Source organism: Jaculus jaculus, chromosome 9 (assembly GCF_020740685.1).
Source record: "Jaculus jaculus isolate mJacJac1 chromosome 9, mJacJac1.mat.Y.cur, whole genome shotgun sequence".
In the NCBI taxonomy this organism is placed as follows: Eukaryota; Metazoa; Chordata; class Mammalia; order Rodentia; family Dipodidae; genus Jaculus; species Jaculus jaculus.
The window spans coordinates 77,123,512-77,191,201 of NC_059110.1; the positions used below are offsets into that span (position 1 = coordinate 77,123,512).

The following is a 67,690-nucleotide window of genomic DNA, read 5'->3' on the forward strand; positions in this document are numbered from 1 at the left end:
CCCACCAGCACCGAGCATACTGAGGAGAAGGAGTGCTGGAGTCCAGGTGTCGCTGGCCAGTCTGGGCTACATAGTGAGACCTTGCGATAATAAATCAAGACCACAAGACAGCATGGTGACTGTGGGGAATACAAATACAGCGTCAAGTTATGCATTATTGTACTCGTTCCTCCCTCTCTGCATATTACCCACCGTGTAACCGATCAGATTGATCGGAAGATATTTTACTTCACATAGGCATACCACAAGGGTTTGAATACTTACAGGGGATTGTGGAAGTTTTGTGCTCACAATGAGTTTTCAGTCATTGTCTACATGAAGGGAAGCTGTTCTACTAATGAGGAGAAATCCTTCTCAGGTAGAACATGATTAATTGGTTCAGGGCGTGGGGAAAAGGATCCGCAGTTACATGTGCTTGCTTGCAAAGCTTTATGGCTCAGGATCAATTCCCCAGTAGGCACGTAAAGCCAGGTCCACAAAGTGGCACATGAACCTGGAGTTTGTTTGCAGTGGCTAGAGGCCCTGGCGTGTACATACTGCCTCTGACCTTCTGTCTCTGCCTCCCATCACTCTGCCAAATAAATAAATGAATGAATGATAATGTTTAGAGGTCCAAATGTTTATGTTATCTTGGCCTAGAGTAGCTCTGATCTTCTGTGGTCCCTGTGCCCATGACTCCTGGGCGGTGGGGTTACACACTTGAATGTCTATGTGAGAAAGTATGATTTGTACACGTACTTATAAATTGCCTCCATTCCAAACATCACAATCACAGTCCACAGTCAATAGGCGCCAACCCCAACCACCAAAGGCTTCTTCCCCAACTAGCTTCCATTCTGTGTCATACCCCTTCCCAACCTCAGCTCTCTTCCTAGTCCATTGATCTAAGCAGTCACAGAAGACACTGTCCCTTGTCCTTCTCTGAGCACATTTCACTCTCTAGTCTCTGTGTTGGTTTGAACTTTTATCCGGATGCGGCAGCACACGAGGCATAGTGTGAGAAAGTACATGATGTGTCCAAAGTCACAGACCTCATGGATATCAGCGCTCAAACTGCAGTTGTGATCCATAGCTCAGTACTTTCCCCATTCTTGCAGGCTATTTGAGGATGCTTTGTTGAGGCGTGTGTGTCATCTAATAAAACCAAACTTAACCTTATTTTTTTCTTACCTGACATAGTCAGAGGAGAAGCGATATTCCCCTGTCTCACAAGGGATTTGGATAGAGTCCTTGGACCTTTCTGGGAACCAGAAATCATCCGCACACGTGTCCAGTAAGAAGAACACAGTTAACCGGTCACTGGCCACTTGCGATGATCCAAATTTGTTTACAGGCAGCTCCGTGGAAACCTCAAGATTCTACCAGGTGGTGATTGGTCTAGAGGGACAATGATGTCATAGGCTGTTAGTAGCCAATCGGCAGGTCGGCTGTCCGTGAAAAGACAGGATATGGTGGAGAGAATGGCATGGGGTTTATCAATGCCGCAGGCAGGTAAGACCTTGGCAAGTGACAGTCCACATGAAAGACCTGATAGTCCTTGCTTCCCTTGGTTCTTTTATTTGTGGAATGCAACTGCATGTTTCTAATAAACGCTCAGGAGGAAAGATTTTACCCTTTGTATGGGTCATTTCACTTTCCAGTAGATCCTGAGCACCAGAATATGATTATACGTACAGGTACAGCTGGCCTCCTTGTGGAGGAAGGAAAGAGACGAGTGTAGGCTGGGCACGTGTGGTGGTTCTGAAACCATTTCAGTTCACCTGATGGGAGATGCGATGGCAGCTCAGAAGGAGAGAGGAGGGATACAGAGCAGTCTTTCCTGCTTTGAAGAAGACGGTGAATGAAGGTCATCACATGCACCTTGCAGGGGTGATGACGGTCAAGGCGCTTCTCTTTAGTTTCTTCTTGATATCTCCCTTGCTTGTGCCACCCTGGTTCATCTGGACTCACATCTTGTGCCAATTCCTTCTCCTGTTCACTGAGAAATTGTGTTTGCCAAAGCTTGGGTTTGCAAGCTTGGGTTTCCTGATGCGCCTGGCTGTTACTTCCGGTGATCTTCCAGAAGCAGCGGTCTTCAGGACAGGGTCCACACGGATTCTGAACATCACAGGCAACACCAGATGGGGCAGAGGATGCTGCTGACTGTATAAATCCCTATCTCCCACTTTGCGATTGACTTCTGCCTCCTCTTCACTATGTCTTTAGGATTTGTCCTCGTCCTTCTCCTGCTCATCCTGCTCCTCTTCTACACATTCTCCCCATAACTCCTCATCTTCTTTTGACACTTTGAATCAGGGTCTAACTCCATAATGCATGGTGACCTCGTACTCTCTTGAGGTCCAAGCTGTCCTTGACCTGATGCGCATTCCTCCTGCTTCAGCCTCCTGAGTGATAAGACCACAAGGTGTGAGCCAGTACAACCCCGTGTTGTGTGTATTCTCACAGAGGGACATGTGTGTGGTAGTTAGTGAAACTTCCTGCCCTTCGCAGCAGTTTCTACGGAACATGAGGTCTTGAGCATTCTCTGCCATGCTGGGGTGTGAGTTGGGGTAAATGGAGTGGAGGCAGAGGACCACACGGGAGAGTCGCCCTTAGAGAAGAAGACGTTGTGCGAGGGCGTGCTGCAGGTGCACTGACGTCATCTCCATGAGCATGTGTGGGTTCCTGGGAGCAATGGGTCCAACCGGTAGCCGCGTACAGTGTTAATGGTACACACAGCTGGATAGGCCACGCGTTGCTGTGTATGTCGTTGCCTGTAGGATAGAGGAAATTTGGGTTCACATGGAAGAACCTTGACTACCAGGTCATCTCCCTGCCCGTCTTGTGGTTTTTGGAGTCAGGGTATCACAAAGAACTGCCTGGTGGAATGGAACTCTTAATTCTCCTGACTCGCCCTTCTGTAAGCTGAGTTTATGGACAGGTACTGCCATGACCTGCTTGGGATGTGTGTCAGAGGCAGGAGGCTAGGGACTTTCTGTTGATCAGTAGTAGTTAGTAGTAGGCACTGAGCATCGGGTGTTAACTACAGTCCACTCAGTTGAGCTTCTATTTCACTGTTTGACATGTGACTTTTTATAAGTGACTTTGGACTTTTTAATTGACCTGAGACCGTGTATATGACCTGTCACTGAAAGTGATTGTGAATGTTCAAGTAACCTGCAACTGTGTACGTAACCTCTGCTTGTGTAATGGTCCCGTCACTGTGTATTTGACCTGCAAGTGACAGCGAGTGGCAACTGAGTCAGTGACCTGTGACTGTGTACATGACTTCTCATTCTGTAAATGACATGTGACTATGTCGGTGTCCTGTGACTATGTACGTGAATTACCACTGTGTAAATGATGTTTCACTGTGACAGCGAGCCGTGACTGTGAAAAGGTGCTACCACTGAGTAAATGATGTTTCACCGTGGCAGTGACCTGTGACTGTGTACGTGACCTGAGCCAGTGTCCTGTGACTGTGTATGTGGTCTGCTTCTATGTAACTGTCTCAAAACGGCGTATGTGACATGCGTATAGGTAAGTGAAAGTTACCAGTTACTGTGGGCCTTGCCTTGCTGTAAGTGACCTCTGATTGTGTAATGGTACTGTCAGTGTATATGGCAGCTGTAAGTGAACGTGACCTCAACTGGGTAAGTGATCTGTGACTGTGTAAGTGACATGTCAGTATGTAAATGACATGCGACGGTGTTGCTGTCCTGTGAAGACGTAAGTGAAATACCACTGTGTAAATGATGTTTCACTGTGACAGTGCCCTATGAATGTGTGAGGTTAATAACACTGTGTAAATGAGTTTTCACTCTGTAAGCGACCTGGGCCTGGGTAACTGACCAGGGACTATACAAGTGTCCTGTGACTGTATAAGTGACCTGTGTATAGGTAAATTGGCTTTGACTGTTAGAGACCCTGTTACTGTGTGGCTTGCCTTGTGTAAGTGGTCTGTAATTGTGCTTGTGACCTGTCATTGTCTAAGCAACTTGTCACAGTGTAAGGAAGCTCAATAGAACCACTGGTCCCCTCAGGTTGGGGTTTGGTGTAACCTTTGTTAAGGTGCTGTATCTGGGGTGAATAGGCATTTGCTCACATCTCTTTAGGAATTACTGGACATATTAGCATAGTTCTCTCCCTCTCCTCTTTTCTTCTGTTTCTTGGTGTTTTTATTTTTGAGGTTGGTTGGTTGGTTGTTTTTCTGTTGCTAAACATTCCGAAATGTGGTACATGTCTGAATTCTGAAACCTCGGTGTCTCTGGAGTTTCAAGAAAATATGTCATCACATATATTGTGGTTTCATCCTGGGTGAGCCTCCAGAGGTCTGGGATTGTCTAAGGTGCGGAATCGAATGTCGTTCCCTCATTTTGTTCGTTCTACCTTTAGCCCAAACTGCCTCATTACATATGACCTGATCTGGCCATTGTTCCATTGCCTTTCGTGCCTCTACATTCCCATATCAAGCAAACCTAATTATGAGTCTCTGGTTGTTTCTATACTGTCTCATGCAGCACTAATATATCTTAATGGATACTCTGTTATCAGCGTTCCTACATCGTAGAGTGATTGGACATTAAGAGGTGTTTGATATTTGGCCCATATGCTGTGTTCCTAGTGGGCCGTTCAGTGGTTGACTTGGACTGGACCTGGTGCCCGAGAAAAGATGACATGTACAAAAACATAAATAGGCCTCAGAGATGGCTCACTGGATAACGTCCTTGCCCCTAAAACCTAACAACCTGGATCTCCTTCCGTACTGCCCACATTAAACCACATGTTCAAAGTGGCCCATGCATCTGGGGTTTGGGCAGCAGCTAGTAACTTGGTACACCATTCTCTCTCAGTCTGTACCGCCCCTCTTTATCCTTCCACATAAATATTAGCAATGTGCAAATAAGCTTGTTGAATGCAGCAAGTTCCTTCAGTGTCACAAACAAAGGGGATTAAAATTTTTTCTCTCAGTCAAAATGCCAGAATTGTAGAACCCATGGCAAAAGCAAAGCAAACATTAATTTGAGGTTCCTTTCAGTGACGAGGTCTTGGAAGTGTCTGTGTCTCTGTGTATCTGCTTTGAGTGTTCTCTGTGTCTGTCTCCATAACACTTGTGCTGATACGAGAAAGTGGCTCTTGCTCATTTCCCCAGCAGCTCTCTGGTTTCAGCAGGGGCTCTGGTCTGGTGCAATGGGCTGATTCTCTCCCCAGTTCTGTGTCCATCTGAAAAACAGAAGCAAAATCTCCAGTGGACAGCCGTGGACAGTGAGGTCAGTGCAAGATATGTGGACTTCCATAATTTTTTGAGAGGAGTTTAATAATTGTGGGCACCTTTGAACCCCCCTCTTGGTGGGAGTTGCATATTGGAGAGCAGGGTCCATTTTGGTTACGGGTCTGACGTGCATCCCCATTCCAGGTTTGAGTTCCTTTCCACTGAGTGGATCCATTAGCCCAATTAGGAACACTTGGTAACCCCCCATGGCTATGTGGCACTATTGTACTTTTGTGAGCATCACATCAGGTTGATTTCTGCTGAGGAGCTGAGACCATGAGTTGCTTACACAGATGTTGTTGATTTTCCCGTAGTCGCTCATGTTATACCTTCTGCCACTAGAAAAGCCAACTATCTGTGGGTTGACTCTCTTGTGCTTCCTAGCCAGGTTGCTCCATGTTCCGTCCCAACATCATATGGTGTATTCAGCAGTAGGGTCTTACCATTATAAACCTTTGTTACTTCAACAACTACTGTGTCAGAATTCTGTCTTCTTTCAGGCAACGTTGTTGGTCTCTCTGATCACAGCTCTTTGTGGGTGTTACCCATATGCTGGTATTTGGGTCCAGATTTTTGTTGCCCCTCCACACAACATTACCCTCCCCGTCTGCCCCTCCATCCCTGTGGTCCAGCCCTGGAGATGATTATGAGGTATGTTGGCATCTTGGGCTGAATGAGGTTGGGGGCCACAGATGAGAGAATCCATGTGAAAATTATCTGTCTGTGATTGGGTGAATTTGTTGGGGAAGACCTACTCCAAGAGGCTATGTTCTTCGAATTTCATTGTGTCACTTTTCCTAACTGGTGCATAGAATTCCGACATGTAGAAAAACCACTTCTTCGTTATATATTCATCTAATGATGGATATCTGGCCTCATTGCAGTTCTTAGCTACTATGGAATTAATAAACATAGTTGAGCAAATATCTCTGAGCTGAGGTTTGAGCCTTTAGGGTAAAAGCCCCAGTAAGACAACAACTGGGTATGTGGATGCATTTGTAGTCTTTCATTTTAGGAGTGTCCATTGGCATGGCTCAGGTAAAATTCGTGTGAGAGAGAGTGGGATGATCGAGGCATATTTGGGTCATTGTGCACAGAGACATGGCCTCTCCTCCATACTGATGGCCACGCTAAAATACAACTCCCACAATCCTCATGGGGGGATGGCAGGAGGACTAAGGATGCATCAATACGGGCTGTACACACTCTATTTACATAACTTTTAAAATATAAAAGAAACAAACGTTGAAAAACTACATCAATACGTGTCCTCTATATTTACTAATTATCTGAAGTAAGAGTGCAGGAAGTGAAACCCTAGATGATCATTTAAAAGGATGTTTATAGGTACATTCCAAGTAATCTAGGAAGGGCTTTAGAGAGGGTTTTGTGGCTAAAGCGCTTGCCCGTGAATCCAAAACAGGTGTTTGATCTGTGTGCACAAGCCACAAAACCAGGTGCACAAAGGTGACACAAGTATAAGGCTGCATTAGTGCCAGGCATTTCATTGTGTTGGCTAAAGGCATGGAATGCCAGTCCCCTCTCTCCCTGTTTCCCAGAAAAAAAAAAAAAATCAAAGGGGCCACCCGAAATGTATGAAAAAACTCCAAACTCAAATAGGCAAGGTCTGGAGAGATAGCTTAGAAGTAAAGGCAGAAGTCATGGTGGGAGACAGATTGGGAGAGAGAGATTGTGTTTGTCTAGGTGTTCAGATAGCTCTTGCTGCCTGACAGAAACTCCAGGTGCATGTGGCACTTTGTGTATCTGGCCTTCGGTGATTAGTATGGAATCAAACCCAGGCCAGCAGGCTTGGCACATAAGCACCATCAAGCACTGATCATTCTCTCCCTCCAGGTGGTCCCTGTGGTCCATGAGAGGTGCACTTGAATTTCTTCTGGTGACCAAGGAAGACATTCACTCTTTTAAATCAGGTACTTGATCTCTAACACCAATCTAAAAACAAGCTGTGCCATCGTCTTTGCCAATGATCCTTGATATTAATGTTTCATACATCAGTTCTCATACTGCGCACTGATTGGAAGGTGTGTAGCTGTGTGGTACCTCACTGGATGAGAACTCAGATATTCACAACCTCAACTGCTGTGAGTGTCCAGCAGATTTCATGTTACCAACTTGGTCAAGAGAGCACCTTGTAGCTGGACCTTGAAGACAGAGGTTCAAAGGCTGTTTCTAATGTCCTCACTAATTCTCTGATGCTTCCTGCGCCCAAGTGACCGGGAGATACAGTCAGAGTTCTGAACATACTCTGCCCCTTCTGCTCAAGACAGGAGTCTCTTCCCCTTTCTCCTTTTACTTTCAGCCCATATATTTGGTGAGAAAACTTTAAGAGGAATAGATGGCCATGGTAGGAAACATTTTCATAAAGTTTGTAAGACCAAAGGAGCAGTGTTTTCATTTGAATGCCAACACGTTACAATTCATGGTACTATTTTGTGTGGATTGGTCCCATAGGCCTGAGTCATGAGAAATTCCTAGCATCTGAATATAGGTGCAGAGAACCTTGTCAGCTGAACAGGATGGATAGAGAAGTTTGGAGGGCACAAGGATTTTATTTATTTTGTTTTTATTGATTAGTTTTGTACTCAGCAAATGCAGTGCATTTGGTACCATTATTAGGCTCATCCATCACCTACCCTCTCCTCTTTGCCCCTCCTTTTTGAAGTATATGAGTCATGCATTCTGGAGTTAGCCCACAGTTATGGGTATGATAAAAGTCTGCATATCATGACCCAACATGTGGCTGTGACTTTCTTCCCTCCAGCTCTTCCACAAAATTTCCCTGAGCCATGTTGGGTACGTTTTGATCTGCTTCAGTGATGAGGTGTTGGGTGCCTCTGGGTGTCTGGATCTCTGATTTGGTTGCAGTTGATTTTGCCTTGTGTTGATCTCCTTCACACTTCTGCTGGTACCGGGTTCACCAAGAAAAAAGGACCCTTGCTTGTTTTGCCAAATGTTCTTGCACAAGTATTTTTGAATTGTTTTCTAATGTCTCCTAAAGTCCTGTGTATTCCAGAATTGTTCATTGGTGTGTTTTTGTGTGTGTGTGTGTGTGTGTGTGTGTGTGTGTAGAGCGCTGTTAGGCAGGGATTGTTGCTAATGGGAGGTTTGGAATCCTCATTCAGGAAAGTTAAACTATGAAGGAAGGGGAATGTGGGAGACTGGCCTCTGCAGAATTTGTTATTGCTTAGAGGCAGTCGAAGAGAGCTATTTGCTCTGCCACATGCTTCCCGCAGCTTCCATTCACCACACACAACAGAGGCTCAAAGCAGTGTGCCATCTGACCTTGGACTGCAATATGATCAGAAGAAAACTTTTGTCCCATATTCTTAATCATTTCGGGTATTTTTATTTTCATTAATACATTTTTGTGTGTGTGCATGTTCACAAGTGTGCAAATGTACTTGTGTGCACACATATGGATGCCAGAGCCTAACCTAAGTGTCATTCCTCAGGAAGACTCCTGGTTCTTGGTTTATGGAGCTATTATCTGCCTCCAACCCAGGCTGGTCTTCAGTTCACTATGTAGTCTCAGGCTGGCCTTGAACCCACTGCATTCCTCCCTCCTTGGTGCGATGAGTGCTGGGAGTGTCGATGTGTGCTTCCATGCCTGGCCTGGACCCCCTTTTCTGAAATTGGATATGAGACTATGGGTGCTTGGCCACACGGATTTCCCGTATCTACACCTACCCAGGCTTGAGAACGTGAGCATCTGCTACCGGACCTGGCATGTGTTCTGGGGACCAAGTGTAGCTCCTTTTGCTTGAAAAGCAAGACCTTTACCTACCGATGAAGGTCCCCAGTCTTTTTGTAAAATCTGTTATCAGCACGTATTTATCGCACCTGGCAACAGTATTTATATATGCATGGAATATTATGGATGTGTATATGTGTGTCCATGTAGATGACAAACCCTGTGCATGGGTGCAGTAGCCAGGGAGGACATTGGGTGTCATCCTCTATTGCCCTCCTGTGATAATTCTCGAGGTGGCATCAGACAAGTGTGGAGTTGTTACTTTTTATTTAGAATGTGGAAGAGTGAGCCTCAGGGATTTTCCTTTCTCCTGCCATTCAACATGTGAGTTACAGGCATGTGTGGAAGTGCAAGGCTTTTTATGTGGGTCTCAGGGATTGAACTCAGGTCCTAAGGTTTGCATAGCAACTATGTTTTCCATGCCAAATTAAATCCACATCTCCCAGATCTGTTTCGTAATGACAATTTCATTCAAGTGTGTTCTGTTTGACCATAACCACCCATCTCTCTACCTTTGTACTCTTTCATGCCTCAGGAACCTCATTTCTTCTACGAAATATAGGGAGACAAAGAGAAAGAGAAAGAGAAACAGGAGGGGGGGGGAGCGCGAGCCTGTTTTGTGAAGGTCAGAGGACTTCAAGTAATCTATGTCCTCATTTCCCTGACCCAGAGTTTCTTTCTATTGGGAATGAAATGTCACACTGCAAACAGATGACTGACAGGCTGACCCATTTGTTTGGGATTCTCCTGGATATTTCTACCACTGTTGTAGGCATCTTGGGATCACACATGCTTGTGCCACTTTATATCTGGTGTTACATTGGTGTTGGTGACTTGAACCTGACCCAGTAGGATTTGCCAAACAAGTCTTGTTATCAACTAGGGAATGCCCCAGCTACCCCTAATGTTTTTATTTCTGCATTTGTGCTCTATAGACATGATTTACATACGTAGGTAAAATGTAGGATTAGTAGATGAGGCAAAACATATCATAATTGGACTGCTGAGCCCCCCTCATTTTTCTTATTTTAATGATTGTCTACTGAAAACTTTTCTGAAAATATGACTTCATTCTTCATTATGGCTACATAAAATGTCATTGTATTCAATGTGTTTTGTGCATAATATCATTATTTTTAATGGGCATATAAGTCAGTTTCATATTTTGGCTATTGTGAATGCTGTTTCAGTAATCATGGAAAGGTGTGCACTTATCGCTCTAGTGTGCTGCTTTAGGACATATAAGTAGGTGTGTTTCGTCCCGATCATATGGTAGCTCTGTGTGTCTATGTGTATTTTGAGAAAAAGTGTCCTATGACTCAAGATGGCCTCAATCCTGCTACATCCCTGGGGTGGCATACGACTTCTGATCCTCCTGCATCAGCTGCCAAGTGCTGAGTTTGCCTGATTGTGCAGAGGTACATGGGTTCTGCAAAGATGTGGATTGAATCTTAGGATTTCAGATTTTCAATAGTTGATTGACAGAGAAAGAGAGAGAGAGAGAGAGAGAGAGAGATTGAGAGAGAGCAGGCACTGTAGGGCCTACAGCTACTGCCAAGGAACTCTGCATGCAGGTGCACAGGTCACCTTGAGCATCGGGTTACATGGGTCCTGACCAATGGAGCCTGGCTCTTTTCGGTTTGCAGGCAAGCACCAAAATCAGTAAGATATCTCTCCAGCCCAAACCTTGGGATTGCTGCTTGCTAGTCAAGTCGTATATACCTGAGCTATATCTCCAGCCCTTATTTACCTAAAGATCTCCATGTCAACAGATCACACAGACATTTGCATTTCAACATTTATTTTAGCACCATTTACAATTGAAAATTGGGGCACCAGCATAGTGGTCAATCACAGAGGAGTGTGTAAGGACATGTTGTACATATGTGCTATGGTATAGATGTCAACCATAAAACCAATCCTAGTTATGTTGTTTGCCAAAAAAGAAAGAAAACAGAGGTAATCAAGGTAATTGTGTCTCAGAAGAAAAGATAGCAAGTCTTGGATCCTATGTAGTTCCTACATTTTACCCAGACTCAGAGACTTATGTGCTCTGCTTGATAAAACATTGGAGAGAAAGTGTTCACGGACCAATGGGAATTCACAGGAAGAAGAGTGGAAAAGGGAGGGTTCCACTGTAGAAGGAGATATGATCCATGTAGCAAATATACTTTTTTAACAATCATTTTTATTGACAACTTGTGTACTTCCAGAAAATAAACCATGATATTTTCGTCCCATCCCCCACTTTCCCTTCACAACTCTGCTCTCCATCCTATACTCTCCCTCCCTCATTAGTCTCTTTGTAAGTTTCATGTCATCGTCTTTTTCTCCTGTTATGACAGTCTTGCGTAGAGGACACTGCAAGTCTCAAGTTTGGCCAAATAAGCCAAGCGACCGAAGGAGAGCAATAGTGGCATGTGACATCTGTTGGAAAACAACTGCTTTTGAATTGTACTGAATGCCTGCTCTGTGGGACGCAATCCACGCCTGCTACTGAAAACATAATCATACGTCTATGGCAGGGCAGGTGATGAGACTTATGTGTAGAAAGCCTGCTCTTGTCTGGATAAATGCCTATTTTATTGTCACCCAACTTCCTTGGAAGCTCTACACTAAATGTTCCTATTGTCATGTTAATGCTACTCTCACTTCTGCTTAGGGAAGCTTCACTTTGTGGATGGCCATGACTACTAGGATGACCCAAATGGCAACCTAGTGCTGCGATGAAGGGACAGAGGATTGTCCTGCAATGAAACAATTGACTCTTGGTTTCAACAAATAAAGAAATGTTTTATTTGGGAGAAAAAGAACTGCAGAGAAAGAGATAAAAAGAGAGACACAGTGTTGCAGTCAGTTCTGCCTTGCTGACAGTAAACACCTGACCGCGAGCAGATTGTGGGAAAAGAGGGATTTATTTTGCATTACAGACTTGAGGGGAAGCTACATGAAGGCAAGGGAAAATGATGGCATGGGCAGAGGGTGGACATCACCTCTGGCCAACATCAGATGGACAAGAGCTATGTCCGAGGTTGTAGAACATGGGCAAGAGCAATCTGGCTAGAACACCCATAAGCAGCCCCACAGATAGACACTGCTCCCGGAGGTGTTCATTCCCCCATTACCATCAGACTGATACCTAGCATCCAAAAATATCTATGTTTATGGTGAACACCTGAATCTAACTACCACATTCTGCCCTCGCCTCCATGAAGTGATAACCATAGATAATGTAGAATGGAATACATCCATCCAACTTCAAAAATCCCCATAGTTTTGAACCTATACCAAAGATCTTCAACATCCCCAAAGTCCAAGATGTATTAAGTGCGCAAAAATACAAAACAACAACACCGCCAACAACACAATACCCTATTTGTGAAGAAGAAACATCTACACTGGCATTGAGAAGAGCAAAGAAATATTCAACCAATTCAAGATTTAAACAGGGCAAATGTCAAGTGACAAGTCACTGGAATTTGAATTCTGCTCCTGGAGCTACACGCCTATGGTCTCAGAAAATTTCTTCGGTTGCATTAATTGTATATTTTAAAATTTGAGTTAGATCATACCTGGATGGGAATGAGAGACCCCCAGAGAGAGGATATGGGTACACCAATTCCTCTAGTCAATGGAATTTAACTCCAGACGTGTGTGCCACCCTGTAAGTCTGCACTGTGTGGGTACTGGCAAATCAAACCTGGGTCTTAGGCTTTGAAGGCAAGTGCCTTACGTGCTAAGACATCTGTCCAGCTCAAGCAGGGAATTTTTTTTACATGAGGTGTTAATGTACGTGGAACATCTGCTCTTACTGTGGATGGCGCTATTTTTTGAGGTACTTATCAGGACGGAATTACGTGGAGGAAGCAGCTGAGCTGCAGCGTCCATCTCTCTCCCTCTCTCTCTCTGTCTCCCTCTCTCTCTCTCTCTCTCTCTCTCTCTCTCTCTCTCTCTCTCTCTCTGCAGTTTGATCTCTCACTGTCTCCTGACAGTGCTACCAGAAGGCCAGGTTCTTCATGCTCCTGTTCCTATGGCCTCCCCACCCTGATGGAGGTGGAAGGTGAGTTCATTCCCTCCCACCCTTAACTCACTTCTACTCAGGTATTTGTGCACAACAATAAGAAAGTTTCTAAAAACTCCCGATTCCCTATCACGTAGTCCAACAAAAATGGTGTTGATGAAGGCAAAATGGCATTTGAACTCAAAACAGAGGACTTCCACTGTCGACGATACACTTGGAAACTAATGTGTATCATTGCTCTAAGCCGCTCTTACAGTATACAGCCCAAATACCGAGCATATTCCAGATTCTTTTCTTCTCGCACAGGTGACCTGTGCTGCGTGTAGATTTGTAAATCCAACTTTGAGTACCCTCAGAGTAGGCGTGTAATGTGCCAGGTGTACCTCGTGTACTGCAATCCAACCGCAGAAGTGATTCTAAGCGTTGAGCTTGCCTACTATTCAAGTGTACTAGCGGGCTGTGTGGGTCAATTGACTGGCAGTATCTAAACTTCAGCTGAGCACCATACACATTCAATAAAAACCCATCACAGAGGATGCAGATGTGGGGATTGAATCAAACATATAACCTTATAGGGGCAAAATCCTTCAGGGTGTGTATTGCTATACATACTTCATCGTTTCAGCTGGGAGGCTTAGATTTCGGTTCTGAAAAGTGTTCCAATTCATCCTGGGTGTCTATCAGACCCTGCTCCCCAGAATGACAGAAGAAAGAGACAAAGACCCTGTGAATTTGAATGCATCAAAGGCAAGTATAGTGAACCATCAAATACAGCTTAATTGAGAATGGTAACGCCAACCAAGAATATCTAACCCATACCCGTCCTGACATATATAGAAAGGTAAGCACTTACAGTGCAGGCCTACCTACCTGAACTTATGTCAGTAGGCCTGGTTACGTAGTGGCGTGGCTTCAAGTGTCTCCAATGCCAGTGCTGTGTGCCCACCTCGATCCCTCCGTAGTATGCTATGAATCTGATCAGCTGTGTTAATTCCCAACTTGAGATCAGCCTAGAGCCTGTCATTCAGAATACCTTAGTTTATGGGGAACACCTGAATGGAACAAGCATATTCTACCCTTGCCGGCATAAACTGACAACTATACATGCTGTCAAATGGAATGCATTCATCCAGCTTCAAAAGGCCCCATAGATTTTTATCTATCCCAATGATTTTCAAACACCCCCATATTCCAAGTTACTTTAACAGAGTTAAAAAACTAAAAAAAAAAAAAAAAGTACATCAAAACCCCAAATAGCACAAAGTAAACATTCAGACTATGAATGGTGGCATGGCAGAGCCAAGAAACATCCAAGCAATTCACGATTTAAGCAAGGCATAGTCCAAACTTGGTATCTCCAAGTCCAATATCTCCAACTGGTCACAAGTCCCTGGAATTCCAATTCAGCCCCTCCGGCTAAATGACCCTCGGTCCTGTAAAACTTTATCCAGTGCTGGCAGCACTCCTTGGCAGCCATCTCATAGGCCTAGCATCTCATTTGGGTGTCAGCGGAAACCCCCGACTCATCATCATGGCTCCCTTGGGTGCCAGACAGGAAATTCAACAAGCCTGCTTCACACTACCCATGGACATTTTCAAAATGTAAAACCGTGTTGCCAAATCAGAGACCTCCCTTTCCAGCGATTGTTATACTCCCTCATACCAGGTGGGCTGCCAGTTTCTGAATCAAGGGAGGAATAAAGCAGACTTTAAAGAACAGCACACTCTTTCAGCATTCATGGCACTGGAGGTGTCTGCATTCTACCTGTTGTCCCAGTGCAGGTCAGATGCCCAATTTCTGATTTCTTTGTTTTGTATTTTCGACGTGACTTCTCACCCTTGCACACGCTAATCCGAGTATTTCCTATTCATTCTCTAGGTGACCTTCACCTCAAAATGATACTCCTACTCTACCATGTGAGAGCGGGGATTCAAGGCATGCGCGAGCTTGCCCGGTTAGCTGTCCAGTCTCAGTGGTTGTAATCTCTCAGGCAGTTGCAGGTGAACGAGCAGAATGTTCAGCCCAGAGGTTTCATTGTTTTCCTTGCCATATCCCTGTGCTCGAACCAGTGATTTGTATGCGATACAACCCCGCACAAGATCTCAGGACACGCATTTACTAGCTAGCCTCTCACTCAAAATGCTTCTAGCCCAGAGCCTGCAAAGTTCTCTTTCACCCTCAGAAGCCAAACCTTCAGTCTGTAGGTCTTATGGCATTCATGCCTTGCAACTCTGACCAGAATAGGCCATCCATCTGTGCTCCGAATACTGCAAGGTGACTCCTAGGCCAACATTTCAAATCCTACCCCATTTCTTCCTCAAAAATCCACCTCAAAAGGCAACAAGCCACACATTCAGGTGTCTAGCAGCAGTGATCCCACTTGTCAGTGCCAACATTCCCTTTGCAGTGAGTTCACACTGCTGGCAGGAAACACCCAACAAAGAGCAGAGTGTGGGGAGAAAGGGTTGATGTTGGCTTACAGACCGGAAGGGAAGCTCCATGAATGCCAGGGGAAGCGATGGCATGAGCAGAGGGTGGACATTGCATTCTGGCCAACCTCACATGCACAATAGGTACAGGAGAGTGTGCCAAACACTAGCGAGAGGAAACTGGCTATAAGTCTCATAAGCCCTCCAAGAACAGTACACTGCCTCCAGGAGGTCTGCATTCTCATTTGGACGTCAGACAGAAACTTAGCATTTGGAACACCTAAGCTTCTGGGGAAAACATGAATCAAACCACCACAGACAGAGAGAGAGAGGTTTGGCAACCAGGGTTTCATGCCACTGCAAATGAACACCCGGTTCATGTGCCCCCTAAAGCGTCTGGCTTTATGCGGGGAGTGGGGAATCGAATCCAGGCTCTTTGCAGACCTGTGCCTTTCACCTCAGACCCATCTTTGCAGCCAAAATATGCTTGTTGGAAAGTGTCCTCAAGCAACTACCATGTACTGTTACATATGTTATCATACACTAAAGGAGAAATTTCAGGAAAACTTAATAATTATAGTACAGGTATGTGGCTTGCCCTATTTGATGCAAATTTCATTATGTTTAACTATTAGATAGATACCTGAGTTTGACTTCATACTATATACATTTTAGAAGGTAGTTTGCACAGAAAACTAAGATAAATACTATTAACGGTCTGCCAAGTACCTCAAGTGACAACTTCTCATCTGTTAATGAGTTCAACTACATTTGTAACAATTGCAGGGACATCCATATGTCTGTCTACCTCCATATTACTCTCTCTAAGTGTATATCTCTACCTGTCTATGATGAATATCTATGCATCCAGAGCTATACCTGTCTATAACTGTGTGGAAACTAAGGTGACCAATGTGTCCAACGGTATAGCTGCTCTTAGATCATATACCCATAATATTCAGAAATTTCCATGTCCCTTTCCCTCTGAACAAAGTACTGAACTCTGCCCAGGGCAGTGTACTGGGCCGCGTTCTCACGCTCCCGCTGAGCCCTCCTCTTCATGGCCTCGCGTTCTGGCCTCTGCTCATCTGTGATGGGGGTGGACTCAACTGGCCCTGGAAAATCGACTTTCCTCCATGGTATTGGCTGGCGGCTGAAGTCTTCCAAGAGATACTGGGTGTTTGCGTTGGGAAGTGAGTGGACCTTGGTCGGTGCCGTGGAAACAGGCTCCTTGTGCAGAGAAGTGCAGGATGAGATCTTGTAGGGAGCTGGCCTACAGGCAACAGACTGAGAGACCCCATGCTGGGTAGGGTGGTTGAAGCCTGGTCTGGGGAGACTGCTGGAAACTGGCCCAGCAGTGAAAGTTGTGCTGGCAGGAGCTGCTTGTGATGGCTTGACTGCAGGCGGCTGAGCAGGGTTCGATGGAGGCCTGGCAGGGTCAGGTGCCGGGGCCCTCTGTGAAGCCAGGGAGTGTGGCCTCCTAGGAGCAAGGCGAGCTTGGGGCTTGTCCATGCTAAGAAAGGGCAAAGGCACTAACTTGACCTTCCCAGGTGGGGGCAGCTCACACTGGGAGGGAGAACGCCGCTCTGTGCCAACACTGCCCTCTGGTTTCTGGCCTTTGCCTTGGGTTTGCTCAGTCCCTGTCTCCTGGCATGGGATCCGCAGCCCGGATTGGAGGCCTGGGGATGGTTTGGGCTCTGTGCTGCAGCGTGTGTTGCCCAGAGCCCGGCAGGAAGAGAGCCCTGTTTTCGGCTCCATCTTCTTCCCCAGGGCGTGGAAGACCTGCACTGACTCCAGCATGTGCATGCCCAGGGAGCTGCGAGGCTTTTTAAAGAACTCTTGGCAGAGCTCAGGTGGATGGCCCTTCCTCCTCTTGGCCCTGGGGATGGGCGGCTTCTCTTCTGCTCTCGCCTTGCCCCCTGCCGTCCTTTGCTCTTCACATGTCTTGGACTTCCTTGCTCTGGGCCTTCTGGGCCTTTCCTGGCCAGGGCCCTGAGCTTTCTTGGGCCTGCCGGGTGTGGCTTTCTGAACTCTGTGGAGGGAATGCTTGGCTGTGATGTCGGGAGCCCTGTCACTGGCTGTAGCACTGCCAACAAGCACCTCTCCCTCCTCTCCCTCCGCCTGGCCCTCTGGGTCCTGGCGCTGCAATTTGGCCTTGGGAGCTTCGTCCCTTAAGTCAGACACTTTCTCCTTTTCCTCCCTCTCTAGACACGGGGGGCCCTCCATGAAAGTGCTGCTCACCTGCACCTCACTCGCCTCTGTGCTTCCTGGAATTTGGGGCTTAGTTGGTGCTGGAAAGTCAGTATCGGTCACAGGGCTGAAGGGCTGGGCAAGCCAGACATCTTCCCCCAGAATTCTCAGGTCTTCAGAACCTCTGTTAGATTCCAGTCCTCCCTCCAGTGCCCACTCGTCCTTGAAACTTTGGCAGCTCTCTCCCAAGTGGGCATTTTGGGAACCAGGAGTGTTCCCTGGGCTCACCGATTCAGTGGGGGAACGGATGTCACAGGTATTGGGCATTTGTAACGGGAGGAGGACAGGATCTTCTTGCTCATCTTTTGAAGTCTGGTAGGCACCCAGAGGTTGTGCGATCTCAGTTGGAATAGCCTCCAAAATCGCATTGTCTGCTTGTTTAGCACGTGGAGCAGGAGGCAAGGCCAGGAAGCGAGAAGGGCTTTGAACTGGAGATTCGGAAATGTCCCAGCACTCAGATGCTGGCTTACTCTCCAATGTGCACGATTTGGCAAGTTGTGACGTTTGTGGCAGGCAGAATGTCTGGCTTTCAGTTAGCATTCCCAGGGATGTTTCCAGTGTCAGGTTAGCATCCAAGTCCTGAGAATCTGCCATCGCTGTAAAGAAATCAAAAGAGGGACGTCAGTCCTGTGAGGCGAGATGATCCGCTTCCACCCACCCACCCAGCCCTCCATCCAGGAACCTGCCCACAGTGCCAGGCATTGCCTTGGCTCCTCTACAGCACCATAGACGGCACCCTGACTTGACATGTTTGCTTGCTGTTGCTTGGGATCGATCATGTGAGGCCTGGCTTTGTAGCGTTTCCTTGTGTTTCCTGGTAGTATTGTCGGTGAAAGAATTCAAACAAATACGAAATGTTTTGGCCTTGGAACATGGGTCAGATGTAGAACATCCACCCCTATGCTCTTGGCCTGTGTTGACTTCCGTAGTAACATCAAGACAGAAGAAGTTGTGCGATGACTAGCATTCTCATTCAGGGAACATGGCTCCCTCTACTGAGAGTGTAAGCACAGGTCACCAGGGAGAGAGACAGCAGAGTACTTCCCTGTGAAATTCATGAGCATGGACAGTCTGAGTCTTGTTGTTGGGAACAGATACCTGAGGATCAGGCCTTCACTTCTGATGCCATTTAAGGAAAGTACTTTTCACTGCACAAGTACTTTTGAAATGACCTGCTCGGAGGAATAAAGTAGATGAGCATGGGAAGGCATTAAGTATGGACATGGAGGGGGACTGATTTCCTCTGATGAGAGGGAGGCGTGGCTGCAGTGTGCTTGTAGAGGTATCTTTAGTGCTACGTGGAAGGCCGTTACGGCGTTCTGCATCCCCACCCTGAGTAGAAAACTGCAGTGGTGTGTGCGGAGGGCAAGCAGGACTTTGGAACGTCCAGATTCCGATTCTACCATGTGTGGAATCCCCACAGATTTGACGGTTCTCTGGATTTGTGTTTTTATGATGTTTTGAGAGAGAGGAAGAGTCAGATAGAGACAATGGGTGCAGCACGGCCGCCGGATGTATGCGCAACCTTGTGCATCTGGTTCAAGTGGGTCCTGGAGAATGAAACCTGGGTCCTTAGGCTTCGCAGGTAAGCAGGTTAAGCACTCGGCAGTCTCTCGGGCGCTCTACTGTTGTTTGGAACACTCATGCCTTTCCTTCTGTCTGTTTGTACTCACCTTGACAGCTCGTTCTCGAGGTGCACTGAGCAGGCGCAGAATAGGAGACGGCAGAGATGGGAACCGCTGAAGGGACACTTGTGGGGGGCATCTCCCTCACCAGCATCATAATTTCTGGTTGCGGGGCACAGGCCCCACCACCTCCTTGTCTCCCAGAGACATAGGACTGCAGGCAGGGTCCAACTTCCCCACACATCCAAACGTTCGGGGTGTTTGGATCATTGTAATAGACCTGACTGCCTCCCTGGTAGGGAAGAGGCAGGCTATGTGGATGATGTGGAATGTGAGAAGTTGTCTGTTGAACACGTGTGCCATGCAGTGTTAGGTACCCGGCCACAGTGGTATTGGCACAGGAAGTCTCACCACTCTGGGCTGCCATAGACATTGAAGGACCTGAGGTGCCCTGATCGAGGATTGTCACCATGGCAGGCCCAAGTGAAGATGTTCTGCCCCCGGCGCTTCTTGAGGACTGCCACTCAAAAGCACCTGCAGAGGGGGCAGCTGACATGGAGAGGAGGCTGGGGCCCGGGAACCCGGCCAACGTGTTTGTGCCAGGATGTTGGTAAAGGTAGGCACTACGGGGGAGTGGCTGGAGAACAGCCCCAGAGCCTGGTGGTAGGAGCCATGCTGAGGTGATGGCTGGTGCAGAGGCTCTGGTGAGTGCGTACACACTTCCTGTTAGGGAAGGTGCATTGCTCACCACAGGAACCGAGAGCTGCTGGGCTCTCATTGTGGCTGGTAAATAGATATTCTGGAAGTTTTCTGTAGAAATGGGGAAAACAAAGATAAAAAATGATGAGATTGAGAATGTTGAAGGAAGAACAGAATTATCTCTGTGTTATTCTGATAGGAGGCCTCCAAAGGAACCCCCTGGTTCAGGGGTTTAGGAGGGTACTAAGTGTGGAGTAGGTGGCCTGTTCTGAGGCCTACTCTCCTGACGTGGACAAAGCAGACCCACGTGGTCAGGGTCAAGCACAGTTCCCTTGCTAGATGCCCTCGCTCTAGCCTGCACTTGCTCTAGTAATGCCTCTCATCAGTGTTTTGAGTGAAGGCGTTATGAAGTCTGACTCCTTGGGCAACTTGTAATGTCCCCATCTTCGGAGTGAGGAAAGTAAGGATCTGGAGGTCAGTCTGAAGCGTTCAAGTTCTCCCATGTTACTTACTATCAGTACCAGATCGCATCCCCCTCATGGCTCCCTTGCCAGGACATGATCCTGTGGTCAAAAAATCAGAAAGTGGGGGTAGTGGAAGCTTGTTGTGTGGACAGGGCCTAACTCTGTAGTTCATGCTGTCTTGTAGCTCCTGCTGGAGTGCAGGGCGATCTCTGAGTCCTGCTATCCTTGGGCCTCCTCCCCGTTGTGACCAGGGTTCGGGCACAAGCCACAGTATCAGCACCACATGGAACTTTCCACATAAGCGTTCTTGTGTCACTCATGAGACAACAGTGCCGCTGTGGTCATGGCCATGTTTCACACCTCGTGAGCCTGCAGCTACGTTGCCACTGATTCGAGGCCCCTTACAGCTCAGTTCAGGTGGCAAGTGGGCAGGTCTCCTTTAATCTCTTCACACTGACCTCCGGTACTAGTTCTAGATGGCTCCCTGACAGTTTCTCGTGGAGTGCATTTTTAAAAAATATTTTGCTTCCCCAGGTTCAACTTACTCATTGATGGGGGGGTGTGGTGGTGTCATAGTGATTGCTAGTAGGTGAACAACAGAAACATAGAGTATGATTACCCCTAGAGAACAGAGTACACTCCGAAAAGACTGACAGAAATGAGAAACACAGTGTTTCTGTCCAAAGGAACGGGGAGATATTGATGAAATTGCCGCATAAACTAGCATCAAATTTCAGTCCTATACCACATTGCGTTATGATACAAGGACTATTGTGAGACCGAACATTGTCAGGGATAGGAGTGATGAAGGACATTGCTCAAGGCAGGACACCTTTGAATAGAAAAATGTATATAAACATATAGACAGTTTTCCCACCGTGCGTGCTCATATATGGGTGCAATTCCAGCACAACACCTGGAAGATTGACTTGAGTTGAGTTTGAAGCCAGCGTGTTGTGAGCCACGGAGTCCCAGCACAGTCTGAGGTATCATATCAGAACCCAGTTAAGAATACAAGCACATATTTTTTGTATCGTATTGAACTGTTCAGCGTGGCCTCAAACTTGCAAACGTGTCTCCAGAGCCTCGTGGGAATCTGGGATTGGAGGCACATTGGCGCCACCTGGATGACCTTGGAATAAGTGCCCGTGAGTACATCTGTTCAGACAAACACTACCTGTGCAGCAAGCAGCGCAACCCAGTGAGGAAACCTACGGGCACCAGTCATTAGTTCAAACAAACATTTCAGGGAGACTGCTATGAAGCTGGGCACCTGTCCCACCAGCACCGAGCATACTGAGGAGAAGGAGTGCTGGAGTCCAGGTGTCGCTGGCCAGTCTGGGCTACATAGTGAGACCTTGCGATAATAAATCAAGACCACAAGACAGCATGGTGACTGTGGGGAATACAAATACAGCGTCAAGTTATGCATTATTGTACTCGTTCCTCCCTCTCTGCATATTACCCACCGTGTAACCGATCAGATTGATCGGAAGATATTTTACTTCACATAGGCATACCACAAGGGTTTGAATACTTACAGGGGATTGTGGAAGTTTTGTGCTCACAATGAGTTTTCAGTCATTGTCTACATGAAGGGAAGCTGTTCTACTAATGAGGAGAAATCCTTCTCAGGTAGAACATGATTAATTGGTTCAGGGCGTGGGGAAAAGGATCCGCAGTTACATGTGCTTGCTTGCAAAGCTTTATGGCTCAGGATCAATTCCCCAGTAGGCACGTAAAGCCAGGTCCACAAAGTGGCACATGAACCTGGAGTTTGTTTGCAGTGGCTAGAGGCCCTGGCGTGTACATACTGCCTCTGACCTTCTGTCTCTGCCTCCCATCACTCTGCCAAATAAATAAATGAATGAATGATAATGTTTAGAGGTCCAAATGTTTATGTTATCTTGGCCTAGAGTAGCTCTGATCTTCTGTGGTCCCTGTGCCCATGACTCCTGGGCGGTGGGGTTACACACTTGAATGTCTATGTGAGAAAGTATGATTTGTACACGTACTTATAAATTGCCTCCATTCCAAACATCACAATCACAGTCCACAGTCAATAGGCGCCAACCCCAACCACCAAAGGCTTCTTCCCCAACTAGCTTCCATTCTGTGTCATACCCCTTCCCAACCTCAGCTCTCTTCCTAGTCCATTGATCTAAGCAGTCACAGAAGACACTGTCCCTTGTCCTTCTCTGAGCACATTTCACTCTCTAGTCTCTGTGTTGGTTTGAACTTTTATCCGGATGCGGCAGCACACGAGGCATAGTGTGAGAAAGTACATGATGTGTCCAAAGTCACAGACCTCATGGATATCAGCGCTCAAACTGCAGTTGTGATCCATAGCTCAGTACTTTCCCCATTCTTGCAGGCTATTTGAGGATGCTTTGTTGAGGCGTGTGTGTCATCTAATAAAACCAAACTTAACCTTATTTTTTTCTTACCTGACATAGTCAGAGGAGAAGCGATATTCCCCTGTCTCACAAGGGATTTGGATAGAGTCCTTGGACCTTTCTGGGAACCAGAAATCATCCGCACACGTGTCCAGTAAGAAGAACACAGTTAACCGGTCACTGGCCACTTGCGATGATCCAAATTTGTTTACAGGCAGCTCCGTGGAAACCTCAAGATTCTACCAGGTGGTGATTGGTCTAGAGGGACAATGATGTCATAGGCTGTTAGTAGCCAATCGGCAGGTCGGCTGTCCGTGAAAAGACAGGATATGGTGGAGAGAATGGCATGGGGTTTATCAATGCCGCAGGCAGGTAAGACCTTGGCAAGTGACAGTCCACATGAAAGACCTGATAGTCCTTGCTTCCCTTGGTTCTTTTATTTGTGGAATGCAACTGCATGTTTCTAATAAACGCTCAGGAGGAAAGATTTTACCCTTTGTATGGGTCATTTCACTTTCCAGTAGATCCTGAGCACCAGAATATGATTATACGTACAGGTACAGCTGGCCTCCTTGTGGAGGAAGGAAAGAGACGAGTGTAGGCTGGGCACGTGTGGTGGTTCTGAAACCATTTCAGTTCACCTGATGGGAGATGCGATGGCAGCTCAGAAGGAGAGAGGAGGGATACAGAGCAGTCTTTCCTGCTTTGAAGAAGACGGTGAATGAAGGTCATCACATGCACCTTGCAGGGGTGATGACGGTCAAGGCGCTTCTCTTTAGTTCCTTCTTGATATCTCCCTTGCTTGTGCCACCCTGGTTCATCTGGACTCACATCTTGTGCCAATTCCTTCTCCCGTTCACTGAGAAATTGTGTTTGCCAAAGCTTGGGTTTGCAAGCTTGGGTTTCCTGATGCGCCTGGCTGTTACTTCCGGTGATCTTCCAGAAGCAGCGGTCTTCAGGACAGGGTCCACACGGATTCTGAACATCACAGGCAACACCAGATGGGGCAGAGGATGCTGCTGACTGTATAAATCCCTATCTCCCACTTTGCGATTGACTTCTGCCTCCTCTTCACTATGTCTTTAGGATTTGTCCTCGTCCTTCTCCTGCTCATCCTGCTCCTCTTCTACACATTCTCCCCATAACTCCTCATCTTCTTTTGACACTTTGAATCAGGGTCTAACTCCATAATGCATGGTGACCTCGTACTCTCTTGAGGTCCAAGCTGTCCTTGACCTGATGCGCATTCCTCCTGCTTCAGCCTCCTGAGTGATAAGACCACAAGGTGTGAGCCAGTACAACCCCGTGTTGTGTGTATTCTCACAGAGGGACATGTGTGTGGTAGTTAGTGAAACTTCCTGCCCTTCGCAGCAGTTTCTACGGAACATGAGGTCTTGAGCATTCTCTGCCATGCTGGGGTGTGAGTTGGGGTAAATGGAGTGGAGGCAGAGGACCACACGGGAGAGTCGCCCTTAGAGAAGAAGACGTTGTGCGAGGGCGTGCTGCAGGTGCACTGACGTCATCTCCATGAGCATGTGTGGGTTCCTGGGAGCAATGGGTCCAACCGGTAGCCGCGTACAGTGTTAATGGTACACACAGCTGGATAGGCCACGCGTTGCTGTGTATGTCGTTGCCTGTAGGATAGAGGAAATTTGGGTTCACATGGAAGAACCTTGACTACCAGGTCATCTCCCTGCCCGTCTTGTGGTTTTTGGAGTCAGGGTATCACAAAGAACTGCCTGGTGGAATGGAACTCTTAATTCTCCTGACTCGCCCTTCTGTAAGCTGAGTTTATGGACAGGTACTGCCATGACCTGCTTGGGATGTGTGTCAGAGGCAGGAGGCTAGGGACTTTCTGTTGATCAGTAGTAGTTAGTAGTAGGCACTGAGCATCGGGTGTTAACTACAGTCCACTCAGTTGAGCTTCTATTTCACTGTTTGACATGTGACTTTTTATAAGTGACTTTGGACTTTTTAATTGACCTGAGACCGTGTATATGACCTGTCACTGAAAGTGATTGTGAATGTTCAAGTAACCTGCAACTGTGTACGTAACCTCTGCTTGTGTAATGGTCCCGTCACTGTGTATTTGACCTGCAAGTGACAGCGAGTGGCAACTGAGTCAGTGACCTGTGACTGTGTACATGACTTCTCATTCTGTAAATGACATGTGACTATGTCGGTGTCCTGTGACTATGTACGTGAATTACCACTGTGTAAATGATGTTTCACTGTGACAGCGAGCCGTGACTGTGAAAAGGTGCTACCACTGAGTAAATGATGTTTCACCGTGGCAGTGACCTGTGACTGTGTACGTGACCTGAGCCAGTGTCCTGTGACTGTGTATGTGGTCTGCTTCTATGTAACTGTCTCAAAACGGCGTATGTGACATGCGTATAGGTAAGTGAAAGTTACCAGTTACTGTGGGCCTTGCCTTGCTGTAAGTGACCTCTGATTGTGTAATGGTACTGTCAGTGTATATGGCAGCTGTAAGTGAACGTGACCTCAACTGGGTAAGTGATCTGTGACTGTGTAAGTGACATGTCAGTATGTAAATGACATGCGACGGTGTTGCTGTCCTGTGAAGACGTAAGTGAAATACCACTGTGTAAATGATGTTTCACTGTGACAGTGCCCTATGAATGTGTGAGGTTAATAACACTGTGTAAATGAGTTTTCACTCTGTAAGCGACCTGGGCCTGGGTAACTGACCAGGGACTATACAAGTGTCCTGTGACTGTATAAGTGACCTGTGTATAGGTAAATTGGCTTTGACTGTTAGAGACCCTGTTACTGTGTGGCTTGCCTTGTGTAAGTGGTCTGTAATTGTGCTTGTGACCTGTCATTGTCTAAGCAACTTGTCACAGTGTAAGGAAGCTCAATAGAACCACTGGTCCCCTCAGGTTGGGGTTTGGTGTAACCTTTGTTAAGGTGCTGTATCTGGGGTGAATAGGCATTTGCTCACATCTCTTTAGGAATTACTGGACATATTAGCATAGTTCTCTCCCTCTCCTCTTTTCTTCTGTTTCTTGGTGTTTTTATTTTTGAGGTTGGTTGGTTGGTTGTTTTTCTGTTGCTAAACATTCCGAAATGTGGTACATGTCTGAATTCTGAAACCTCGGTGTCTCTGGAGTTTCAAGAAAATATGTCATCACATATATTGTGGTTTCATCCTGGGTGAGCCTCCAGAGGTCTGGGATTGTCTAAGGTGCGGAATCGAATGTCGTTCCCTCATTTTGTTCGTTCTACCTTTAGCCCAAACTGCCTCATTACATATGACCTGATCTGGCCATTGTTCCATTGCCTTTCGTGCCTCTACATTCCCATATCAAGCAAACCTAATTATGAGTCTCTGGTTGTTTCTATACTGTCTCATGCAGCACTAATATATCTTAATGGATACTCTGTTATCAGCGTTCCTACATCGTAGAGTGATTGGACATTAAGAGGTGTTTGATATTTGGCCCATATGCTGTGTTCCTAGTGGGCCGTTCAGTGGTTGACTTGGACTGGACCTGGTGCCCGAGAAAAGATGACATGTACAAAAACATAAATAGGCCTCAGAGATGGCTCACTGGATAACGTCCTTGCCCCTAAAACCTAACAACCTGGATCTCCTTCCGTACTGCCCACATTAAACCACATGTTCAAAGTGGCCCATGCATCTGGGGTTTGGGCAGCAGCTAGTAACTTGGTACACCATTCTCTCTCAGTCTGTACCGCCCCTCTTTATCCTTCCACATAAATATTAGCAATGTGCAAATAAGCTTGTTGAATGCAGCAAGTTCCTTCAGTGTCACAAACAAAGGGGATTAAAATGTTTTCTCTCAGTCAAAATGCCAGAGTTGTAGAACCCATGGCAAAAGCAAAGCAAACATTAATTTGAAGTTCCTTTCAGTGACGAGGTCTTGGAAGTGTCTGTGTCTCTGTGTATCTGCTTTGAGTGTTCTCTGTGTCTGTCTCCATAACACTTGTGCTGATACGAGAAAGTGGCTCTTGCTCATTTCCCCAGCAGCTCTCTGGTTTCAGCAGGGGCTCTGGTCTGGTGCAATGGGCTGATTCTCTCCCCAGTTCTGTGTCCATCTGAAAAACAGAAGCAAAATCTCCAGTGGACAGCCGTGGACAGTGAGGTCAGTGCAAGATATGTGGACTTCCATAATTTTTTGAGAGGAGTTAAATAATTGTGGGCACCTTTGAACCCCCCTCTTGGTGGGAGTTGCATATTGGAGAGCAGGGTCCATTTTGGTTACGGGTCTGACGTGCATCCCCATTCCAGGTTTGAGTTCCTTTCCACTGAGTGGATCCATTAGCCCAATTAGGAACACTTGGTAACCCCCCATGGCTATGTGGCACTATTGTACTTTTGTGAGCATCACATCAGGTTGATTTCTGCTGAGGAGCTGAGACCATGAGTTGCTTACACAGATGTTGTTGATTTTCCCGTAGTCGCTCATGTTATACCTTCTGCCACTAGAAAAGCCAACTATCTGTGGGTTGACTCTCTTGTGCTTCCTAGCCAGGTTGCTCCATGTTCCGTCCCAACATCATATGGTGTATTCAGCAGTAGGGTCTTACCATTATAAACCTTTGTTACTTCAACAACTACTGTGTCAGAATTCTGTCTTCTTTCAGGCAACGTTGTTGGTCTCTCTGATCACAGCTCTTTGTGGGTGTTACCCATATGCTGGTATTTGGGTCCAGATTTTTGTTGCCCCTCCACACAACATTACCCTCCCCGTCTGCCCCTCCATCCCTGTGGTCCAGCCCTGGAGATGATTATGAGGTATGTTGGCATCTTGGGCTGAATGAGGTTGGGGGCCACAGATGAGAGAATCCATGTGAAAATTATCTGTCTGTGATTGGGTGAATTTGTTGGGGAAGACCTACTCCAAGAGGCTATGTTCTTCGAATTTCATTGTGTCACTTTTCCTAACTGGTGCATAGAATTCCGACATGTAGAAAAACCACTTCTTCGTTATATATTCATCTAATGATGGATATCTGGCCTCATTGCAGTTCTTAGCTACTATGGAATTAATAAACATAGTTGAGCAAATATCTCTGAGCTGAGGTTTGAGCCTTTAGGGTAAAAGCCCCAGTAAGACAACAACTGGGTATGTGGATGCATTTGTAGTCTTTCATTTTAGGAGTGTCCATTGGCATGGCTCAGGTAAAATTCGTGTGAGAGAGAGTGGGATGATCGAGGCATATTTGGGTCATTGTGCACAGAGACATGGCCTCTCCTCCATACTGATGGCCACGCTAAAATACAACTCCCACAATCCTCATGGGGGGATGGCAGGAGGACTAAGGATGCATCAATACGGGCTGTACACACTCTATTTACATAACTTTTAAAATATAAAAGAAACAAACGTTGAAAAACTACATCAATACGTGTCCTCTATATTTACTAATTATCTGAAGTAAGAGTGCAGGAAGTGAAACCCTAGATGATCATTTAAAAGGATGTTTATAGGTACATTCCAAGTAATCTAGGAAGGGCTTTAGAGAGGGTTTTGTGGCTAAAGCGCTTGCCCGTGAATCCAAAACAGGTGTTTGATCTGTGTGCACAAGCCACAAAACCAGGTGCACAAAGGTGACACAAGTATAAGGCTGCATTAGTGCCAGGCATTTCATTGTGTTGGCTAAAGGCATGGAATGCCAGTCCCCTCTCTCCCTGTTTCCCAGAAAAAAAAAAAAAATCAAAGGGGCCACCCGAAATGTATGAAAAAACTCCAAACTCAAATAGGCAAGGTCTGGAGAGATAGCTTAGAAGTAAAGGCAGAAGTCATGGTGGGAGACAGATTGGGAGAGAGAGATTGTGTTTGTCTAGGTGTTCAGATAGCTCTTGCTGCCTGACAGAAACTCCAGGTGCATGTGGAACTTTGTGTATCTGGCCTTCGGTGATTAGTATGGAATCAAACCCAGGCCAGCAGGCTTGGCACATAAGCACCATCAAGCACTGATCATTCTCTCCCTCCAGGTGGTCCCTGTGGTCCATGAGAGGTGCACTTGAATTTCTTCTGGTGACCAAGGAAGACATTCACTCTTTTAAATCAGGTACTTGATCTCTAACACCAATCTAAAAACAAGCTGTGCCATCGTCTTTGCCAATGATCCTTGATATTAATGTTTCATACATCAGTTCTCATACTGCGCACTGATTGGAAGGTGTGTAGCTGTGTGGTACCTCACTGGATGAGAACTCAGATATTCACAACCTCAACTGCTGTGAGTGTCCAGCAGATTTCATGTTACCAACTTGGTCAAGAGAGCACCTTGTAGCTGGACCTTGAAGACAGAGGTTCAAAGGCTGTTTCTAATGTCCTCACTAATTCTCTGATGCTTCCTGCGCCCAAGTGACCGGGAGATACAGTCAGAGTTCTGAACATACTCTGCCCCTTCTGCTCAAGACAGGAGTCTCTTCCCCTTTCTCCTTTTACTTTCAGCCCATATATTTGGTGAGAAAACTTTAAGAGGAATAGATGGCCATGGTAGGAAACATTTTCATAAAGTTTGTAAGACCAAAGGAGCAGTGTTTTCATTTGAATGCCAACACGTTACAATTCATGGTACTATTTTGTGTGGATTGGTCCCATAGGCCTGAGTCATGAGAAATTCCTAGCATCTGAATATAGGTGCAGAGAACCTTGTCAGCTGAACAGGATGGATAGAGAAGTTTGGAGGGCACAAGGATTTTATTTATTTTGTTTTTATTGATTAGTTTTGTACTCAGCAAATGCAGTGCATTTGGTACCATTATTAGGCTCATCCATCACCTACCCTCTCCTCTTTGCCCCTCCTTTTTGAAGTATATGAGTCATGCATTCTGGAGTTAGCCCACAGTTATGGGTATGATAAAAGTCTGCATATCATGACCCAACATGTGGCTGGGACTTTCTTCCCTCCAGCTCTTCCACAAAATTTCCCTGAGCCATGTTGGGTACGTTTTGATCTGCTTCAGTGATGAGGTGTTGGGTGCCTCTGGGTGTCTGGATCTCTGATTTGGTTGCAGTTGATATTGCCTTGTGTTGATCTCCTTCACACTTCCGCTGGTACCGGGTACACCAAGAAAAAAGGACCCTTGCTTATTTTGCCAAATGTTCTTGCACAAGTATTTTTGAATTGTTTTCTAATGTCTCCTAAAGTCCTGTGTATTCCAGAATTGTTCATTGGTGTGTGTGTGTGTGTGTGTGTGTGTGTGTGTGTGTGTGTGTGTGTGTGTTTGTAGAGCGCTGTTAGGCAGGGATTGTTGCTAATGGGAGGTTTGGAATCCTCATTCAGGAAAGTTAAACTATGAAGGAAGGGGAATGTGGGAGACTGGCCTCTGCAGAATTTGTTATTGCTTAGAGGCAGTCGAAGAGAGCTATTTGCTCTGCCACATGCTTCCCGCAGCTTCCATTCACCACACACAACAGAGGCTCAAAGCAGTGTGCCATCTGACCTTGGACTGCAATATGATCAGAAGAAAACTTTTGTCCCATATTCTTAATCATTTCGGGTATTTTTATTTTCATTAATACATTTTTGTGTGTGTGCATGTTCACAAGTGTGCAAATGTACTTGTGTGCACACATATGGATGCCAGAGCCTAACCTAAGTGTCATTCCTCAGGAAGACTCCTGGTTCTTGGTTTATGGAGCTATTATCTGCCTCCAACCCAGGCTGGTCTTCAGTTCACTATGTAGTCTCAGGCTGGCCTTGAACCCACTGCATTCCTCCCTCCTTGGTGCGATGAGTGCTGGGAGTGTCGATGTGTGCTTCCATGCCTGGCCTGGACCTCCTTTTCTGAAATTGGATATGAGACTATGGGTGCTTGGCCACACGGATTTCCCGTATCTACACCTACCCAGGCTTGAGAACGTGAGCATCTGCTACCGGACCTGGCATGTGTTCTGGGGACCAAGTGTAGCTCCTTTTGCTTGAAAAGCAAGACCTTTACCTACCGATGAAGGTCCCCAGTCTTTTTGTAAAATCTGTTATCAGCACGTATTTATCGCACCTGGCAACAGTATTTATATATGCATGGAATATTATGGATGTGTATATGTGTGTCCATGTAGATGACAAACCCTGTGCATGGGTGCAGTAGCCAGGGAGGACATTGGGTGTCATCCTCTATTGCCCTCCTGTGATAATTCTCGAGGTGGCATCAGACAAGTGTGGAGTTGTTACTTTTTATTTAGAATGTGGAAGAGTGAGCCTCAGGGATTTTCCTTTCTCCTGCCATTCAACATGTGAGTTACAGGCATGTGTGGAAGTGCAAGGCTTTTTATGTGGGTCTCAGGGATTGAACTCAGGTCCTAAGGTTTGCATAGCAACTATGTTTTCCATGCCAAATTAAATCCACATCTCCCAGATCTGTTTCGTAATGACAATTTCATTCAAGTGTGTTCTGTTTGACCATAACCACCCATCTCTCTACCTTTGTACTCTTTCATGCCTCAGGAACCTCATTTCTTCTACGAAATATAGGGAGACAAAGAGAAAGAGAAAGAGAAACAGGAGGGGGGGGGGAGCGCGAGCCTGTTTTGTGAAGGTCAGAGGACTTCAAGTAATCTATGTCCTCATTTCCCTGACCCAGAGTTTCTTTCTATTGGGAATGAAATGTCACACTGCAAACAGATGACTGACAGGCTGACCCATTTGTTTGGGATTCTCCTGGATATTTCTACCACTGTTGTAGGCATCTTGGGATCACACATGCTTGTGCCACTTTATATCTGGTGTTACATTGGTGTTGGTGACTTGAACCTGACCCAGTAGGATTTGCCAAACAAGTCTTGTTATCAACTAGGGAATGCCCCAGCTACCCCTAATGTTTTTATTTCTGCATTTGTGCTCTATAGACATGAGTTACATACGTAGGTAAAATGTAGGATTAGTAGATGAGGCAAAACATATCATAATTGGACTGCTGAGCCCCCCTCATTTTTCTTATTTTAATGATTGTCTACTGAAAACTTTTCTGAAAATATGACTTCATTCTTCATTATGGCTACATAAAATGTCATTGTATTCAATGTGTTTTGTGCATAATATCATTATTTTTAATGGGCATATAAGTCAGTTTCATATTTTGGCTATTGTGAATGCTGTTTCAGTAATCATGGAAAGGTGTGCACTTATCGCTCTAGTGTGCTGCTTTAGGACATATAAGTAGGTGTGTTTCGTCCCGATCATATGGTAGCTCTGTGTGTCTATGTGTATTTTGAGAAAAAGTGTCCTATGACTCAAGATGGCCTCAATCCTGCTACATCCCTGGGGTGGCATACGACTTCTGATCCTCCTGCATCAGCTGCCAAGTGCTGAGTTTGCAAGATGTGGATTGAATCTTAGGATTTCAGATTTTCAATAGTTGATTGACAGAGAAAGAGAGAGAGAGAGAGAGAGAGAGATTGAGAGAGAGCAGGCACTGTAGGGCCTACAGCTACTGCCAAGGAACTCTGCATGCAGGTGCACAGGTCACCTTGAGCATCGGGTTACATGGGTCCTGACCAATGGAGCCTGGCTCTTTTCGGTTTGCAGGCAAGCACCAAAATCAGTAAGATATCTCTCCAGCCCAAACCTTGGGATTGCTGCTTGCTAGTCAAGTCGTATATACCTGAGCTATATCTCCAGCCCTTATTTACCTAAAGATCTCCATGTCAACAGATCACACAGACATTTGCATTTCAACATTTATTTTAGCACCATTTACAATTGAAAATTGGGGCACCAGCATAGTGGTCAATCACAGAGGAGTGTGTAAGGACATGTTGTACATATGTGCTATGGTATAGATGTCAACCATAAAACCAATCCTAGTTATGTTGTTTGCCAAAAAAGAAAGAAAACAGAGGTAATCAAGGTAATTGTGTCTCAGAAGAAAAGATAGCAAGTCTTGGATCCTATGTAGTTCCTACATTTTACCCAGACTCAGAGACTTATGTGCTCTGCTTGATAAAACATTGGAGAGAAAGTGTTCACGGACCAATGGGAATTCACAGGAAGAAGAGTGGAAAAGGGAGGGTTCCACTGTAGAAGGAGATATGATCCATGTAGCAAATATACTTTTTTAACAATCATTTTTATTGACAACTTGTGTACTTCCAGAAAATAAACCATGATATTTTCGTCCCATCCCCCACTTTCCCTTCACAACTCTGCTCTCCATCCTATACTCTCCCTCCCTCATTAGTCTCTTTGTAAGTTTCATGTCATCGTCTTTTTCTCCTGTTATGACAGTCTTGCGTAGAGGACACTGCAAGTCTCAAGTTTGGCCAAATAAGCCAAGCGACCGAAGGAGAGCAATAGTGGCATGTGACATCTGTTGGAAAACAACTGCTTTTGAATTGTACTGAATGCCTGCTCTGTGGGACGCAATCCACGCCTGCTACTGAAAACATAATCATACGTCTATGGCAGGGCAGGTGATGAGACTTATGTGTAGAAAGCCTGCTCTTGTCTGGATAAATGCCTATTTTATTGTCACCCAACTTCCTTGGAAGCTCTACACTAAATGTTCCTATTTTCATGTTAATGCTACTCTCACTTCTGCTTAGGGAAGCTTCACTTTGTGGATGGCCATGACTACTAGGATGACCCAAATGGCAACCTAGTGCTGCGATGAAGGGACAGAGGATTGTCCTGCAATGAAACAATTGACTCTTGGTTTCAACAAATAAAGAAATGTTTTATTTGGGAGAAAAAGAACTGCAGAGAAAGAGATAAAAAGAGAGACACAGTGTTGCAGTCAGTTCTGCCTTGCTGACAGTAAACACCTGACCGCGAGCAGATTGTGGGAAAAGAGGGATTTATTTTGCATTACAGACTTGAGGGGAAGCTACATGAAGGCAAGGGAAAATGATGGCATGGGCAGAGGGTGGACATCACCTCTGGCCAACATCAGATGGACAAGAGCTATGTCCGAGGTTGTAGAACATGGGCAAGAGCAATCTGGCTAGAACACCCATAAGCAGCCCCACAGATAGACACTGCTCCCGGAGGTGTTCATTCCCCCATTACCATCAGACTGATACCTAGCATCCAAAAATATCTATGTTTATGGTGAACACCTGAATCTAACTACCACATTCTGCCCTCGCCTCCATGAAGTGATAACCATAGATGATGTAGAATGGAATACATCCATCCAACTTCAAAAATCCCCATAGTTTTGAACCTATACCAAAGATCTTCAACATCGCCAAAGTCCAAGATGTATTAAGTGCGCAAAAATACAAAACAACAACACCGCCAACAACACAATACCCTATTTGTGAAGAAGAAACATCTACACTGGCATTGAGAAGAGCAAAGAAATATTCAACCAATTCAAGATTTAAACAGGGCAAATGTCAGACTCTGTAACTCCAAGTCCAACAACTCCAACTAGTGACAAGTCACTGGAATTTGAATTCTGCTCCTGGAGCTACACGCCTATGGTCTCAGAAAATTTCTTCTGTTGCATTAATTGTATATTTTAAAATTTGAGTTAGATCATACCTGGATGGGAATGAGAGACCCCCAGAGAGAGGATATGGGTACACCAATTCCTCTAGTCAATGGAATTTAACTCCAGACGTGTGTGCCACCCTGTAAGTCTGCACTGTGTGGGTACTGGCAAATCAAACCTGGGTCTTAGGCTTTGAAGGCAAGTGCCTTACGTGCTAAGACATCTGTCCAGCTCAAGCAGGGAATTTTTTTTACATGAGGTGTTAATGTACGTGGAACATCTGCTCTTACTGTGGGTGGCGCTATTTTTTGAGGTACTTATCAGGACGGAATTACGTGGAGGAAGCAGCTGAGCTGCAGCGTCCATCTCTCTCCCTCTCTCTCTCTGTCTCCCTCCCTCTCTCTCTCTCTCTCCCTCTCTCTGCAGTTTGATCTCTCACTGTCTCCTGACAGTGCTACCAGAAGGCCAGGTTCTTCATGCTCCTGTTCCTATGGCCTCCCCACCCTGATGGAGGTGGAAGGTGAGTTCATTCCCTCCCACCCTTAACTCACTTCTACTCAGGTATTTGTGCACAACAATAAGAAAGTTTCTAAAAACTCCCGATTCCCTATCACGTAGTCCAACAAAAATGGTGTTGATGGAGGCAAAATGGCATTTGAACTCAAAACAGAGGACTTCCACTGTCGACGATACACTTGGAAACTAATGTGTATCATTGCTCTAAGCCGCTCTTACAGTATACAGCCCAAATACCGAGCATATTCCAGATTCTTTTCTTCTCGCACAGGTGACCTGTGCTGCGTGTAGATTTGTAAATCCAACTTTGAGTACCCTCAGAGTAGGCGTGTAATGTTCCAGGTGTACCTCGTGTACTGCAATCCAACCGCAGAAGTGATTCTAAGCGTTGAGCGTGCCTGCTATTCAAGTGTACTAGCGGGCTGTGTGGGTCAATTGACTGGCAGTATCTAAACTTCAGCTGAGCACCATACACATTCAATAAAAACCCATCACAGAGGATGCAGATGTGGGGATTGAATCAAACATATAACCTTATAGGGGCAAAATCCTTCAGGGTGTGTATTGCTATACATACTTCATCGTTTCAGCTGGGAGGCTTAGATTTCGGTTCTGAAAAGTGTTCCAAGTCATCCTGGGTGTCTATCAGACCCTGCTCCCCAGAATGACAGAAGAAAGAGACAAAGACCCTGTGAATTTGAATGCATCAAAGGCAAGTATAGTGAACCATCAAATACAGCTTAATTGAGAATGGTAACGCCAACCAAGAATATCTAACCGATACCCGTCCTAACATATATAGAATGGTAAGCACTTACAGTGCAGGCCTACCTACCTGAACTTATGTCAGTAGGCCTGGTTACGTAGTGGCGTGGCTTCAAGTGTCTCCAATGCCAGTGCTGTGTGCCCACCTCGATCCCTCCGTAGTATGCTATGAATCTGATCAGCTGTGTTAATTCCCAACTTGAGATCAGCCTAGAGCCTGTCATTCAGAATACCTTAGTTTATGGGGAACACCTGAATGGAACAAACATATTCTACCCTTGCCGCCATAAACTGACAACTATACATGCTGTCAAATGGAATGCATTCATCCAGCTTCAAAAGGCCCCATAGATTTTTATCTATCCCAATGATTTTCAAACACCCCCATATTCCAAGTTACTTCTGAAATTGGATATGAGACTATGGGTGCTTGGCCACACGGATTTCCCGTATCTACACCTACCCAGGCTTGAGAACGTGAGCATCTGCTACTGGACCTGGCATGTGTTCTGGGGACCAAGTGTAGCTCCTTTTGCTTGAAAAGCAAGACCTTTACCTACCGATGAAGGTCCCCAGTCTTTTTGTAAAATCATTTATCAGCACGTATTTATCGCACCTGGCAACAGTATTTATATATGTATGGAATATTATGGATGTGTATATGTGTGTCCATGTAGATGACAAACCCTGTGCATGGGTGCAGTAGCCAGGGAAGACATTGGGTGTCACCCTCTATTGCCCTCCTGTGATAATTCTCGAGGTGTCATCAGACAAAGTGTGGAGTTGTTACTTTTTATTTAGAATGTGGAAGAGTGAGCCTCAGTGATTTTCCTTTCTCCTCCCATTCAACATGTGAGTTACAGGCATGTGTGGAAGTGCAAGGCTTTTTAGGAGGGTCTCAGGGATTGAACTTCAGGTCCTATGGTTTGCATAGCAACTATGTTTTCCATGCCAAATTAAATCCACAGCTGAGGCCCCCTCATTTTTCTTATTTTAATTATCAACAATTGAATACTTTTTGTGAAAATATGACTTCATTCTTCATTATGGCTACATAAAATGTCATTGTGTTCAATGTGTTTTGTGCATATTATCATTATTTTTAATGGGCATATAAGTCAGTTTTATATTTTGGCTATTGTGAATGCTGTTTCTGTAAACATGGAAAAGTGTGCACTTATCGCTCTAGTGTGCTGCTTTAGGACATATAAGTAGGTGTCTTTTGTCCCGGTCTTATGGTAGCTCTGTGTGTCTATGTGTATTTTGAGAAAAAGTGTCCTATGACTCAAGATGGCCTCCATCCTGCTACATTCCTTTGATGGCATACGACTTCTGATCCTCCTACATCAGCTGCCAAGTGCTGAGTTTGCCTGATTGTGCAGAGGTACATGGGTTCTGCAAAGATGTGGATTGAATCTTAGGATTTCAGATTTTCAATAGTTGAATGACAGAGAAAGAGAAAGAGACAGAGAGAAGGGCGGGTTAGAGAGAGAGAGAGAGAGAGAGAGAGGGAGATTGAGAGAGAGCGGGCACTGTAGGGCCTACAGCTACTGCCAAGGAACTCTGCATGCAGGTGCACAGGTCACCTTGAGCATCGGGTTACATGGGTCCTGACCAATGGAACCTGGCTCTTTTCGGTTTGCAGGCAAGCACCAAAATCAGTAAGATATCTCTCCAGCCCAAACCTTGGAATTGCTGCTTGCTAGTCAAGTAGTATATACCTGAGCTATATCTCCAGCCCGTATTTACCTAAAGATCTCCATGTCAACAGATCACACAGACATTTGCATTTCAACATTTATTTTAGCACCATTTACAATTGAAAATTGGGGCACCAGCATATTGGTCAATAACAGAGGACTGTGTAAGGACATGTTGTACATATGTGCTATGGTATAGTTTTCAACCATAAAACCCAACGAAGTTATGTTGTTTGCCAATAAAAGAAAGAAAACAGAGGTAATCAAGTTAATTGTGTCTCAGAAGAAAAGATAGCAAGTCTTGGATCCTATGTAGTTCCTACAGTTTACACAGACTCAGAGACTTATGTACTCATGCTTGATAAAACATTGGAGAGAAAGTGTTCATGGAACAATGGGAATTCACAGGAAGGAGAAGAGTGGAAAAGGGAGGGTTCACTGTAGAAAGAGATATGATCCATGTAGCAAATATACTTTTTTAACAATTATTTTTATTGAAAACTTGTGTACTTACAGACAATAAACCTCGATATTTTCCTCCCATCCCCCACGTTCCCTTCACAACTCTGCTCTCCATCCTATACTCTCCCTCCCTCATTAGTCTCTTTGTAAGTTTCATGTCATCGTCTTTTTCTCCTGTTATGACAGTCTTGCGTAGAGGACACTGCAAGTCTCAAGTTTGGCCAAATAAGCCAAGCGACCGAAGGAGAGCAATAGTGGCATGTGACATCTGTTGGAAAACAACTGCTTTTGAATTGTACTGAATGCCTGCTCTGTGGGACGCAATCCACGCCTGCTACTGAAAACATAATCATACGTCTATGGCAGGCAGGTGATGAGACTTATGTGTAGAAAGCCTGCTCTTGTCTGGATAAATGTCCAGTCTCAGTGGTTGTAACCTCTCAGGCAGTTGCTCTTGAACGAGCAGAATGTGCAGCCCAAAGGTTTCATTATTTTTCTTTGCCATATCCCTGTGTTCGAACCAGTCCATTTGTATGCAATAGAACCCCGCACAACATCTCAGGACACGCAGTTACTAGGGAGCCTCTCACTCAAACTGCTTCTAGCCCAGAGCCTGCAAAGTTCTCTTTCACCCTCAGAAGTCAAACCTTCAGTCCGTAGTTCTTACTGCATTCATGCCTTGCAACTCTGACCAGAATAGGCCATCCATCTGTGCTTCCAATGCTGCAAGGTGTCTCCTAGGCCAACATTTCAAATCCTACCCCATTCCTTCCTCAAAAATCTGCCTCAAAAGGCAACAAGCCACACATTCAGGTGTCTAGCAGCAGTGATCCCACTTGTCAGTGCCAACATTCCCTTTGCAGTGAGTTCACACTGCTGGCAGGAAACACCCAACAAAGAGCAGAGTGTGGGGAGAAAGGGTTGATGTTGGCTTACAGACCGGAAGGGAAGCTCCATGAATGCCAGGGGAAGCGATGGCATGAGCAGAGGGTGGACATTGCATTCTGGCCAACCTCACATGCACAATAGGTACAGGAGAGTGTGCCAAACACTAGCAAGAGGAAACTGGCTATAAGTCTCATAAGCCCTCCAAGAACAGTACACTGCCTCTAGGAGGTGTGCATTCTCATTTGGACGTCAGACAGAACCTTAGCATTTGGAACACCTAAGCTTCTGGGGGAAACATGAATCAAACCACCACAGACAGAGAGAGAGTTTTGGCAACCAGGGCTTCATGCCACTACACATAAACACCCGGAGCATGTGTCCCCTAAAGCGTCTGGCTTTATGCGGGGAGTGGGGAATCGAATCCAGGCTCTTTGCAGACCTGTGCCTTTCACCTCAGACCCATCTTTGCAGCCAAAATATGCTTGTTGGAAAGTGTCCTCAAGCAACTACCATGTACTGTTACATATATTATCATACACTAAAGGAGAAATTTCAAGAAAACTTAATAATTATAGTACAGGTATGTGGATTGCCCTATTTTATGCAAATTTTATTATGTTTAACTATTAGATGGATACCTGAGTTTGACTTCATACAATCTACATTTTAGAAGGTAGTTTGCACAGAAAACTAAGATAAATACTGTTAAAGGTCTGCCAAGTACCTCCAGTGACAACTTCTCATCTGTTAATGAGTTCAACTACATTTGTAACAATTTCAGGGGCATCCATATGTTTGTCTGCCTCCATTTTCCTCTCTCTGTGTATATCTCTACATGTCTATGATGAATATCTATGCATCCAGAGCTATATCTGTCTATAACTGTGTGGATACTAACTAGGTGACCAATGTGTACAACGGTATAGCTGCTCTTAGATCATATACCCATAATATTCAGAAATTTCCATGTCCCTTCCCTCTGAACAAAGTACTGAACTTTGCCCAGGGCAGTGTACATGGCCGCCCTCTCACGCTCCCGCTGAGCCCTCCTCTTCATGGCCTCGCGCTCTGGCCTCTGCTCATCTGTGATGGGGGTGGACTCAACTGGCCCTGGAAAATCGACTTTCCTCCATGGTATTGGCTGGCGGCTGAAGTCTTCCAAGAGATACTGGGTGTTGGTGTTGGGAAGTGAGTGGACCTTGGTCGGTGCCATGGAAACAGGCTCCTTGTGCAGAGAAGTGCAGGATGAGATCTTGTAGGGAGCTGGCCTACAGGCAACAGACTGAGAGACCCCATGCTGGGTAGGGTGGTTGAAGCCTAGTCTGGGGAGACTGCTGGAAACTGGCCCAGCAGTGAAAGTTGTGCTGGCAGGAGCTGCTTGTGATGGCTTGACTGCAGGCGGCTGAGCAGGGTTCGATGGAGGCCTGGCAGGGTCAGGTGCCGGGGCCCTCTGTGAAGCCAGGGAGTGTGGCCTCCTAGGAGCAAGGCGAGCTTGGGGCTTGTCCATGCTAAGAAAGGGCAAAGGCACTAACTTGACCTTCCCAGGTGGGGGCAGCTCACACTGGGAGGGAGAACGCCGCTCTGTGCCAACACTGCCCTCTGGTTTCTGGCCTTTGCGTTGGATTTGCTCAGTTCCTGTCTCCTGGCAGGGGTTCCGCAGCCTGGATTGAAGGCCTGGGGATGGTTTGGGCTCTGTATTGCAGCGTATGTTGCCCAGAGCCCGGCAGGAAGAGAGCCCTGTTTTCGGCTCCATCTTCTTCCCCAGGGCGTGGAAGACCTGCACTGACTCCAGCATGTGCATGCCCAGGGAGCTGCGAGGCTTTTTAAAGAACTCTTGGCAGAGCTCAGGTGGATGGCCCTTCCTCCTCTTGGCCCTGGGGATGGGCGGCTTCTCTTCTGCTCTCGCCTTGCCCCTGCCGTCTTTTGCTCTTCACATGTCTTGGACTTCCTTGCTCTGGGCCTTCTGGGCCTTTCCTGGCCAGGGCCCTGAGCTTTCTTGGGCCTGCCGGGTGTGGCTTTCTGAGCTCTGTGGAGGGAATGCTGGGCTGTGATGTCGGGAGCCCTGTCACTGGCTGTAGCACTGCCAACAAGCACCTCTCCCTCCTCTCCATCCGCCTGGCCTTCTGGGTCCTGGCGCTGCAATTCGGCCTTGGGAGCTTCGTCCCCTAAGTCAGACACTTTCTCCTTTTCCTCCCTCTCTAGACGCGGGGGGCCCTCCATGACAGTGCTGCTCACCTGCACCTCACTCGCCTCTGTGCTTCCTGGAATTTGGGGCTTAGTTGGTGCTGGAAAGTCAGTATCGGTCACAGGGCTGAAGGGCTGGGCAAGCCAGACATCTTCCCCCAGAATTCTCAGGTCTTCAGAACCTCTGTTAGATTCCAGTCCTCCCTCCAGTGCCCACTCGTCCTTGAAACTTTGGCAGCTCTCTCCCAAGTGGGCATTTTGGGAACCAGGAGTGTTCCCTGGGCTCACCGATTCAGTGGGGGAACGGATGTCACAGGTATTGGGCATTTGTAACGGGAGGAGGACAGGATCTTCTTGCTCATCTTTTGAAGTCTGGTAGGCACCCAGAGGTTGTGCGATCTCAGTTGGAATAGCCTCCAAAATCGCATTGTCTGCTTGTTTAGCACGTGGAGCAGGAGGCAAGGCCAGGAAGCGAGAAGGGCTTTGAACTGGAGATTCGGAAATGTCCCAACACTCAGATGCTGGCTTACTCTCCAATGTGCACGATTTGGCAAGTTGTGACGTTTGTGGCAGGCAGAATGTCTGGCTTTCAGTTAGCATTCCCAGGGATGTTTCCAGTGTCAGGTTAGCATCCAAGCCCTGAGAATCTGCCATCGCTGTAAAGAAATCAAAAGAGGGAAGTCAGTCCTGTGAGGCGAGATGATCCACTTCCACCCACCCACCCCGCCCTCCATCCAGGAACCTGCCCACAGTGCCAGGCATTGCCTGGGCTCCTCTACAGTACCATGGATGGCACCCTGACTTGACATGTTTGCTTTCTGTTGCTTGGGATTGATCATGTGAGGCCTGGCTTTGTATCGTTTCCTTGTGTTTCCTGGTAGTATTGTCGGTGAAAGAATTCAAACAAATACGAAATGTTTTGGCCTTGGAACATGGGTCAGATGTAGAACATCCACCCCTATGCTCTTGGCCTGTGTTGACTTCCATAGTAACATCAAGACAGAAGAAGATTTGGGATGACTAGCATTCTCACTCAGGGAACATGGCTCCCTCTACTGAGAGTGTAAACACAGGTCACCCTGCAGAGAGACAGCAGAGTACTTCCCAGTGAAATTCATGAGCATGGACAGTCTGAGTCTTGTTGTTGGGAACAGATACCTGAGGATCAGGCCTTCACTTCTGTTGCCATTTAAGGAAAGTACGTTTCACTGCACAAGTACTTTTGAAATGACCTGCTCAGAGTAATAAAGTAGATGAGCATGGGAAGGCATTAAGTATGGACATGGAGGGGGACTGATTTCCTCTGATGAGAGGGAGGCGTGGCTGCAGTGTGCTTGTAGAGGTGTCCTTAGTGCTACGTGGAAGGCTGTTACGGCGTTCTGCATCCCCACCCTGAGTAGAAAACTGCAGTGGTGTGTGCGGAGGGCAAGCAGGAATTAGAAATGTCCAGATTCCAATTCTACCATGTGTGGAATCCCCACAGATTTGACGGTTCTTTGGATTTGTGTTTTTATGATGTTTTGAGAGAGAGAAAGAGTCAGATAGAGACAATGGGTGCAGCACGGCCGCCGGATGTATGCGCAACCTTGTGCATCTGGTTCAAGTGGGTCCTGGAGAATGAAACCTGGGTCCTTAGGATTCGCAGGTAAGCAGATTAAGCACTCGGCAGTTTCTCGGGCGCTCTACTGTTGTTTTGAACACTCATGGCTTTCCTTCTGTCTGTTTGTACTCACCTTGACGGCTTGTTCTCAAGGTGCACTGAGCAATCGCAGAATAGGAGACGGCAGAGATGGGAACCGCTGAAGGGCCACTTGTGGGGGGCATCTCCCTCACCAGCATCATAATTTCTGGTTGCGGGGCACAGGCCCCACCACCTCCTTGTCTCCCAGAGACATAGGACTGCAGGCAGGGTCCAACTTCCCCACACATCCAAAGGTTCGGGATGTTGGGATCATTGTAATAGACCTGACTGCCTCCCTGGTAGGGAAGGGGCAGGCTTTGTGGATGATGTGGAATGTGAGAACGTGTCTGTTAAACACGTGTGCCATGCAGTGTTAGGTACCCGGCCACAGTGGTATTGGCACAGGAAGTCTCACCACTCTGGGCTGCCATAGACATTGAAGGGCCTGAGGTGCCCTGATCGAGGATTGTCACCATGGCAGGCCCAAGTGAAGATGTTCTGCCCCCGGCGCTACTTGAGGACTGCCACTCAAAAGCACCTGCAGAGGGGTAGCTGACATGGAGAGGAGGCTGGGGCCCAGGAACCCGGCCAACGTGTTTGTGCCAGGATGTTGGTAAAGGTAGGCACTACGGGGGAGTGGCTGGAGAACAGCCCCAGAGCCTGGTGGTAGGAACCATGCTGAGGTGATGGCTGGTGCAGAGGCTCTGGTTATTGCGTACACACTTCCTGTTAGGAAAGGTGCATTGCTCACCACAGGAACAGAGAGCTGCTGGGCTCTCATTGTGGCTGGTAAATAGATATTCTGGAAGTTTTCTGTAGAAATGGGGAAAACAAAGATAAAAAATGATGAGATTGAGAATGTTGAAGGAAGAACAGAATTATCTCTGTGTTGTTTTGATAGGTCGCCTCCAAAGGAACCCCCTGTGATTCCCAAACCTTATGGGTTTAGGAGGGTGCTACATGCTGAGTACGTGGCCTGTTCTGAGGTCTACTCTCCTGACATGGACACAGCAGACCCACTTGGTCAGATTCAAGCACTGTTCCCTAGCTAGATGCCCTCGCTCTAGCCTGCACCTGCTCTAGTAATGACTCTCATCAGTGTTTTGAGTGAAGGCGTTATGAAGTCTGACTCCTTAGGCAACTTGTAATGTCACCATCTTGGGAGTGAGGAAAGTGAGGATCTGGAGGTCAGTCTGAAGAGTTCAAGTTCTCCCATGTTACTATCAGTTCCAGATTGCATCCCCTCATGGCTCCCTTGACAGGACATGATCCTGTGGTCAAATATCAGAAAGTGGGGGTAGTGGAAGCTTGTTGTCTGGACAGGGCCTACCTCAGTAGGTCATGCTGTCTTGTAGCTCCTGCTGGAGTGCAGGGCGATCTCTGAGTCCTGCTATCCTTGGGCGTCCTCCCCATTGTGACCAGGGTTTGGGCACGAGCCACAGTATCAGCACCACATGGAACTTTCCACATAAGCGTTCTTGTGTCTCTCATGAGACAACAGTGCCGCTCTGGTTATGGCCTTCTTTCGCACCTCATGAGCCTGCAGCTTCTTTGCCACTGATTCGAGGCCCCTTACAGCTCAGTTCAGGTGGCAAGTGGGCAGGTCTCCATTAACCTCTTCACACTGACCTCCGGGACTAGTTCTAGATGGCTCCCTAACAGTTTCTCATGGAGTGCATTTTTAGAAAATATATTAGGTTCCCGAGTTTCAACTTACTCATTTTGGGGGGTGGTGTCATAGTGATTGCTAGTAGGTGAACAACAGAAATATAAAGTATGATTACTCCTAGAGAACAGAGTACGCTCCGAATAGACTGACAGAAATGAGAAACACAGTGTTTCTGTAGAAAAGAACGGGAAGATATTGATGACATTTCCACATAAACTAGCATCAAATTTCTGTCCTATACGACATTGTGTTATGATACAAGGACTATTGTGAGACCGAACATTGTCAGGGATAGAAGTGATGAAGGACATTGCTCAATGCAGGACACCTTTGAATAGAAATATGCATATAAACATATAGACAATCTTCCCACCGAGCGTGCTCATATTTGGGTGCAATTCCAGCACAATACCTGGAAGACTGACTTGAGTTGAGTTTGAGGCCATCATGGTGTGAGCCATGGAGTCCCAGCACAGTCTGAGGAATCATATCAGAACCCAGTTAAGAATCCAACCACATATTTTTTGTATCGTATTAAACTGTTCAGCGTGGCCTCAAACTTGCAAACGTGTCTCCTGAGCCTCTTGGCAATCTGGGATTGGAGGCACATTGGCGCCACCTGGATTACCTTGGAATGAGTGTCCGTGAGCACATGTGTTCAGACAAACACTACCTGTGCAGCAAGTAGCGCAACCCAGTGAGGAAACCTACAGGCACCAGTCATTAGTTCAAACAGACATTTCAGGGAGACGGCTATGAAGCTGGGCACCTGTCCCAGCATCACCGAGCATACTGAGGAGAAGGAGTGCTGGAGTCCAGTTGTTGCTGGCCAGTCTGGGCTACATAGTGAGACCTTGCGACAATAATTCAAGACAGCATGGTCACTGTGGGGAATACAAATACAGCGTCAAGTTATGCATTATTGTGCTCGTTCCTCTCTCTCTGCATATTGCCCACTGTGTAACCGATCAGATTTATAGGATGATATTTTACTTCACATAGGCATACCACAAGGGTTTGAATACTTACAGGGGATTGTGGAAGTTTTGTGCTCAGAATGGGTTTTCAGTCATTGTCTACATGAAGGGAAGCTGATCTACTAATGCGGAGAAATCCTTTTCTGGTAGAACATGATTAATTGGTTCAGGGTGTGGGGAAAAGCAGTTACATGTGCTTGCTTGCAAAGCTTTATGGCTCAGGATCAAGTCCCCAGTAGGCACATAAAGCCAGGTCCACAAAATGGCACATGAACCTGGAGTTTGTTTGCAGTGGCTAGAGGCCCTGGCGTGTACATACTGTCACTGACCTTCTGTCTCTGCCTTCCATCACTTTGCCAAATAAACAAATGAATGAATGATAATGTTTAGAGGTCCAAATGTTTATGTTATCTTGGCCTAGAGTAGCTCTGATCCTCTGTGGTCCCTGTGCCCATGACTCCTATGCGGTGGGATTACACACTTGAATGTCTATGTGAGAAAGTATGATTTGTACACGTACTTATAAATTGCCTCCATTCCAAACATCACAATCACAGTCCACAGTCAATAGGCGCCAACCCCAACCACCAAAGGCTTCTTCCCCAACTAGCTTCCATTCTGTGTCATACCCCTTCCCAACCTCAGCTCTCTTCTTAGTCCATTGATCTAAGCAGTCACAGAAGACACTGTCCCTTGTCCTTCTCTGAGCACATTTCACTCTCTAGCCTCTGTGTTGGTTTGAACTTTTATCCTGATGTAGCAGCACAGGAGGCATAGTGTGAGAAAGTACATGATGTGTCCAAAGTCACAGACCTCATGGATATCAGCGCTCAAACTGCAGTTGTGATCCATAGCTCAGTACTTTCCCCATTCTTGCAGGCTATTTGAGGATGTTTGGTTGAGGCATGTGTCATCTAATAAAACCAAACTTAACCTTATTTTTTTCTTACCTGACATAGTCAGAGGAGAAGCAATATCATTCCCCTGTCTCACAAGGGATTTGGATAGAGTCCTTGGACTTTTGTGGGAACCAGAAATCATCCGCACACGTGTCCAGTAAGAAGAACACAGTTAACCGGTCACGGGCCACTTGTGATGATCCAAATTTGTTTACAGACAGTTCCGTGTAAACCTCAAGATTCTACTAGGTGGTGATTTTTCTACAGGGTCAATGATGTCATAGGCTATTAGTAGCCAATAGGAAGGTCGGCTTTCCATGAAAAGACAGGATATGGTGGAGAGAATGGCATGAGGTTTATCAATGCCGCAGGCAGGTAAGACCTTGGCAATTGACAGTCCACAAGAAAGACCTAATTGTCCTTGTTTCCCTTGGTTCTTTTATTTGTGGAATGCTACTGCATGTTTCTAATAAACACTCAGGAGAAAGATTTTACACTTTGTGTGGGTCATTTCACTTTCCAGTAGATCCTGAGCACCAGTCTATGATTATAGGTACAGGTACAGCTGGCCTCCTTGTGGAGGAAGGAAAGAGACCAGTGTAGGCTGCGCATGAGTGGTTGTTCTGAAACCATTTCAGTTCACCTGACGGGAGATGCGATGGCAGCTCAGAAGGAGAGAGGAGGGATACAGAGCAGTTTTTCCTGCTTTGAAGAATACGGTGAATGAAGGTCATCACATGCACCTTGCCGGGGTGATGACGGTCAAGGCGCTTCTCTTTAGTTTCTTCTTGATTCCTCTCTTGCTTGGGCCACCCTGTGTCATCTGGACTCACATCTCATGCCAATTCCTTCTCCTGTTCACTTTGAAATTGTGTTTGCCAAAGCTTGGGTTTGCATTCTTGGGTTTCCTGATGCTCCTGGCTGTTACTTCCGGTGATCTTCCAGAAGCAGCGGTCTTCATGACAGTGTCCACACGGATTCTGAACGACACAGGCAACACCAGATGGGGAAGACGATGCCGCTGACTGTATAAATCCCTGTCTCCCACTTTGCGATTGACTTCTGCCTCCTCTTCACTATGTCTTTAGGATTTCTCCTCCTCATCCTGCTCCTCTTCTGCACATTCTCCCCATAACTCCTCTTCTTCTTTTGACACTTTGAATCAGGGTCTAACTCCATAATGCATGGTGACCTCGTACTCTCTTGAGGTCCAAGCTGTCCTTGAACTGATGGGCATTCCTCCTGCCTCAGCGTCTTGAGTGATAAGACCACATGGTGTGAGCCACTACACCCCTGTGTTGTATGTATTCTCACAGAGTGATATGTGTGTGGTAGTTAGTGAAACTTCCTGCCCCTCGCAGCAGTTTCTAAAGAACACGAGGTCTTGAGCATTTTTCTGCCATTCTGGGGTGTGAGGCCAGGTAAATGGAGTGGAGGCAGAGGACCACGCGAGAGAGTCGCCCTTAGAGAAGAAGACATTGCACGAGCGCGTGCTGCAGTTGCACTGAAGTCATCTCCATCAGAATGTGTGGGTTCCTGGGAGCAATGAGTCAAACTGGTAGCCACGTGCAGTGTTAATGGTACACACAACTGGATAGGCCACGCGTCGCTGTGCATGTCATTGCATGTAGGATAGAAGAAATTTGGAATCACGTGGAAGAACCTTGACTACCAGGTCATCTCCCCAGCCGGTCTTGTGGTTGTGGACACAGGGTATCACTAAGAACTGCTTGGTTGGATGGAACTCTTAATTCTCCTGACTTGTCCTTCTGTAAGCTGGGTTTATGGACAGGTATCACCATGACCTGTATGTCAGAGGCAGGATTGAGTGACTTTCTGCTGATCATTAGTAGTTAGTAGTAGGCACTGAGTGTCGGTGGCAACTACACTCCACTCAGTTCAGCTTGTATGTTACTGTTTGACATGTGACTGTGTGTAAGTGACTTTGGACTTTTTAATTGACCTGTGTCTCTGTATCTGACCTGTCACTGAAGGTGATTGTGAATGTGCAAGTGGCCTGCAACTGTTTGCATATTTTCTGATTGTGTAATGGTTCTGTCACAGTGTATTTGACTTGCAAGTGAATGTAACCTGCAACTGGGTCAGTGACATGTGCCTGTATAAATGACTTCTCATTCTATAAACGACATGTGACTCTATCGGTGCCCTGTGACTATGTACGTGAAATACCACTGTGCAAATTATGTTTTACTGTGACAGCGAGCCGTGACTGTGTAAAGGTGCTACCACTGAGTAAATGATGTTTCACCATGGCGCTGACCTGTGACTGTACGTGACCTTAGCAAGTGTCCTGTGACTGGGTATGTGGTCTGCTTTTATGAAAGTGTCTCATGACAGTGTATGTGACCTACGTATAGGTAAGTGAATGTTACCAGTTACTGTGGGACTTGTCTTGGTGTAAGTGACCTCTGATTGTGTAATGGTCCTGTCAGTGTTATGGGAGCTTTAAGTGAACGTGACCTGCAACTGTGTAAGTGACATGTCAGTGTGTAAGTGACATGCAACTGTATCGCTGTCCTGAGAGGATGTAAGTGAAATACCACTGTGTAAATGATGTTTCACTGTGACAGCGTCCTATGAATCTGTAAGGGAAATAACCCTGTGTAAATGAGTTTTCACTCTTCAAGCGAACTGGGCCTGGGTAACTGACCAGAGACTATACAAGTGTCCTGTGACTGTGTAAGTGACCCGTGTATAGATAAATTGGATTTGCCTGTTAGAGACGCCTGTTACTGTGTGGCTTGCCTTTGTGTAAGTGGGCTGTAATTGTGTTTGTGACCTGTCATTGTCTAAGCAACTTGTCACAGTGTAAGGAAGCCCAGTAGAACCACTAGTCCCATCAGGTTGGGCTTTGGTGGAATCTTTGTTAAGGTGCTGTATCTGGGGTGAATAGACATTTGCTCACATCTCTTTAGGAATTACTGGAAATATTAGCATAGTTCTCTCCCTCTCCTCTACTATTTCTTGGTGTGTTTTTTGTTTGTTTGTTTTCCTATTGTTAAACGTTCCCAAATGTGGTGAATATACGAATTCTGAAATCTTGTTGTCTCTGGATTTTCATGAAAAGATGTCATCACCTATATTGTGGTTTCTTCATGGGTGAGCTTCCAGAAGTCTGGGATTGTCTAGGGTCCCAAATAGAATGTCGTTACCTCATTGTTTTCTTTCTACCCTTAGCCAAAACTGCCTCATTACATATGAAGTGATCTGCTTATTGTTCCATTGCCTTTCCTGCCTCTACTTTCTCCTATCAAGCAAACCTAATTTTGAGTCTCTCGTTTTTTCTATACTGTCTCAGGCAGTACAATATCTTCATAGATTCTCCATTACGAAATTTCCTACATCTTAGAGTGATTGAACTTTAAGATGTGTTTGATATTTGGCCCACACGGAGTGTTCCTAGTGGGTCCATCAGTGGTTGACTTGGACTGGACCTAGTGCCAGAGAAAAGATGACATGTAAAAAACACTATAAATAAACCACAGAGATGGCTCACTGTATAAGGTGCTTGCCTCTAAAGCCTAAGATCTTGGATCTCCTTCCATAGAGCTAATTAATCTGCCACGTGCTTCCTGAGCTTCCATTCAGCAAACCCAACAGAGGCCCAAAACAGTGTGCCATCTGACCTTGGACTTCCATATGATCTGAAGAAAACTTTTCTGCCATATTGGTAATCATCTTGGGTGTTTTTATTTTCACTTATACATTTTTGTGTGTGTGCATGTTCACAAGTGTACAAATATACTTGTGTGCACACACATATGGATGACAGGGCCTAACCTAAGTGTCATTCCTCATGAAGACTCCTGGTTCTTGGTTTATGGAGCTATTAAATGCCTCCAACCCAGGCTGGTCTTCCGTTCACTATGTAGTCTCAGGCTGGCCTTGAACTCACTGCATTCCTCCCTCCTTGGTGCGATGAGTGCTGGGAGTGTTGATGTGTGCTTCCATGCCTGGCCTGGATCCCCTTTTCTGAAATTGGATATGAGACTGTGGGTCCATGACCACAAGGATTTCCCATATCTACACCTACCCAGGCCTGGGAACGTGAGCATCTGCAACCCATGGCAAAAACAAAGGAAACATTCATTTGAGGTCTCTTTCAGTGACGAAGGCTTGGAAGTGTCTGTGTCTCTGCGTATATGATTTGAGTGTTCCTGTGTCTATCTCCGTAACACTTGTGCTGATACAAGAAAGCGGCTCTTGCTCATTTCCCCACCAGCTCTCTGGTTTCAGCAGGTGCTCTGGTCTGGTGCGATGGGCTGATTCTCTCCCCAGTTCTGTGTCCATCTGAAAAAGAAGCAGAATCTCCAGTGGACAGCAGTGGACAGTGAGGTCACGGCAAGATATATGGACATCCATTATTATTTTGAGAGAGCTTAATAATTGTGGGCACCTTTGAACCCCACTATTGGTGGAGTTTCATATTGGAGAGCGGACTCCTTTTTGGTTATGGGTCTGACTTGTATCCTCATTCCAGGTTTGTGTTCTGTTCCACTGAGTGGATCCATTAGCCGAATTAGGAACAGTTGGTAACCCCCCATGGCTACATGGCACTATTGTACTTGTGTGAGCATCACATCAGTTTGATTACTGATGAGGAGCTGAGACCATGAGTGCTTACACAGATGTTGTTCATTTTCCCCTAGTCGCTCATGTTATAGCTTCTGCCACTAGACAAGCCAACTATCTGGTGATTGACTCTCTTACGCATCCTAGCCAGGTTGCTCCATGTTCTGCCCCAACATCATATGCTATATTCAGCAGTAGGGTCGTACCATTATTACTCTTTGTTGGTTCAACAACTACTGTGCCAGAATTCTGTCTTCTTTGAGGCAACCTTGTAGGTCTCTCTGATCATAGCTCTTTGTGGGTGTTACCCATATGCTGGTATTTGGGTCCAGTTTTTTGGTGCCCCCCATACAATGTTACCCTACCCTACTGCCCCACCATCTCTGTGGTCCAGCCCTTGAGGTGAGTATGAGGTATGTTGGCATCATGGGCATAATGAGGTTAGAAGCCACAGATGAGAGAATCCATGTGAAAATTATCTTTCTGTGATTGGGTTAATTTGCTGGGAAGGACCTGCTCCAAGGGAGTATTTTCTTGGAATTTCATTGTGTCATTTTTCTTTACTGGTGCATAGAATTCCCACATGTAGAAAATCCACTTCTTCGTTATATATTCATCTAATGATGGATATCTGGCCTGATTCCTGTTTTTAGCTACTATGGAATGAGTAAACATAGTTGAGCAAATATCTCTGAGCTGAGGTTTGAGCTTTTAGGGTAAATGCTCTGTAAGGGAATAACTGGGTCTGTGGATACATCTGTAGTCATTCTTTATAGGAGTCACCATTGGCATGGCTCAGGGAAAATTTGTGGAAGAGAGAGCAGGAAGATTGTCTGAGCCATATTTGGGTCATTGCACACAGAGACATTGCCTCTCCCCCATACTGATGGCCACGCCAAAATGCAACTCTCACAATCCTCATAGGGGGTTGACAGGGAGAAAACTAACGATGGTATCAATACAGGCTGTACACACTCTTTTTTCATAGCTTATAAAAATAAAAATTTAAAAACAAACACTGAAAAACTACATCAATACATGTCCTCCCTATTTAGTAATTCCCTGAAGTAAGAGTGCATTAAGTGATGATCCCTAGATGATCATTTAAGAGGATGCGTATAAGTACATTCCAAATAACCAAATGAAGGGCCTGGAGAGATGGTTTAGCAGCTAAAGCGCTTGCCCATGAATCCAAAAGAGTTGTTTGATCTGTCTTCACAACCCACAAAACCAGGTGCACAAAGGTGACACAAGTATAAGGCTGTATAAGTGCCTGCCATTTCATTGTAGTGGTGAAAGGCCTGGAATGCCAATCCCCTCTCTTCCTCGTTCTCTGTAAAAAAATAAATAAATAAAAATAAAAATAATCAAACGGGGCACAAGTAAATGTGTGAAAAATTCTGAACTAAAACAGGGAAGGGCTAGAGAGATGGTTTAGCAGTTAAGGCATTTGCCTGCAAAGACAATGGATCCTATCTGCATGAACCAGGACCCACGTAAGACACATGCACAAGGGGAAGCATGCTGCTTGAGTTCATTGGCAGTGGCTGGAGGCACTTGAGCACCCATTCTCTTCTCCCTGTCTGCCTCTTTCTCGCTCTCTCAAAAATACATTAAAAAATAATGTTTAAAAAATATATTTAGGCTTCCAGCCAAGATGGCGACCACCTAGCGGCGCTGCAGATACCAGAAAAGAAAGGCAAGAAATTAAGGGTTATCAGGGTATTCTTGCCAGTGGGAGGGCACAGAGTGAGGAAAAACAGGGAAACACGGATCCCCCCTCGGGTGGGTAGTCTACCCCCCCCATACAGCCGCCACACCCCACACGGCTGTGCTCCAATCGCGTGCCCACCAGCCCACTGCGCTGATGTGGGGACCTCTGCCATTGTGCTCTGACCGCACGCGCTGGCCCGCCATGCTGTGCTCGGTTCGCACACCAGTGGGGGCCACCTCTGCCATGATTAGGCAGATGCCAGAACCCCCACTGCTGAGCTCCGATTGCTTGCCCGCCAGCCAGCCTCTGCTGTGTCCTGATCCTGTGCCCACATCAGCTGCCTCTGCACTACAATTTCACGTGCAATGGGCCCAGTCCCACAGCAAGGGCCACACAAGCCCACACTGGGTCACTAGCACCAGCTCAGGTGCCATCCCCTACCTGTCCATCACCACCCATCCCCCACTCCCCTGAGGTGGGAGAGCGCAGACTGTTTGCAGGTCCCAGGGTTCCCAGCCAGAGTTTGGGCAGCTTCAGGGCTTGCTACCTCGGTCCCCTTTCAAGCTTAAAGGCAGGCAGCTTTGGTGCATTACTGGGTGAGAATTCAGGCAACTTTGGTGCCCCTGTCAGGCAGTAGATAGGCGGCTTTGGCAAGAGAGAGCAAAAACCCAGGCTGCTTGCAACTGCCCCAGGCTGCCTTGGATTCTCATTGAGCTAGAGCCCAGGCTGCTCCACCCACCTACCTGCCCATACACTGACATGGGTAGACCACAGCACAAAAGAAATAACATGAAAAATAAAATGCAAGAAAATCCAGCCAGATCACCCAGTCCAACAAGGATTACATCTAACCAAAACATAGAAGAGGGCTGGAGAGATGGCTTAGCGGTTAAGCGCTTGCCTATGAAGCCTAAGGACCCCAGTTCGAGGCTCGGTTCCCCAGGTCCCACGTTAGCCAGATGCACAAGGGGGCGCACGTGTCTGGAGTTCGTTTGCAGTGGCTGAAAGCCCTGGCTTGCCCATTCTTGCTCTCTCCCTCTATCTGTCTTTCTCTCTGTCTTTCACTGTCAAATAAATAAATTAAAAAAAAACATAGAAGAGTGTTTAGGATCAGAACATCAAGTGGAAGCTATGAGCAATGCAACCCTGACCAACCTACTTCTAGAACTTGCAGGAAAGCTACAAAGGACAGATAATCGTGTGGATGCTATCATCACTAAGCTAGAGCAATATGATAAGACACTGGAAGAAATTCAAAGAGAGCTAAAAGAGTTGAGGGAGAGTGAAAAAAAAGAGGACCTTAAAAATCAGCTGGGCACACTAAATGAAAACATAAAGAAATGCAAGGATGATTTCCAAGAATCATCAAGAAAATCAGAAAATGAGGTGAGAAGGGAGCTGGACAGAGCGATGGAAGTGATACATAGGAAAGTAGTAGAAAATGCAAACTTAATTGAACAAGACCAAAACTCGCTACAGGCTCTCAAGTGGAAGATAGAAACTCTGATCTGGAAGACAGGATGGAAGAAACAGTTCGAGAGTGCAAAAATTTCAGTAAGTTTAAAAGTTCCTGTGAACAGAACATGAGGGAATTGTGGGATACACTTAAACATCCTAATATCAGAATCATTGGAATACCAGAAGAAGAATTTCAGACCAAAGGCATGGAGAACTTATTTAACACAATAATTGAAGAAAACTTCCCCTGTCTCTTAAAAGAAAGGCCCATCATATATCCAAAGGACTCATCTCATTTCCTTAGAAGTACATGCTCAACCATGTTTATTGCTGCTCAATTTATAATAGCTGGGAAATGGAACCAGCCTAGATGTCCCTCAACAGATGAGTGGATAATGAAGATGTGGTACATTTATACAATGGAGTTCTACTCAGCGGTAAAGAAAAATGAAGTTATGAAATTTGCAGAAAAATGGATGGACCTGGAAAGTATTATACTAAGTCAGGTAACCCAAGCCCAGAAAGCCAAGCGCCACATGTTCTCTCTCATATGTGGATCCTAGCTACAGATGACTGGGCTTCTGTGTGAGAATGAAAATACTTAGTAGCAGAGGCCAGTAAGTTGAAAAGGAGACATAAAGGGTGGAGAAAGGAAGGGAGGAGGATACTTAAAAGGTTGATATTGTATATATGTAATTACAATGATTGTAATGGGGAGGCAATATGATGGAGAATGGAATTTCAAATGGGAAAGTGTGGGGGTGGGGAGGGAGGGAATTACCATGGGATATATTTTATAATCATGGAAAATGTTAATAAAAATTTAAAAAAAAAAGAAAAACCAAAAAATAAATAAATCTAAATAAAAGTAAAAAAAAAAAAAAGAGAGAGAGAGAGAGAGAGAGAGAGAGCCAGGCGTGGTGGTGCACACTTTTAATCCCAGCACTCAGGAGGCAGAGGTAGGAGAATTGCTGTGAGTTCGAGGCCACCCTGAGGCTCCATAGTGAATTCCAGTCAGCCTGGGCCACAGTGAGACCCTACCTCGAAAAACCAAAAAAAAAAAAAAAAAAAAGAGAGAGAGAGAGAGAGAGAGAGAGAGAGAGAGGAGAGAGAGAGAGAAAGACTAATTGAGAGGGGAAGGGGATATGATGGAAAGTGGATTTGTGAAGGGAGAAGTGGGGGAGGGAATTATTATGCATTATAGTCTATAATTATGGAAGTTAATAAAAAAGTTTAAAAAAAAAAAAGGCCCATCAAGATACCAGAAGCGAACAGAACTCCTAACTGACTAGACCAAAGGAGAAACTCCCCAAGACATATTATCATTAAGACTCTAAACATTGACATCAAAGAGAAAATCCTAAAAGCAGCTAGGGCAAAATAGCACACCACTTTCAAAGGAAACCCCATCAGAATTACTTAAGACTTCTCAATGGAAACCCTGAAAGCTAGAAGGCCTGGAATGAAACTCTCCAAACTTTAAGAAACTATGGCTTCCAACCCAAACTACTCTACCCAGCAAATGTCTCCCTTATAATAGATGGTGAAAGGAAAACTTTCCATGACAAAACTCAGCTTTACAATTATATGAACACAAAACCAAAACTACAGAAAGTATTACAGGAAATTCTCCAAAGAGAAGAAACAAATAACCAAACAGAAATGCCTACAAGAAGCAGATCACAACAACCAAACCCAGAGTAGACACAAAAAATTACAAATTTCATGAACACACCAACACACCTCTACCACCATAACATGGCAGGGATCAAATCAAATCTCACAGTCATCACCCTAAATATTAATGGCCTTAATTCACCCATCAAGAGACACAAGCTAACAGGGTGGATCAAAAAATTAGACCCCTCAATCTGCTGCCTTCAAGAAACCCACCTTACCACTAAAGACAGAAACCTCCTCAGGGTGAAAGGGTGAAAAACAATATTCCAAGCAAATGGGAATAAGAAACAAGCAGGTGTAGCTATATTATTATTGGATAAAATTGACTTCAAACCAAAAACAATTAAAAAAGACAAAGAAGGCCACTTCCTACTTATAAAGGGAGCAATCCATCAAGAGGATATTACAATCATATATCTGTATGCACCAAACACAAGGGCACCACAGTTCATAAAACAAAACCTACTTGACAATAACACAGAAATAACCACCAACACCATCATAGCTGGGGACTTCAACACACCATTATCAGTAATAGACAGATCATCCAAACAGAAACTCAACAGGGAAGTAAGAAAGCTCAACAACCATAGAACACTTAGCCCTAACGGACATGTACAGGACTTTCCATCCCAAATCCACAGACTACACATTCTTCTCAGCAGCCCATGGAACATTCTCTAAAATAGACCATATACTGGGTCACAAAGACTGCCTCCACATATTTAGGAAAATTGACATAATTCCCTGCATGATATCAGGTCATAATGCTATATTCCTAGAAATTAACAACAAAAAAACCACCAACAATCCCAATGGCAACTGGAAACTGAATAGCACACTCTTAAACAATAAATGGATAGTGGATGAAATAAAAAATGAAATTGCAAAATTCTTGGAATTGAATGACAATGAGAACACATCATACCAAAAATTATGGGACACAATGAAGGCAGTCCTCAGTGGAAAATTCATAGCACTCAATGCCTTCATAAAAAAGACAGAAAGATCCCAAATCAATAGCCTAACCATCCACCTAAAGGCATTGGAAAAACAAGAAAAATCCAACCCAAAGAGCTCCAGAAGGAAAGAAATACTTAAAATCAGAGCATCAATTAATGAATTGGAAACCAAGGAAACAATTAAGGCAATTAACAAAACAAAGAGCTGGTTCTTTGACAAAATAAACAAGATTGACAAACCTCTGGCCAATTTGATCAAGCAAAAAAAGGAGAGACTCCAAATTAACAAAATTCAAAATGAAAAAGGAGAGATCACAACAGATATAAGTGAAATCAGAAGAATCATCAGGACTTATTTCAAAAACCTCTACTCCACAAAACTGGAAAATGTGGAGGAGATGGATAAATTCCTAGATGCATATCATCTACCAAAGCTAAACTCAGAGCAGATTAATCACCTCAATGAACCCATCACCTCATGGAGATTGAAAAAGTAATAAAACACCTCCCAAAAAAGAAGAGTCCAGGACCAGATGGATTCCCAGCCGAATTTTATCAAACTTTCATGGAAGAACTCAAACCAATCTTTCTAAAACTGTGCCACACAATTGAAGAACAGGGAAAGCTACCCAACTCCTTCTATGAAGCTAGTATCACCCTAATCCCAAAACCAGGCAGAGATGCCACAAGAAAAGAAAACTACCGGCCTGTTTCCCTAATGAACATAGATGCAAAGATCCTGAACAAAATACTCGCAAACAGAATCCAGCAACACATCAAAAGCATTATCCACCTTGACCAAGTGGGATTTATCCCAGGAACACAAGGGTGGTTCAACATACGAAAATCTGTCAATGTAATACACCACATTAACAAGTTTAAACATAAAAATCGCATGATCATTTCAATAGATGCAGAAAAGGCCTTTGACAAGATACAACATCACTTCATGATCAAAACATTGGAGATAATCAGCATGGCCGGTTCACATCTTAACATAATAAAGGCAATATACAAAGCTCCAAAGGCCCAAATAATACTTAATGGAGAGAGACAGGAGGAATTCCCATTGAGATCAGGAACAAGACAGGGATGTCCTCTCTCACCTCTGCTTTTCAACATAGTTCTGGAAGTCCTTGCTCAAGCAATAAGACAGGAGAAGGAAATAAAAGGAATACAATTTGGAAAGGAAGAAGTTAAGTTAGCTCTATTCGCTGATGACATGATAGTATATGTAAGAGACCCGAGAGACTCCATCCCAAACTCCTGAAGGTGATTAACTCCTATAGCAAGTAGCAGGATACAAAATCAATGCACAAAAATCGGTAGCATTTCTGTATGCAAATGACAAAGATACAGAAAAAGAAATAAAGGACATAGTCCCATTTTCAATAGCAATGAAAAAAATAAAATACTTTGGAATAACGTTAACCAAGGAAGTAAAAGATCTATACAACGAAAATATAAAAACTCTCAAAAAAGAAATTGAGGAGGACTTGAAAAGATGGAAAGACCTCCCATGATCCTGGATAGGCAGAATTAACATGGTGAAAATGACAACCCTACCAAAGGCAATATATAGATTTAATGCAATTCCAATTAAAATCCCTACAGTGTTCTTCACAGAGATAGAAAAAATGATCTCAAGTTTCATATGGAAAAACAGAAGGCCTCACACATCCAAACATATCCTCAGCAAAAGAAATACCTCTGGTGGCATCACCATACCTGATCTAAAGCTATACTACAAAGCCATAGTAATAAAAACAACATGGTACTGGCATAAAAACAGGAGTATAGACCAATGGAATAGACTTGAGGACCCGGATTTTGGGTCAAGAAACTATAGCTACTTGATATTTGACAAAGGCCCAAACAATATAGGCTGGAAGAAAGATAGAATCTTCAACAAATGGTGCTGGACAAACTGGATAACCACATGCAGGAAACTAAAACTTGATCCACACATTTCACCATGCACTATACTCAAATCCAAATGGATCAAAAACCTCAACATAAGACCAGAAACTCGAATACTACTGGGAGAAAATATAGGAAGTACTTTCCATGATATAGGAATGGAAAAAGACTTCCTGAACAAAACCCCAGTGGCTCAAGTTCTTAAACAGTCACTCAACCAATGGGATCATATGAAGCTGAAGAGTTTCTTTACAGACAAGCATAGAATAAGCAAAGCCAATAGAATACCCATAGAATGGGAGAAAATATTTGCAGGTTATCCAACTGATAGAGGCCTAAATCTCTAGAATCTACAAAGAACTCAAAAGTCTAAACAATAAGAAGACAAATACCCCACTCACAAAATGGGGTGCAGAGTTGAACAGGCAATTCACAGAAGAAGATATACAAATGGCAAACACACACTTAAGAAAATGTTCATCATCCTTAATCATCAGAGAAATGCAAATTAAAACAACTATGAGATTCCACCTTACCCCAATAAGGATAGCCAACATCAAAAAATCAAATGAAAATAAATGCTGGCGAGGATGTGGAGAAGCCGGAACACTCATTCACTGTTGGTAGGAATGCAGGATGGTACAACCACTTTGGAAAGCAATATGGAGACTTCAGAAAAAGGTGACTATAGAAATACCAACAGACACAGTTATTCTCTTACTGGGCATCTACCCTAAAACCTTCAAACCACAGGCCAGAGAGATTTGCTCAACCATGTTTGTAGCAGCTCGATTTGTAATAGCTAAAAGCTGGAATCAACCCAGAAGTCCATCATTAGAAGAATGGATAACAAAAATGTGGTATATCTACACAATGGAATTCTATACAGCAGTAAGGAAAAAACGACACAAAGAAATTTGAGGAAAAATGGTTGAACCTGGAACAGATCATTCTCAGTGAACTTACCCAATCACAGAAGAAAAATCAAAACATAGTCTCACTCATCTACAACACCTAACCTGAATCTACCCAAGATACCTTACATACCCAGCAAGCACCTTATGGACTAGACAATAGGATGGATGGGGTGGGCAGGGAGGGCATCGAAGGGTGGAAAACAGTAATCTGGACCCAAATGGCAATGGTACCATAAAATTCTACTTCCTAAAAGGCAGACCAAATGCCTGAACCTTCACTAGACCCTTACAGGAAACACCTGAACCACAAGACACTGGATAGGGTAGGATCAAGACTAACCTAAATCTTCTACATCTTCCCTCCCTCCCTCTCCCCCCTCCCCTTTCTCTCTCTCCTCTTTAACTCTTGTATATTGGTTATGTTTTTCCTCAGTTTCTTAGTGGGCACTGACCTGAAACCCCCACTGCCAGCTTGGGCTACCATCCACAATGAGCTTTTGATCAGAGAAACCTACAGGTTTCCCAAAACAATGACAGACTTCTGTCAGAGTACTCAATGACCCACCAAATGCCAGTGGTAAGACCCTATTGCTGAAGACTCCATACGCAGCTGACACGTAAAATGGAATGGCATGGCTGGAAGCCAGGAGAGAGTCAGTCCCCAGACAGTCAGCGTGTCTAGTGCCAGAAGGTGCTACATGGGCGACTGGGGGAAATGACCAATATCTGTCCAAGCAACTCATTGTCTAACCTAATTAGCAACAAATAACCTGATGTGATGCCCACACAAATGCAATAGTGGCGCACAGCCGTGGTGGGGAACCAACTGCTCTTGATTTGGCTAACTGATCCCCTCAGTGGTATGAGACCCATAGCTGAAGCTGGGAAACAAGTCAGAACCATAACCAAATATAAGCCAACTCTCCAATATGAAGCTACCATCAACCATGGGCTACAAGAGGACCTACACCTATCAAACTCTCTATCAAAAAAGTAATTATTATCTCAATTTTCCAGGTGCTAACTTACTCTCCGTTGGAGAATCTGCTTCTCTTTTTCAGATAGATGCAGATCCTAAGGAGAGAGCTGCCCCAACATACCTCAAAAGGGGACCGACTGAAACTAAGGACAATTGGCAAAACAAGCAAGGGTGATGTTTTCCTGATGAACCGGATACCAGCAAAAGGGGAAGGAGACCAACACAGAGAAAAATCAACTCCCACCAAATCAGAGAACCAGAGTCTCAGAGGCCCCCAACACCTCAGCACTGAAGCAGACCAACCCAACATGGCTCAGGGAAATTTTGCGGAAGAGGGGGCGGAAAGAATGTCAGAGTCACATGCTGGGTCATGATATGCAGAGACATTTATCATACCAATAACTGTGGGCTAATTCCACAATGCACGACCCATTTACATCAACAAGGAGGGTCCAATGGGAGGGGGTATATCATGGATGAGCCCGTACAATGGTACCAAACTCCTGTATTTGCTAAAAAGAAAACTAATAAATTACATTATATATGTATGTATGTATGTATGTATGTATGTATGTATGTATGTATGTATGTAGAAAATGAGAAAATAAACCAATAACTCTATGAAATAAGGAATTAGTACAGGATATGAAAGTGGATTTCAGCAAGAAGTTCAAAAGAAGAAATGGAACTGGAAAATGAGTACTTCTAATTTTTCTTATCTGTGACAAAATAAGCTTGAGACAATATCTGTTAAGCTAGAAAGAAAGTTAGTTTATACTGATTAAGACACTACAGTTATAAACATCTACACACCACACATAGGAGCACTGTGTTTTATTTTAAAGTATATGATATTATGGGTGCTACGGAGATGGCACAGCAGTTCAAGTGTCTTATTTTCAAAGCTGCTGGCAAAAGTTTAGTTGCAGATTACCCACTAGTAGCAGGTGGACAAAGTAGTGCATACATTTGGAGTTTGTGTGCAGCACTTAGAGACCCTGGCATACACATTACCTCCCTCTCAAGTAAGTAGGCAACAGACTATTAGTATAATGCCATGGGCTATTCCCCACAACATATCATTTGGTGATACGAGTACCCTGTGTACCAATGGATAGTTGACCGGACCAAAAAGATTAATGAATAAATAAATAAATAGATAAATAAATAAATAAATAAATAAGAATAAGCAGGGAAACATCTGAGTTTCAAGACTGCACACACAATGACCCAACAACTATTTATAGGGCGTTCCTTCCATATACCACACTGTACACATTCTTCTCAGGAGATGATGAACATTCAATAAAGTAGATGATATAATAGCTTACAATGTGAACCATCACAAATAGTGGATGTTTGAAATTATTTCTAGTACCTTAGTAGAAATGAAAAACCAAGAAAACTTAAAGGACACATGCAAACTCATGGAGCTTGAACAGCATGCTATTGAATGATGAATGGGTCATCAACGAGCTCAAGAAAGATAGAAATTCATTGCTAGAATTGAGTGAAAATGTACATTCTAAAACCATGTTAAAAATCACACCATTTTTAGGGGGAAACATTGCAGGGATGCATGCCTACTTTAAGATAACAGAGGAAGTTTAAATAGATAACTTAGTAAACCACCTTAGCTCCTAGGAAAATCAAGAACAATTGAAACTCCAATAGCTGAGGGAAAGAAATAAGGAAGATCAGTGCAGACATTAATGATGTAGATATAAAAATACAATGACACCATGTTCTTTCCAAAGATAACAATGGTCAGCAAACTCTATCTACAGTAGCCCAAAGGAAGGGAAGTCACTAATTCATACCAGAATGGTTGGAAAAAAGGATATATCACAACAGAGTGTCATGGAATTCATGAAATCAACAGAAAAAAAAAAAGCGGGGCTGGTGGGGAAAGAACTGAACAGAGTTTTCAAAGAAACTAATACAAATGACCAATAAATATCTTAAATATTGTTAAACTACTTTAGCTATCACAGAATATAAACTAAAATTGGTTGGACATCCCATTTCACTCTTATTAGCCTGGCCATCCTTAAAAAAAAAAAAATGAGGGCTGGAAAGATGATTTACCTGTTAAGGCACTTGGCTTTGTAGTATAAGGACCCAGGTTCGATTGAGCAGAAGAACATTTTTGAGCCAGATGCACATGGTGGGGTACATGCATTTGCACTTCATTTTCAGTGGCTAGAGGCCCTGGTATATCCATTTTCTCTCTCTTTCTATTTCTCTCTCTCTCTCTTTCTTTCTCAGTCTAATCAATAAGTAAATATTAATAAAAAATGTTTATAAGTGAAATGACAATGAATGTGGGTGAGGGTGGGGAAACATGAACCCTCCTGGATTGTTGTCTCAAGTATTAACATTGTATAGACACTACGGAAATGAATATAGAAGTTCCTCAACAATGTAAAACTAGGTCTACCATTTAACTCACATGCACCACTACTGGTCATACACCCTAAAGATTCTACGCTTGACTATAGAGATTCTTGTTTAGCCATTACATATGCTTGACATATCTCAGTTGTATATAACTAGTTTTATGTGGCTTATTTCTTGTCATTATTACTTAGCAGCATTTCACCCACTAGAGTATTGGGTAAGAAAAGTCCACAGTCCTTGCTACGTCTATGACATGGGTCAATGCCTGGCCTGCCTGAGACCCTCATGCTGTTTGGTGTGTCTCAAGCTCTTGATCTGGGAAATGCTCCATTTCCTTTACTTCTGGAGATGCCTACACTTCTCCTATACTCTGAGAGCACAAGTGAATTTCTCATGGTGCAGGAAAGTTATCTGTTCATGAAAGTTATATATTTGTTTGTTTTGGGGAAGAGGGCATAGTGGGAGACAGATTGGGAGAGAGAGATTGTGTTTGTATAGGTGTTCAGATAGCTCTTGCTGCCTGACAGAAACTCCAGGTGCATGTGGCACTTTGTGTATCTGGCCTTCGGTGATTAGTAAGGAATCAAACCCAGGCCAGCAGGCTTGGCAAGTAAGCACCTTCAACCACTGATCCTTCTCTCCCTCCAGGTGGTCCCTGTGGTCCATGAGAGGTGCACATGAATTCCCTCTAATGGCCAAAGAAGACATTCACTCTTTTAAATCAGGTACTTGATCTCTAACACCAATCTGAAAAAAAGCTGTGCCATACTCTTTGATAATGATCCTTGATAATGTTTCATACATCTGTTCTCATACTGCACCCTGATTGGAAGGTATATAACTGTGTGGTATCTCACTGGATGAGAACCAGGACATTCACATCCTCAACTGCTGTGTTTGTCCAGCAGATTTCATTTTACCAACCTGGTCAAGGGTGTGTTGCACCTTGAAGCTAGACCTTGAAGACAGAGCTTTAAAGGCTGTTTCAAATGCTCTGACTAATTCTCTGATGCTTCCTGTGCCTAAATGACAGGGAGATGTAGTCAGAGTTCTGAACACACTCTGCCGCTTCTGCTCAAGACAGGAGTCTCTTCCCCTTTCTCCTTTTCCTTTCAGTCCATTTATTTGGTGAGAAAACTTTAAGAAGTATAGATGACCATGGTACGAAATATATTCATAAACTTTGTAAGGCTAAAGGAGCAGGGTTTTCATTTGAATGCTGACATGTTACAATTCATGATACTATTTTGTGTGGTTTGGTCTCGGTTAGGGCTGAGTCATGAGAAATACTTAGCATCTGATGGTGGTTGCAGAGTTCCTTGTCAGCTGAACAGGATGGATAGAGAAGTTTGAACTGCACAAGTATTTTATTTGTTTATTTTCATTAATTAGTTTTGTATTCAGCAAATACAGTCAATTTGGTACCATTATTAGGCTCATCCATCGCCTATCCTCTCCCCTTGGCGCCTCCTTTTTGAAGTATATGAGTCATGCATTCTGGAGATAGCCCACAGTTATGGGTATGATAAATGTCTGCATATCATGACCCAACATGTGGCTGTGACATTCTTTCCATCCCCTCTTATGCAAAATTTCCCTGAACCATGTTAGGTACAGTTTTGGTCTGCTTCAGTAATGGAAGTATTGGGGGCCTATGGGTGTCTGGATCTCTGATTTGGTTGTAGTTGATTTTTCTCTGTGTTGATCTCCTTCACACTTGTGCTGGTACCCAGTTCACCAAGAAACAGCCCCGTTGCTTGTTTTGCCAATTGTTCTTACACAAGTATTTTTGAATTGATCTCTAAAGTCTCCTAAAGTCCTGTGTATTCCAGGTTTGTTCATTGGTGTGTGTGTGTGGGTGTGTGTGTGTGTGTTTAGAGCACTGTTAGGCAGGGGTTGTTGCTAATGGGAGGTGTTGGACCCTCATTGGGGGAAGTTAGACTATGAAGGGAGGGGAATGTAGGAGCCTGGCCTGTTCAGAGTTTGTTACTGCTTTTAGGCACTCGAGGAGAGCTATTTGCTCTGCCATGTGCTTCCCTCAGCTTCCATTCAGCACACCCAACAGAGGCCCAGAGGAGTGTGCCACCTGACCTTGGACTGCAATATGATCTGAAGAAAACTTTTCTCCCATTGTTGCAGTCGGGTTTGCATTGCTGGTAGAAATCACCCAACCCAGAGCAGCTTCTGGGAAAAAGAGGTTTATTTTGGCTTACAGGCTTGAGGGGAAGCTCCACGATGGCAGGGGAAAACGATGGCATGAGCAGAGGGTGGACATCACCCCCTGGCCAACATAAGGTGGACCACAGCAACAGGAGGGTGTGCCAAACACTGGCAAGGGAAACTGGCTTTAATACCCATAAGCCGGCTCCCAACAATACACTCCCTCCAGGAGGCATTAATTCCCAAATTTCCATCAGCTGGGAACCTAGCATTCAGAACACCTAAGTTTATGGGGGACACCTGAATCAAACCACTACACCCATATTGTTAATCATCTCAGGTGTTTTTATTTTCACTTATACATTTGTGTGTGTGTGTATGTTCATAAGTGTGCAAATGTACTTGTGTGCACACACATATGGATGCCAGAGCCTAACCTAAATGTCATTCCTCAGGAAGACTCCTGGTTCTTGGTTTATGGAGCTATTATCTGCCTCCAACCCAGGCTGGTCTTCAGTTCACTATGTAGTCTCAGGCTGGCCTTGAACTCACTGCAATCCTTCCTCCTTGGTGTGATGAGTGCTGGGAGTATAAATGTGTGTTTCTATGCATGGCCTTGATCACCTTTTCTGAAATTGGATATGAGACTGTCGGTCTATGACCCCAAGGATTTCCCATATCTACACCTTTCCAGGCCTGGGAATGTGAGCATCTGCAACCAGACCTGGCATGTATGTCATTTGGACTCACATCTCCTGCCAATTCCTTCTCCTGTTCACTGTGAAATTGTGTTTGCCAAAGCTTGGGTTAGCAAGCTTGTGTTTACTGATGTGCCTGGCTGTTACTTCCGGTGATCTTTCAGAAGCAGCGGCCTTCATGGCAGTGTCCACATGGATTCTGAACATCACAGGCAACACCAGATGGGGCAGAGGATGCTGCTGACTGTATACATCCCTGTCTCACACTTTGAGATTGACTTCTGCCTCCTCTTGGCTATGTCTTTAGGATTTGTCCTCCTCCTTCTCCTGCTCTTCCTGCTTCTCTTCTGCACGTTCTCTCCATAACTCCTCTTCATCTTTTGACCTTTTGAATCAGGATCTAACTCTGTTATTCATGGTGGCCTCGAACTCTCTTGAGGTCCAAGCTCTCCTTGACCTGATGGGCAATCCTCCTGCCTCAGCCTCCTGAGTGATAAGACCACAGGTGTGAGCCACTACACTCCTGTGTTGTGTGTATTCTCACAGAGTGACATCTGTGTGGTACTTCATGAAGCTTCCTTCCCCTTGCAGCAGCTTCTATGGAACCTTAGGCTTTGAGCATTCTCTGCCATGCTGGGGGGTGAGGCCAGGTAAATGGAGTAGAGACAGAAGACCACGTGGGAGATTTTATGGACAGGTACCACCATGACCTGCTTGGGATGTGTGTCAGAGGCAGGAGGCGAGGGACTTTCTGCTGATCAGTAGTAGTTAGTAGTAGGCACTGAGCGTCGGTGGTAACTACTGTCCACTCAGCTGAGCTTATATTTTATTGTTTAACATGTGACTGTGTGTAAGTGACTTTGGACTTTTTAATTGACCTGAGACCATGTATGTGACCTGACACCATAAGTGATTTTGAATGTGCATGTGACCTGTAACTGTGTAAGTAAACTCTGATTGTGTAATGGTCCTATCACTGTGTATTTGACCTGTAAGTGAAAGTGATCTGCAACTGAGTCAGTGTCCTGTGACTGTGTAAATGACCTCTCATTCCATAAATGACGTGTGACTATGTCCGTGTCCTATGACTATGTAAGTGAACTACAACTGTGTAAATGATGTTTCACTGTGACTGCAAACCGTGACTGTGTAAAGGTGCTACCACTGAGTAAATGATATTTCACTCTGGTGGTGACCTGTGACTGTGTATGTGACCTTAGAAGGTATAAGTGTCCTGTGACTGTGTATGTGGTCTGCTATTATGTAAGTGACCCAAGACAGTGAATATGGCCTTCGCATAGGTAAGTGAACTTTGGCTGTGAATGTGACCTGTTACTGTGTGACTTGCCTTGGTGTAAGCGACCTCTGATTGTGTAATGGTCCTGTCAGTGTGTATGGGAGCTGTAAGTGAAAGTGACCTGCAACTGGGTAAGTGACCTGTGACTGTAAGTGATGTGTCAATGTGTAAGTGACATACAACTGTGTAGGTGTCCTGTGAGTATGTAAGTGAAATCCCACTGTGTAAATTATGTTTCACTGTGACAGCATACTGTGAATGTGTAAGTAAAATAAGACTTTGTAAATGAGTTTTCACTCTGTAAGTGACCTGAGACTCTGTAAGTGTCCTGTGACTGTGAAAGTGTCCTGCTTTTATGTAAGTGACCCGTGACTGTGTAAGTGACCTGGTAAATTGGCTTTGACTGTTAGAGTGGCCTGTTACTTTGTGACTTGCTTTTGTGTAAGTGGGCTGTAATTGTGTTTGTGACCTGTCATTGTCTAAGCAACTTGCCACAGTTTAAGGAAGGCCAATAAAACCACTGGTCCATCAAGTTGGTTTTTGGTGGAACCTTTGTTAAGGTGCTGTTCTGGGGTGAACAGACATTTGCTCACTCCCTTTAGGAATTACTGGAAATATGAGCATAGTTTACTACCTCTCCTCTTTTCTTCAGTTTCTTGTTGTTGTTGTTGTTGTCATTTTTTTTGTTTGTTTTGGTTTTGGTTTTTCTGTTGCTAAACTTTCCCAAATGTGGTACATATACTGAATTCTGACAACTCTGTGTCTCTGGCTTTTCACGACAATATATTGTCACCTATGTTGTGGTTTCTTCATGTGTGATTCT

At 45.0% G+C, this 67,690-nt stretch overlaps 2 protein-coding genes across 2 annotated transcripts; both read right to left on the minus strand.

Annotated features, from left to right (window-relative positions):
- Positions 1 to 16,410: 16,410 nt before the first annotated feature.
- Positions 16,411 to 18,318, minus strand: LOC123463528 (uncharacterized protein C2orf78-like). Its single transcript, XM_045159528.1, has one exon. The coding sequence runs from the start codon at positions 18,316 to 18,318 to the stop codon at positions 16,411 to 16,413; it is 1,908 nt and encodes a 635-aa protein (XP_045015463.1).
- A 21,293-nt stretch (positions 18,319 to 39,611) lies between these two features.
- Positions 39,612 to 52,641, minus strand: LOC101596698 (uncharacterized protein C2orf78-like). Its single transcript, XM_045159529.1, is given in 5 exon segments — positions 39,612 to 39,652; positions 39,655 to 40,592; positions 40,682 to 41,519; positions 42,597 to 42,840; positions 52,492 to 52,641. Coding segments are annotated over 5 exon segments (2,211 nt in total).
- Positions 52,642 to 67,690: the final 15,049 nt, after the last annotated feature.

Coding starts and splice junctions, on each gene's coding strand:
- LOC123463528 (XM_045159528.1), bottom strand. CDS start 18,318: ATGGCAGATTCTCAGGACTTGGATGCTAACCTGACACTGGAAACATCC.